General features: G+C 34.7%; 1 protein-coding gene and 1 long non-coding RNA gene across 2 annotated transcripts; one reads left to right on the top strand and one right to left on the bottom strand.

Annotated features, from left to right (window-relative positions):
- Nucleotides 1–4,145: 4,145 nt before the first annotated feature.
- On the top strand, nucleotides 4,146–20,264 carry LOC101713242 (UDP-glucuronosyltransferase 2B31). The gene is made up of 6 exons (XM_087188542.1): nucleotides 4,146–4,922; nucleotides 5,796–5,944; nucleotides 12,320–12,451; nucleotides 15,054–15,141; nucleotides 15,934–16,153; nucleotides 19,738–20,264. Exons 1-6 carry the CDS (start codon nucleotides 4,199–4,201, stop codon nucleotides 20,015–20,017), a joined length of 1,593 nt encoding a protein of 530 aa, XP_087044668.1. The 5' UTR covers nucleotides 4,146–4,198; the 3' UTR covers nucleotides 20,018–20,264.
- A 24,265-nt stretch (nucleotides 20,265–44,529) lies between these two features.
- On the bottom strand, nucleotides 44,530–60,631 carry LOC147830286 (uncharacterized). Its single transcript, XR_015441827.1, has 3 exons — nucleotides 60,448–60,631; nucleotides 55,628–55,789; nucleotides 44,530–45,170 (listed from the first exon to the last, which is right to left on the bottom strand). It is a non-coding gene; the product is annotated as an uncharacterized LOC147830286 (long non-coding RNA).
- Nucleotides 60,632–60,948: the final 317 nt, after the last annotated feature.

Raw genomic sequence — 60,948 nt, 5'->3', positions numbered from 1 at the left:
ATTCTAATAAGTTAGAACATACAGAAGAAAGGGACAGACCCTTAGATACAAATGAATTACCAAAACTGGATAAAAATATATAGAAATTCTAAATAAACCAATATCAGCCAATGATATTGAATATATAATTAGAAAGCTACCAACAAAGCAAAGTCCAGGTCCTGATGGCTTCACTACTGAATTCTACAAGAAATTTAGAGAAAATCTCAATGATGAATGTAACTCTATTTTATACCTAAAATGTACAAATAAAAAATGGGAAAAAAAGAAAACAATGATGTAGAAATTAAATGAAAGAACAATTAAATAATGTCATATCTACCTAGTCAAATGTATATAATCACAAAAGAATCCAACTACATGGTAATACTTACATCAAGAAAAGTCCCAAATTTGCCATATATATAATTTATAGTAAAACATTAAATAATAAGATCTGTAGTGAGTCTAGTAACTATCTTAATATCTAAATACCAATGAACATTAAACATATTTATAACAATTGTAAAGTGACAAAGATACAAATATTGCTAACATTCCTATGTTCATAAAAATATGTTAAACTTTATTAAGAGACCTGTGAAAATAAAGATAAAATATTTTTACCCATCCAAAAAAAGAAATTTAGAGAAAAGCTAATGCCACTACTTCTCAAAATCTTTAATGAAATAGGAAGGGAAGCAATACTTTCAAATTCATTTCTGGAAGCAAGCATTACCCTGATTCCAAAACCAGTGAAAGATTCAACCAAAAAGGAGAATTACAGGCCAATTTACCTAATGAACATAGATGCAAACATTCTCAATAAGATAGTGACAAACAGATTGCAGCAAATTATCAAGAAGGTTATACACCATGACTGTATTGGATTCATCCCAGAGATGCAGGGATGGTTCAACATCAGCAAATCAATAAATGTAATACAATGTATTAACAGAGCCAAGAAAAAAAAACTATATGATCCTATCACAGATGCAGAAAAAGCATTTGACAAGCTCTAACACCCACTCATGATAAAAATCCTATGGAAAATTGGAATAGATGGGCTTTATCTCAATCTGATACAAGCAATCTAGGACAAACCAACAACCAACATTATACTAAATGGTCCAAAACTCAAAGCCTTCATGCTAAACTCAGGAACAAGACAAAAATGTCAACCTTCACCACTCATGTTCAATATAGTTCTGGAAACATTAGCCAGGGCAATTAGAAAAGAGAAAGAAATAAGAAGAATAAGGATAGAAAACAAAGAAGTTAAATTATCATTATTTGCAGATGACATAATACTCTGCCTAGAAGACACCAAAAACTCCACTAAATACTTCTAGATTTGATAAGCAAATTCAGTGGCAAAGCTGGATGCAAAGTCAACAGTAAAAAATCAATATTTTTCCTGTGAACAAACAACAAATTCACAGAGAGACAAATTAGAGAAACAATTGTTTTCACAGTAGCATTCAAAAAAAGAAGTACCTAGGAATGAATGTAATGAAGGAAGTAAAAGATTTCCACATTTAAAATTACAGTACATTGAAAAAGGAGAATGAAGAGGATATCAGAAAATGAAAAGATATCCCTTGTTCTTGGATAGGAAGAACCGATTTATTGAAAATGACCATACTTCCAAAATTGTTATACAGATTTAATGCAATCTCAATCAATATTACAACAGCGTATTTCACAGAAGTAGAAAAAAGAATCCTAAAATTCATTTGGAACCAGAAGAGACCTAGTATAGCAAAGGAAATTCTGGGCAACAAAGTCATGGAAGGGGGCATCACAATCCTTGACTTTTAATTATACTACAAAGCTATGGTGATAAAAACAGCATGATACTGGAAAAAGAACAGACCTGAGGATCAGTGGAACACATTAGAAGATGAAAGAACAACTCCAGACACACTCAGCTACCTAATCTTCCACAAAGTAGTCAAAAACCTTCACTGAAAGAAAAATAGCCTCTTTAATAAATGGTACTGGAAAAACTGGGTTTTCACTTACTGAAGAGTAAAACTAGACCTATATCTTTCACCATGCAGTAAAAAACCCCCTGGCTTTCTACATGCTGAAGATTGAAACTAGACCCATGTCTTTCATCACCCACTAACCTAAAATTTAAATGGATTGAAGATCTAAATAATAAAACAGAAATACTAAATCTTCTTGAAGAGAGAATTAGTAGAACATTTGAGGACATAGGTGGAGCCAAAGAGTTCAGGAACAAAACACAGATTTCATGGGAAATACTACAAGAATCAATAACTGAGACCTTACCTTATTGAAAAGCTTTCGCATAACAAGAAAAGCCACCAACAAAATAAAGAAACAACCCACAGTGTGGGAAAAAATTTTACCAAGTATTAATCAGAAAAAGGACTAATATCCAGAATATATATAAAAAATTTTAAAAAATCATACTCCCCCAAAATTTAAAGATTCACTCTAAAAATAGGCATCTGAAACAAAAATATATTTCTCAGAGAAGGAATTAGAAATGGCAAATAAATATAAGAAAATATGTTCTATATCACTGATAATTCATGAAATGCAAATTAAAACAACATTCAAATTCCACTTCACTCCAGAATGAATGCATGCTATCAAGGAATCAGGCAATAACAAATGCTGGAGGAGCTGAGGGAAAACGGAAACTCTTCTCCACTGTTGATGGGAGTGTAGACTGCTGCAAACACTGTAGAGATTTCTCAGAAAACTAAAATGAGAGGTTCCATTTGACCCAGCTATTCCTCTTCTTGGTGTCTTCCTGAAAGAATTAAAAGCATCATACCACATTGATATATGCATACCCATGTTTATAGCAGCACAGTTTGGAAACAGCCCCAATGCCTGTTAATCAAGAGTGGATAAAGAAGATGTGGGTTTTCTTATACAATGGAGTACTACTCTGCCATAAAGAGGGATGAGCATCAGATATTTATAGCTAAATGGATGGACATTAAGACAGTACTCTTAAGTGAAATAAATCAGACACACATGTTTAAATACTGCATTGTTTCTGTGGTATGAGAAACTGAAATATGGACTAAAATGTATAATAAATATTGGGAAATGGGAAGAAAATGTCCAAATGGGAAGGGGAACAAGGGAGAATGGAGGGAGAAAGGACAAGAAAAAAAGTGAAAATGGAAAAAATGGAGAAAAGCTTTTGTACATATGGAGGGGAGGAGCAACGGGGCCAGGAAATGGGATAAAATAAAATTTATTTTTAAAAATAAAATAAAATAAAACTATCAAAAAAATAACTATAAAGGGAGAAACATATCAGTAGAAAACTAGTTAATGAATATTAATAAATTTCTTGGTAACACCCAAAAGATGGGAAAAAAACAAATGTTCATCCATTTAATAATGAATCAACAAATATGCCACATACATACAATAAAATAAGATTTGGCAATTACAGGGAATATAATACTGTTACTTGCTACTGCACTGCATAAGCATGGAATCAAATCACAAAGAACTGTGGATTGTATGATACTGTTTATATGAAACACCCAAAATAAATAAACTTCTAAAGACAGGAGGCAATTTGGTTGTTGCATAGGTCTGAGGAATGTGAAATGGTTGCACTTATAAAGTTGATTTCTGTGATGCTTAATTGCTCTAAATTTGATTACACTGGAGAGTTTATAATTCTGCAATTGTACTATGTACTACTGAACTAAGGTTTTAAAGTTGATAAAATGTACTTTTTATTATTGATATATCAGCAATGTTTGTACAAAAAAATCTAGGGAACCACCCTATGCAAAAAAATATTGATTCACCATTTTTATAACTATATTTCTAATTCTGTGTAAATTAGCTATGTAGAAAAGTCACATTCACTTCCCATGGTTTTGTTTTGTTTTCTAATTTTCCACTGTTCTTGAGCTACTCCAAAATGTCTCATAGCACAGGTGAATAGCAGATGTAAGGTCATTAAATTAACTGTACAAAATCACATATAATCATGAATGAATCATTATACACCTTCATATAACCATGAAGTCATCCCACTTTTGCACTTTGCCCTGGCATTCAGATGCCCTGACTATTTTGTTACACATTTACATTGGTGAGAACGAGTTACATTTTAACTAAGTTATATTTAACTACTTGCTGATTTCTCCCTGGAAATCAGCAAGAACAGTGGAAACATAGGTTGAAAGGAAAGTCTATTCTCATCAGGATGTCTATGAAACTCATTGCTATGCTTTTGCTGCTTTGGCTGAATAGTTACTTTAGTTCTGGGTGCTGTGCCAATGTGCTGGTGTGGCCCATGGAATACAGCCACTGGATCAATTTAAAGACAATCCTGGATGTGCTTGTCCAAAAGGGTCATGAAGTGACTGTTTTGAAATCTTCAGCTTCCATTTCTCTTCATGCAGAGAAGGAATCTGCTATTAAATTTGAGACTTATCCTACATCACTATCTGGAGGCGATTGGGAATATATTTTTACAGAAGGACTCAGAAAATTAATTTATGATCTACCAAAAGAATCAACTTGGACATATTTTTCAGTGTTGCAAGAATTAGTGTGGCTAGATTCTAATTACATGGAAAGGCTCTGTAAAGATTTAGTTCTGAATGAGGAACATATGTCAAAACTACAAGAATCAAGGTTTGATATTCTTCTTGCAGATGCCTTGAGTCCCTGTGGAGAGCTGATTGCTGAGCTACTGCAAGTACCCTTTGTGTACACCCATCGTTTCTTTCCTGGCTATACATATGAAAAGTACAATGGAGGACTTCCATTTCCTCCTTCTTATGTGCCTATGGGTCTGTCAGAGTTAAGTGATCAAATGACATTCATGCAGAGGGTAAAAAATATGATATATATGCTCTATTTTGATTTTTGGTTCCAAACATTTAATGAGAAGAAATGGAATCAGTTTTACAGCAAAGTGTTAGGTAAGTTCTGTTTTCAGTTGGTATTTTGAATGTCTAAATTTTCTGTGCCTTTGATGGTCTCCTTGAAAGAATAAAACACCAGAGGAGTTCAACTTTGCTAATGTAATGATGAAATAAATATATAAAATACTCTATCAATTTCAAAATATTCTGGAAAAGCTGACATTAGAAAAACCTTGCATTAGGGCCAGGGATTTAGCTCAGTGGTTCCACCAACTGCCTCACAAATGCAAGGTCCCGAGTTAGGTCCCTGGTACCAAAAAAAACCAAAACAAAAACCTTGCATTAGAAAAGTCTGACCATCACTTGTACAGAACACTTTATGAACTCATCAATTAATAATGGATACCACTGAGGATTTCTTTAACCATTTATTTGTCTAGCATTTTATCATTCATCTTATTTCATCTCTGAAAACAGTAATTTTTAAATCCCCTATATGTCTTGATGATAGTTATGCGTAAATTGAGAAAATTTCACACATTTGTCTCTAGGTAGCATTGAAGAAATTGCTTCCCCTTATGTACATTAATTTCTTCATTTACAAATTAACCTGTATTGTTACGTTACTTGATGCATTCCTTACATTTGGTAGATATAGAGCCTCTATCCCATACAGAGCATATATAGAAATTGAACTTTAACTGATTTCACTTTTAAACACCTTCTTTTTTTTTTTTTTTGGTACTGGGGATCGAACTTGGGTCCTTGCACTTGCGCAGCAGGTGGCTAAAGCACTGAGCTAAATCCCTGGCCCTTTTAAACACCTTCTGTTACATCATTGAAAACCTTTTAGAAAATGACCTGGCACATTCTTATTCATCTCACAATTATCCCACATTCCATAGCTGTAGTGTCCTTTTTCCTCTTCAGGAAGACCCACTACCTTATCAGAGACAATGAAGAAGGCAGACATATGGCTCATTCGAACCTACTGGGATTTGGAATTCCCTCGCCCATCCTTACCCAATTTTGATTTTGTTGGAGGACTCCACTGCAAACCTGCCAAACCTCTGCCTAAGGTAAACATTGGTTCTCTTTGCTTCTATCTTTCAGCAGAAAGTATGCTATGATCTTCATTCTGAACATCTCACTTACAGTAACAAAGTTATAAGAAATGGGGTAATGAGACCAGCACTCAGACATTCTTACACATTTTTCCTTCGCAAGTAGGTGAATTTTATTTTCATTGAAAATAAAAGCAAATCTGAAGATTTTGACACTGACAATTAAGCAAAGGTATTGCAGTATTAAACACATGAGAAAATAATCATCATCCATCCAAATACACTGACAAGTGCCCAGCACTACCCAGAGCAGAGAGCTGGGTGCACAGAGAAACCAAATAGGCACAGTGTCTTCCCCAACACTGCTCATTCTACTTGGGGAGACAGACTATAAACAAGTAATAGATATTGTGTGGAAAATGTTATAATGATGAAAGACCACAGGTGTTTCCTGGCTACAGCAAGACTCTAGGAGACCTTAGGAAAATTTCCTTGGTGAGCATGGCTCTACTCATGACAACTGCCTGACAGCAGTTGAAAGAGAAAGTGGAGAGCACAGACGCTGCATATTTAAAGAATGCCTATTGATATCTACCAGCTGCATTTGAAGTCTGCCCCTCTTTCTTCACAATTAGAAAATGATTTTTAAGGATATATAATGCCATTCCTTATGAAGAAACATAAGAATATGTTAAATATCACTTTATATAAAAAACAAAAAAGCGTACTGAACTACTAAATGACATCGAATGATTTTAAGAACATTTTGTCTGCAGACTTACTGGCAACAATATGAAATAATATCTTATTCAAAATTTGAAAGCTTGTATCTGTCTCTAAGCCAATTATTGTGGCTAAATATGTTGCCTGGCAATTCCAAAAGCAAAATTAAGATTAATGAAGGTTCATGAAATCCAACTCTATTTTTAAAGACTTTTCCATTCATGTTAAAGGAAATTGTCAGTGTCAGTGGAAGAGGCAAGAGAGGAGGTCAAAAGGGGGACAAGAAAAAGAATAAATAGAAGGTGAATCATGGTACACATGTACAAAATAGCACACTATGTAGTATTATGAATGAATTAATTTTTTAAACATAGTGAGCGAAGACAGAAAATTTTCCTAATCTCCATTTTTCATGACAGATTTATGGGAAATTATATACAGAAAAATTATCAAAATGGGCATGATCCATACTTACAGTAGTTATTCACAAAATAAACATTGGAATCAATTTAAGAGAATGATTTTAAAACGAGCTATTATAAGCATTTGACAGGAGAATTCTAAATCACATTGTCAGGTATGATATAAACATACTTCAAATCTGAGGAGTGAATGAATAGTACGATTAGTATTTTCATGGTGGATGGAAATGTATATCTAGTAGAATTACAGTTTTCTAAATGTCACCTATATGCACATATGTGTGCTTGTGGTTGGGATTAATCCCAGAGTTGCTTGGCAAGTGCTCCACCAGTGGGTTGCAACCTCACCCTATACATATATGCATTTGATTTTAGGAATAGAATTTTTAAAAAGAATGAAAACATGCAAATTTCTTTTACAGCTCTGTTTGCTAGGGATTGAACCCAGGGCTTTATTCATGCTAAGCATGTACTCTAGCACTGAAGTATAACCCCAACTCCAACAATAGACAAATTTCAACCCAGGGATATCTTTGCATGGAGATTACCTCATTTACTCCGTTACTCTTCTACACTTTATACTTTGCCATGTGTTTATTTAAGGAGCTCTTTTGAATTTTATAAGAATATTTTCAGAAAAAGAATGATGAAGCCATGTCAGTGATTGATCCTGAAAAGGAGTTTTACTAATCAGTGTAGGAAAACATGCTCCTCAGCAAAGATGAAGAAATCATTTCATTAGAATACTCATGAAATAAAACACTGAATAAAAGTGACTTTAAATAGTGTTACTGTTTTAGGGATTCTTACAGAAAAAACTAGATGCAACATGTGTGTCAGAGTCAGAATGCACTGTAAACGAAGCTGATGCCCGCATTTAAAAATTTCAATTTTTTTGAATGCTATGGACAATAGGAGTTTATACAGAGAACTTGAAATGATTAGGAAAAATTATCAGGAAAAACAAATATACAGCTTAGCTTGGTGGAATTTGGTAATGAGTTTTTGTTTGTTTTTTTCAAAAATGGGGATTCTATGTATTTCAGACTGGCCTTGAATTCATGGTGTAGCCCATGGCGGCCTCAAACTTGCTGGGGTCTTCCTGCCTCAGCCTCTAGCATCCTGAGATTACAGGTGAATAACACCATACCCTGAAAATTGGATGATTATTTAATGGAAAAAAAATTAAAAAACAACAGGAAATGAGGATATGGTTCTAACATTTTTCGTTTCTTTCATTTTGGTGGGCAGTTTGTCAAGAATGTGCGGAATAAGTATTGCATAGAATATATCAGCCAGTTGGGTCTACTGGTAAATGCCTATAATCCCAGCACCCTGGGATGATGATGCAGGCAGATCACCAGTTCAAACCCAGCCTGAGAAACTTCACAACATAGTCTAAACTTGTCCCAATATTTAAAAAAATTAAACAAACAAGGCTGAAGATGTAGCTCAGTGCGAAGGCCTTCAATTAAATGCCATATTAATCAACATATTAGATTAAGTCCCCCAAGAATTCCAGGAAAGCATGTCTTTTGCCAAGAAGTTTCTAAAGTATGAAGTGAGATCCAAAGGAGAGAAGAGAACTATGTCTCAGCCCTGGTTGACCTGTCTGACTCTGGTGCAAGTTTTTCCTGCCAGACACAGAGATAAAAATTAAGCTTCCTCACAGGCTGTTACACACAGAATATTTTACTGGGATATCAATTTAGCAGTAATTACTAGGCAAACAGTGTCAAAGGAAACAAGTACAGAGGTGTTTTCATTCAAACACATAGTTTTGCATGTATTATCCTAGAGAATTAATAGGGCTTATGCAGTTATTTCACCAAAATTCTAAACCACAATGGTAGATTCCTATATTTCAATGATTCTTGGGAACCTAGAAATAAATAATGACTTCAAGAAAAAGCTTATGCAATTATGACAAACAATAAGTTAATCTATGAAGGAATTTAGGTCAGAGAAAAAGATAATCACAAAAGTTATTTTTTCTTAATTTTTCTTATGGTCAAGAACTAAGTGGCTCACAACAAAATATGACAAATTTCCACATAATTTGCTTAGCATAAACACAAGTGATTTGATACTAGAACATTAATAATTAAACATGAAGATGCTAGAATATGCTACTTCTATGAATATAAATTATTATTAATAACATTATTAAATAATTAATTCTAAGTATAAGTTTTCTAACTACTTCTTTAAATTTTAAAAATCTCATGACACTGGTCAATAAGTTTAGAGTCAGCAAGGCAGACTTTACTAAGAACTCTCTCAAAAATTGTTAGGACCACTATGAAGCCATTTTACAAGAGGGAAGAGACATTGGGCTCACTCTTATATACAAGGAAAGAAGGGATTTATAGCCAAATTCTAGGGCTGGAATTTTCAGGGCTAAAATGTCTAGAATAAACATTTTGGATCAGATAAGATTCTTGCTAAATCCAATATAACATGATTCTTTTTGAAGGCAGAACAGGGTTTCACAAAGAATATGAGGAGATTACAGAAAGTAAGAACTATGATTCCATATCCAGATTGACCAGATGTAGAAAGTTAATGATTGTGATTTGGCTCAACATAGCAGGATTCCAGCTAAAATTGGACATAGCAAGGAGAAACAAAATAGTTCATATTGAAGATCTAGAGGATCTTCTGTTCTCAGAGCATCTTGATCAGTTTGGTCAAGGAGTAAATCTTCATCACTTCTCCCTCTTAGCAAAAACAGATATTGTTCCTTCTTCTGAACAACATAAATTTCTTTGCTCATTTCATCACTTTAGTTCTTCAAGAATAGTTCAGGCTTTTCTTGAGATGATACAATAGAAAATATTTGCTGCATGGTGTTAACACACACACACACACACACACACACACACAAAAAAAATCAAAGTTGAGTTGAGAGGACAGCCAATTGAGATTTCTGGACTTGAGAATATTACAGTTGAATGTTTGAGTGACTTTGGTGATGGCACAGACGGTCATGGTTGTATATCAGACCATAGGATGCAAACACCCAGCTTCCACTAGAGAAGCTTCTTAGAGAGTTACAGTAAGTATTTAAAAATTAGGAGACCATATTCTATAGACCAAAATTGCACAAAACTGTGGAAACTTTAGTTTGGTGCCTTAAAGCTACACATTGGAGGAAAGAAATTTAAAAATTTGGTGAGAATGGGCATAATGTGACCCAGTCCAATTTACAAATATTAGCAAAAATATTATGCTATGGCATTCCATTCTAACCTAAAGTACACTTATAAGCAAGCCCACTTCTGATCAATGATAAACTGATTAAGGTTATTATATATCTAATGATGCATCTTGTTTCATTGTACTAGTCTTCATAACAACAAGAATGGAATCAATTGGAGTTTTTTGTAGTTTGTCTTGAGGGAACTTTTCACAAGGAATATCAGAGCAGTTTTTAAAAGCCTCCCAAGGCTTGAAAGCCAAGCCAGAAGCAAGACTTGACACTCAGTATCAATAGATTTGAGTAAATTCCTGTCCTGTCTTTGTGAGGTCTCCAAGAAAACGTAATTGTCCTGAATATGACAAGAAGAGAACTTGGCACTTATACAAAGTATTGGACATTTTTAGCCAGGCAGCAGACCAATTTTTCAGAAGAGTGCACAGCATTGACTGTATAACGTCAACTCCATTTTCTAAAATCAGATTCTGCATATATTACTGCTAAGTATGATGAACCAATCAAAGCCATGGTAATACAAGCAATGCTTCTAACTGCACATGCATTCAAGGAATACAGATTCTTATTGACTCATGCAAATAATTATATTGTCATAAAATAAGAGCATTCCATATGTGTTTTCAAATGCTGCAGAGATCAAGAAGAGAGGAATAAGTAATTGTCTTGTTTTAAAAAGTTAAATGTACTAATTTGTTATACATTAAGATAGTGCAAAAGAAAGGACAAAGGTAGGCCTTAAATATTGAAAATGCAGTGAGGGACTGCAACCTCAAGCCCCAAGTAGGTCACAATTTTCTGGATGACTATCCCATTCCCAGGCTGTACGCCAGGATCTGCACCATGCAAGTGGCCCAGGGAAGAAGAACATAACCTGCTGTCTGGCCAACCTACTCCTTGCAACACATGAGGGCCACCACAGAGCACCCAGTCCTGGGAGCAACCCCAGGACTGACCAGACAAGCACACACCAGGTTATGGTCTAGGCCAACAGAGGTGAAATATAACTTACTCACATGACTGAAGATGACACCTATACCCAGGAAGAGTTTCACTTCAGGAAAAAAGTGACCCAACCACAGAGACCAGGTCAGAGAATTCTTGGGTCCTAGGCTTGTAGAGGCGAAGAGCTAAGGAGAGATCTCCTGGGATTCCTTGGGAGACCGAGGATCAAACCAGGAATTTTACAGGGCTGTATTCTGCTGGAAGAGGCCAGGCTCAGAGCATGAAATTGTCAGAGGGAGTGGAAATATATGTACAGGGTTAATGGAAAGACTTCGGTGATCACAGCAGCTCTGTTCCTTACAGGGATTGAAGCAACCTACGTTTCTATTAGCAGATTTACCAACAAATTCTATGAAGTATGTACATATAGAAATATTACTAAGCCTTATAAACATAGGCAGTTGGGACACATGCTACATTTAACAAAATATTTTTTTCTGAATTTGAAAAAGAGCATTTATTCTGGCCCTGGTAGTGCCAACATTCATACCAGGCAGCTATAGGTTGGCCTCAGAAAACATGCTGGGCTCTGTCTGCTGTCTTCTCTGTGCCAGAGTCTATGAATGTTACTGGATTTGGGGTACCGAGGGCTCCTTCTGGAGGTAATGTCTGAGCTCTTTCTATCCTGGAATTAAATTAAGTAAAATTAGCCCTTCAAAATATAAGAGAAATATTATATAAATCCAATTGTATGATGTGTTTAAATTAGTCCATTCATAGAAACAGAACCTTGAAGTATACTAGCCAAGGGTCTAGGAAATCAGTGAGGAATATTTCTTTAATTTGAGAATGTTTCAGTATTGCAAGATAAAAATATTCTAGAGATTGCTTTCAAAAATGCATGTGCTACATTATTGAACTAAACACCTTATAATGGGTTATAATTACATGTATTGCTTTTTAAGAGAAACTACTGTAATAAATTCTGGTACTATATGATTTCTTTCCTCAGTAGTTTTTTCCAGTGCTTTCAAGTGTGGGGGCTGCTGTTTTTCTTTTGTGATAAAGCAAATTCTTTCTTTATAGGAAATGGAAGACTTTGTGCAGAGCTCTGGAGAACATGGTGTTGTGGTGTTTACTCTGGGGTCAATGGTCAGGAACATAACAGAAGAAAGAGCCAATGTAATTGCGTCAGCCCTTGCTCAGATTCCACAAAAGGTGAAATAAAGTGCTTAAGTGGTGCACAATTACTGAATGAGGCTGTAAAGAGTGTCATTACAGAAATGTCCTTGATGAGAGATACACCTTCATGATTTCTCTCATTTATGCCACAAATGGCATTTGGAACATTGATATAAGTCATGCATTCAGAGAGTGTATAGGTTGCCTTCTATTATATTGTGGTCAGATAGACACATATTTAACAAGTCTATTGTGAACTTAGTATTAGATTTGTCTTGAAAGCAGAGACACAGAAGTCACTGAATTCTGCCCTGTCATTTCTTTATTATCTTTGCAGGATTATTTAGGACAGTGTGTATACTACAGAACTTATCCAAGTCTGGTTAAATTTTAGTGAATCAAACCAGTTGCACAATAAAAATAAGCAAATACTACATAGTCAGATGTGCATTTCTCAGCAACATCTCCTGTGTGAATCTACCTCCTTTACTCTCATAAATGCTGGAAAGGGCCTATTCATAATGCTGTTGTTGGTGCTATTCAGAAAAAGGAAAAAAATGACTCATCAAGAGTGAAGATTAAGCATAACTGTCAATATGGTTGGATTGGGAGCTGCCCAGGAGAATGGTAAATGACATTTTCATGTGTGCCTGAGTAGGTAATGGGGACATGACCTTGGGTCATGGTCTCTTGGCCCTTTCTTTCTGGCACTGTTCCCTTGCTATGCCTCCAAGCCATCATAAGCTAAGCAGTTGTGCTCTGCTGTGATCTTACCCTGTAAAGATTTTCCCTCAGAGCCAGCCAATAATGGATGGAATCTATTGGAATCAGGAGCCAGATAAACTTCTCTTCCTTCAGTTGTGGGTGTTAGGTACTTTACTTGAGCTATAGGAAAGCTGCCTACTACAGAAAATTGATACCAGGCAAATGAGGTCTTTGCTGTGACTATATCTGTTAAAGTGATTTAGAAGCTATTGAAACTGATTTGTCAGAAAATGCTGGATAGGTTTGGAAATACAAGGTAGGGAAGCCCATGATACTGTGAGTAGAGCCTGACTGGCGATTCTGGTCAGAGCTGAGATCACAATGCTACTAAGAAAGAGGTCAACCAATGAGCTCCTGAGAGGGCAGTGTTTGAAGCTTTTGCTTTCAAATAAATCAGAATGTGCAGTACAGACTCTGAGAAATCAGAGCTGCTAGGAATGGGAAACATTTACTAATGAGAGCCATAGGCAGTATGTGGAAGAGTGACTATATGCCTTGCAACCAGCAAGGGCATAGATTTGTGGTTCTCCAAGTCCATTGCAATTCAAATATTACCATAATGTATCCTTTATGCCAGACATCAAGTAACAGGCCTTGTTTGCCCTATTGAGTTTCAGGATTCCTTTCATCTTATGCTTTCCTATCTTGCTATTTCTCTCCCTTTTGGAATGGAAATGCTTATCCTGGACCATTGAACCATGGGATTACATAACTTGAGTATTATTCCATAGGGGTTCACAAATGAGACGTTCTTTGAGTCTGAGAGCAGACTTTTACTTGCATTTCTGAGCAATGCCAGATCTTTGGGAAAGGACTATCAAATTTTCAGTTGTACACAGCATAGTTGTATCATGTTGGGCACAGCTCTGAACTGATTATTGATTTTCTTTGGATAGTAAGTAAGGCTTAAGGAGATTTGCTTGAGTGTGGAATTGAAAAGAGGCAGAATGTCAACTTGTTTGCTTCATTAACTTCAAGAAGGATCTGTGAAGCATACATCTAAGTATTTGTACAAATACCATGAAGGCATGTCCTGGGATATTTTATCTGGTTCATGACCCCTTCCTCTCTGGCACTGTTTCCCTGTCTTGCTTTTTGGCCAACTATATCTAACCAACTTTGTTCTGCCATTCCCTTTTCTTTTTATGTTTCTCACTTGGAGCCTGCCAACCATGAACTAAATCTACTGAAACTATAAGTCAAACAAACTTGTCCTTTCAGCTGTACGTATCAGATACTTTGACTTTCTTCTACTAATGGAAAATATTGTCAAATATACCAACTCTGACTGCAAGTACCAAACAAATCAACTAGACTTAGAGAAAGAGAAACCTCAACCTACCATGGTAGATTTTCCCCTGTAATATCTGAAAGAGGACTATTTAAGAGAAAGGTTCAACTCTGTGAATTAAAAATGTAATCCACATTACCAAACATTAATAAAATAACATGAAATAGATGGTTATACATAAACTTCCTCAAATAGGACTTTTAAATGGCAGCATATATTTAGCATATCACAATTAGTATAAAATATAGATCATTGTTTAGTCAGGCATTTTCATACATTATTGCATTAGAACTATTATGAATATTTCAGAAATATATGTATATGATATTGATGAATGCATTTGTCTAAGATTCAATTTATGAAGTACTGTGGCTGCATGCCAAATTTAATTAAATATAAAATAAATACAGGAAAAGTATGCATTCAATGTACATTGCAAATTTAGTAGTTATTATCATCTCTGGATCTCATTATATCTCATGATAGACATTTAATTGTGTGATTTCTTAAACTCCTTAGCTTTTGATCATGCTACAATTTAAAGTTTAGCTAAAGTAATTAAAAGTTTTCTTTCCCTGAAAGGTGATATGGAGATTTGATGGCAAGAAACCAGATACCCTAGGATACAACACTAAGCTGTACAAATGGATCCCTCAGAATGACCTTCTTGGTGAGACTCTGGAGAACAAACCCCAAAACCTGAGAAACAGACCACTGACAAGATAACATATTGGCAGGAAATAAATGTATTGAAAATTTGTTATCAACAATGCAAAAACTTCCTATCAATTTTACATTTATGTTCCATTTTTAGGGGAAAAATTTGTAAAGGTTGACTATGGCATTTTATTACACACAGTAACACTCTTTATTATCAGAAAAGTTTTTAAATCACTTCTCACCTTGACTTTATCTCTTCTCTCTTCTACTTTATTCCTATACTTTCCTACTCTGGGGCTATATCATTTGTGGCTGAAAATTAAAACTGTCTCATTTACTATATCTGACTTTATTTTCCTTAGTAAATATTCCAGGTAATAAACTGATAAAATATTTCATGATGAAAATTGACCTTTCATTTCACTGATTCCAGAACCATAAATACTCTCTGGTTCCCTAAACACCTCCATATCAAACTCAGGAACTGCACTGTGTCTTTAGGAGAACACATTCTCCCATGACACTTTCTATGTTTTCACATGCTATTTCTTTCTTCCCACATTGTGTTCTTTCTTTTGCCCAACTGACAACCTTGTTTTACTTTCTCATGTCTCAATTCACATACTACGTTTTCCTTGCAGCCTTCACTTACCTCAGTGGACTAAGAACTTTCTACATAGTTTTATGGTTGTAATAATCAGATACCTAGAAATATTCATCTTTCAATGCCTTCTATTGCAATATTTTATTATATATTTAAGATTTATAATCAATAATTTTCCTTAAATTCTTCCAATCCTAGGTCACACCAAAACCAAAGCTTTTATAACTCATGGTGGAACCAATGGCATATATGAGGCAATCTACCATGGTGTCCCTATGGTGGGCATTCCTTTGTTTGGGGATCAACCGGATAACATTGTTCGCATGAAGGCCAAGGGAGCAGCTGTTAGATTGGATTTCATCACAATGTCAAGTACAGATTTGCTCAATGCATTGAAGACCATCATTAATGATCCTTAGTGAGTACAAGTTGTATCTATTAGGTAGTTTTCAAATAACAGTTTAAAAATAGATTTAATCCAATTTTGAATCTAATTTTGAAACCTGAATTGATGTAAATACAAAGAAATGGGTTTTTACTCTCAACTAGTGATTTTAACTGCAAATTAACCACATAGATTCACTGCTTGACCAGTTATTAATAAAACAATTTAAAAACATATAAAAATGTTACTGTGTACTTAAATAAATACATTTTAATAATATGACAGATTGCATAGTTGAAAAGGAATATGAATTTTTAAACTATGATAAAATATTTCAAGTAAATATCTAAACTTTCTGAAACTAGTTATCTTTTTCTTAAATTGTATACACTTTGAGACAAATTATACTTCTCTTCCCTTAAGGTCTAGGTGTTGGGTATTTTGTCCTAGTAACAATAAAGTACAAGAAATTCTTTACATATAGTATTGTAAAATTAGATTACATAATGTTCAATATGCTAGAAAGTGTTGTTCCTCTTATCATGTGGGTTTTTACTTTTGTCCATGTTTTAACATTCATCACACTGTCTATTGCTGAATAATATAATTTAGTACAATATGCCACATTTTATTTATCCATTTTTTACTTTATGGAATGTTTATTGTTTCTAATTTGAATAAGGCTATGTATGTTTTGTGTGTGAAAGTATAAATTTTACCTCTATTGTATATTATAAAATTGTACAATTACTACCTCACACAAAAACTTCATGCCATTGAGTAAAAGTCCATCTGTTTTTCAAAAAAGTTTCAAAATTTTACATCCTGAACCAGTAGTATAGGAAAGCTCCAATTTTTCCAAGTGATTACTAAGATTTATTAACATTAAATTTTTCAATTACAGACTTTCAAGGGGTCACAATGTGCTATAATATTATGATCTCACTTTTCATTTCACTTATGTATAAAAGAAATAATTAGTTGTTCAAAGACCTATTGGTTATTCATATTTATATTTTGGTGAGATAATTTTTTCAATCCCTAAAACTTTTCTTACTAAGTTTTTGTCCACTTACTATTTCATTGTAAGCCAATTTTCAGATATTTGAATGGCAGATATTTTCTTCCATTCAAAACTCATGGATTCATGTCTTTCTTGATGATGGATTTTAAAACATACAAATTTGTAACACTAATAAAATATATCTTTGGTAATCAAATTTTTCAATACTGTAACAGAAATAATAAAATATGTAGGTCCTAGTATTTCTAATGTTAAATCACCATAATGTAAAATTATCAGTGATAATATTATGAAAAGAAGATGTCATTACAGGAATACATTAACAATTCATTATCAAAAAGAAAATAGTACTAAATTTGAATGTTAAAGTACTTCACAAATAGTCAGAGACAATAGAGAAAGTGAATATTTCAGGTTGGAAAAATAGAAGAGGAAATGCAGAATAAGATGAGAGATTTAAATATATTTTAATACTTACCTCAATCATAAAGAGACTAAACCATTACAAGACAAAAAGCCTGGATTTTAAATCTCACTGTGTATTTTATTTGTAAAATGGATTTTATGTAACCATATCCAAAGTCTATGAGTAAAAGAGTAAGCAGTTATTTTATGTCATACTAAAGTAAGCTGCTATAGATTTACCAAAATCAAAGTAGGCCAAAATATAATCAAATGTTAAAATGAATATTTCATGATATTAATTAATGGTTCATTCAATATAATTTCTTAATTTTTTGTACCTACTTGTTAAGGCTCAAAACAACTCCAAAATGAAAAGAGAAAAAATATAAATGTACAGCTATATTCACAATAGAGAGCTTTTAAATATCTTTTTCAAAAACAGAAAATATGAAAAAATAATTAATGAGAACATATCAGATTTGAAAAACCTAATTAACAAATGGAAACTAAGTGAAATATATAAATATTTGCTTCATAAAACTGGTAGGTAAATTTTAAAAGATCCAAAATATAAAAAATATATTGAGCAGCCATAGTGGAATTAAAATTTTTACAGTTTAAAAAATAGGTATATAAAAATTCTTCAAGAATTAAATTTAGCTCCTTTTCCCCATTTATAGCTAAATGGATGCATATGGAGGCCATACTCTTGAGTAAAATAAATAAGACAGACGTGTAAATACCGAATAGTTTCTCTAGTGTGAGAAACAGAGTGTAAATAAGGACTAAAAGGATTAATAACTAATAATTGATACTTTGAAATAGGAAAAGGTCCAAAGGGGTAGGGGTCATGGGAGAAGATGGGGAAATGAAAGAATGGAAAGGAAAAATTATGAGAGAAGAAAAAAATGGAAATGAAGTCTATGTAAATAGGGAAGGGTGGAAGGGGTGAAGGGTGCTCAGGTAATAGGGAAAAAATAAGAACCAAGATACTTCATTTACAGTTACAAGCATCCAAAGATAAATGTAAATGTATTGTATACCTAAAATGTACCAATAAAAAAATTTAAGGAAAAAAAAAGAATTAAGATTTCAGCAATACACATCTAAACACAATATACAACAAAGAAATTATAATTTTACATGCATTTTATCACAGTAATTTTATTCTTAACCATATAAAACACAAAAATATCTGAATCAATAAACCAATATACACACAATAATGTGCAAAATGGTATTAAATATAATAGTAAACAACTGTTAAAACTCCAGAATTTGAAAAACCATAAAATGAAGTGATAATCTGTGGTAATTACACACAGTGGAATTAAGCAACTGTTACAAAAAACAGACCCTAATAAATACATGCTGTATTATTCTCATAAATAAATGTGAAAAAAATATGGTGTTAGTAGTCAGAATAGTATTAATTTGGGGAAGGGACTAATGCTAACGCAGTCTGCAAAGGAGTAGTGGTTCTAGGTAAATGTGACATCAAAAATCATGATTTGATTGTAGATATATCAAAATCTTTACTTCACAAGAATTATCAACCCAATTATATAATAGCCAGCTATTAATTAATGACAGGTGCATTTTATTAAATAGCTATTTAAAGTTCTATTAAAACATAATGAACTTTAAAGTTCTACAAAGTGCTAAGTAAACAGAACAATAAAGAATGAGAATGTACATGGGAGAAAAACTTTCCTGTATGTGATACTTTGTGGCCAGGTGGTCTAAAGAAGGGATCTACATGTTATTCTAAATATGATCAGGAGGCAGAAATTTTGACCAGTGTACTGTCCTAATCTGATGTGAACTTGGAAAAAAAAACAAACTCTACCAGGTGGAAATGAGAGAGATAAGGGTAGAACCATGGAAAAAAACAACTTAGCAGACATTTCACCCAGCAGGGCATAATTCCTCTTTTAAAATTTCAAGATGACAGTTTCAAATGGCTTTTCAGAATCTCACTAACCACATGGAGATAAAAAAAAATGCCTACAAGAAAATTCCAACATAAAAACCAAACTTTCTAAAATGACCTATGTCATGATATACCACCTTTACTGCTTTTCTTTTTGGATATATTTTGATGCATCATTACAAAAGTTTCTAAAAACTTTTTATACACTTAGACAAATTAAGTGACTCAATGTTGGTCTTTCTGTTTCCCCTGTAGCTATAAAGAGAATGCCATGAGGTTATCAAGAATTCACCATGACCAGCCAGTGAAGCCCCTGGACCGAGCAGTCTTCTGGATTGAGTTTGTCATGCGCCACAAAGGGGCCAAGCACCTTCGAGTTGCAGCCCACAACCTGTCCTGGTTCCAGTACCACTCTTTAGATGTGATTGGGTTCCTGCTGACCTGTGTGGTCAGTCTGGTATTCATCATCATTAAATGTTGTCTATTTTGTTGCAGAAAGTTTACAAAAACTGGAAAAAAGAAAAAAAGGGAGTAATTTTATCTGTGCCTGAAGTTCGCAGTCCTGGTAGATGGGAATGATGTATTTGAAAGTTCTCCCAGTTTATTCCAAAAAGAAGAGTTTGTGATGAAAAATTCCTTCCGCCTGTGCTACACAAATTTCACAACTTACATAACAAACTTTAAGTTTCATATTCAAGATATTAATAAGTGGAAAAGAAGTAGAAAACTCAGGCTATGGATAGGGGATGGTTGGGGAAAAATAAAAATAAGAAATATGAGTACCTGTTGGAAATTACCACTGTAATTTATACCCGAAACCAAAACATTTCATTTAGCTGATTCATGAGTTATTCATGGACATAACATTAAAAAATTCACATAGAATAACTATGATTTTGCAAATATCCAGCATATTATAGTTTCATCATTTTTCTGGAGAAAATATGTAATTAAAATTTTGTGAAACATACCATTCTATGTGGTTTTGGAACACCAGTAGTGCTTCTTGACTGATTCTGTTAGAGCCACATCATCATCTCCTCTTTCTCAAAGGAACTTGTCAAACATTTATGTTCTTCTTGCTGTGGTCATTCCTCAAGAGAATATACATAGAATGAGAAATGTAAGATTTACTAAATGCTTGTTTCTATAATATTGATTTTATTGAGAAAGTTTTTGATTTCACATCCTAATTTGTGTTTCCTCTAGACCTCTAAAAACTGACAATCTTAGTCTTATCATTTCTAGTCTTTGATAATATACGTAAGTTCTCAATTATATATTGTAATAATGTAGAACTGATAATCTAAAAACACTTCTTGAACCTTCAATTCTTCCAAATGTACATTAATATATATACCTCTTACTTTTCAGAACAAAACAGCATCATTAAATTATCTTCTAGACACATTATGAAATTCATTATGTTTGGGATAGACAGTTTGAAATAATTCAACATGTACTTTAGAATGTATGTCTCATTTTCTTCTTTCTTCAGTATCCTATTGTCCAATTCCTCCCTCCTTAATGCTTACATGAAAAAATTAAAATTTTCACTGATTGAAAATGACATAATTGTCATTATCCTTTAAATCTAGACATTCTTATAACAACTATAATAAACAACAATGAAAATAGTATAAAAAAGTATGGGAAATATATAAATTGAACTACAAAAATGAAGAAGGCCCTCCTTGAAGTTGCATATGATGGATGAACTTTACACTAAAATTGATCAAAGCAGCTGGCTTTACTGATAACAAGACAATCGCATAAGTCTCATGACACTAATATGCTCCCATCACAGTCATTAAATTATTTTTAAAAATTTAATTTAGTTACAAGTAGTTTTGAAGACTTTACAATACAATTATTTTATGCCATTCATCTAACAACTGGCATATTTAAAAGAAAAACAATTAAATGTTTGTAGTTAATATAAAATCTTGCACATACTATGGAATTAATGTTCATCAAACATATCATGCAATACTTGTAAGAACAAATGATTTTTATGCACTGTGTACTAGGAAATATTATATAAATCAGTGACCAAATATGTAGACTGCAATATACACACAAATAGATGAAACAGGTCAACAGATAATTCACAGAAGTGAAAAGCACACAGGAACAGATAAAAGATGACAAAAGTTACTGATCCTTTTAGAAAGAGAAATCAGGAGCAGCCCAGGCAGGATTGGTGCAAAGCCATGGGAGCAAGATGCTCCTTTGCAATCCTGGTCATGGGGAAAGTGGAAAGCGGAAAGCAGAAAGCAGAAAGCGGTGGGAGCCAGAGGATAGGAGAGAACAGGCCTGCTTTAAGGCTGGTCAAGAAAACAAAAGAGGAGGAGACTGGACCCCCTACAGTTGGCTGTGGGGCTTAACACCACTTGAACAAAGAAAAGAGGTGGAAATTGCACCATAGGAGTGTGGTGGTCCAGTCCCTAACTTCATATTCACTAGGCAGAGGAAAAAAGAGAAGTAAAAAAATGAAAACTCAAAAGAAAAGGGGCTGAAAGCTCTGCAGCCATTCTAGGCAACGTGCACACCACAGTGAGGTCCCACGTGAGTCTAGGAGTCCCGCCTCCATCAGATGCTGTCCCAGGCACAACCAACCAGCATAAACTGGTGAGACAAGCAGCGTGAAGTTCTGTGGCCGTCCCTAGCCCCACCTATGCAACAGTGAGGTCCCCTTAGCCTCTCAGGTGCCTCCAAGGCCCAATCTCCCCCCCACCGCGCCTCTGGCCTTCTGGCTTTTCTGCTACCTGGTCCCACACTAAGAGGCACAGGGGATTATAAAGACCCTTGTCCTGAGTGCCACAAGATAGACCAGAAGTTATTAACAGAAAGAGGGCTTCTCCGGCTTCTCAATGAAAACTGAAGCTCAGTGGAAAAGTAAAGAGAATCTCTACAATAAAGGCACATCAGACCACTGTACTTGGTCTGCTCCTGGCTTGCTGAGACTCATTGACTCCTATATGCACATGGATTCCTACATTGCCGACTGTGACAGCAGAGACACACCCTGAAGGAGGCTCATAATTTTTCTTTTCTGCTATTTGCAAAAAAGAAAAAAAAATTCTCTTTTCTCTTATTTTTAATTCTTAATTTTTACTTTTTCTACTCTTCAAATTTTTACTTTCCTTTCTTTTCTTTCTTTTATCTTCTCTCTCTCTCTCTCTCTCTCTCTCTCTATATATATATATATATATGTCTCTCACTCTCCTTTATTCTCTCGCTGTCCCACATTGCTTTTCATTTCCCCATTTGCTCCTTCCTGTACTGAATTTGGACTTCTCCTTTATTTTCTTCTCTTTTTCCTTCTCTTGATTATCATTAGGTTTAAAGGAAAGTACATACGGTATTAGCCTCCCTGTAGCTGTTAGGTGATTCTATTCACATCTTCTTTCACTCTGCCTTTTCCTTTTGCCTTTAACAAATTCTTAGAGTTTGTGTGATCTTCCTGTGTCTTCTGGCCTCACTGCTAATCTTTCCTGATCTTTCTACCTGTCCCTCCCTCCCCAAATCCTTTTAACTCCCCACCCCAAAGGGGAAAGATGCTATATTGAAGAGTTTATTCACCATAAACTTATTTTGGGTTGGTCCTCAGTTTTAATTTAACTCACATAGTTAAATGTGATAGATTAATAACTACAACAAATCATCATTTTCTAAGCTATGCTTGATGTTATGGTATTGCTGACTATGATTTGGGGGCTAACTTTTTGTGTTTGATCTAATTAGTTTTCCTTCCTGGTACAAGGAAAATAAAATAGCCTCCGAGTCATTAGAGTCTCAAAACCAAAACACAAGCTATACCTGAAAGACATCTCTGAAAAGCAATTATTCCACCAGGGTTTTAAACACAAGCAACAAAGATACCTATATTAAGCAATTTTGAAATATCAACCCAGGAATTAAATCAAGGACAGTACCAAAAGCAAAAAATGAGAAGACATTTAAGCAAGGCAGAAACACAGGCTTCTGCACCACAAAAAGGAAATTCTGGGGGAAATGAGGTAGAAAAGTCTGATAAGCAACCACTTGGACACCCTGAACTGATAGCATAGAAAGTAGCAAAGCAGATGCATGAGGCTCTAGAAAATTTCAAAGCAGAAATAATCACCCAGATAAATACAGAGATGGTGAGCAGAGTGAAAGACATGGTTAGAGGTTCTAGAGCAGAAACAGATAATATATATGATATCAGAAATATAATGGAAGCCATGAATGCCCAGCATAAGAAAGAAATGGAAACCATGATCACCCAACAGAAAAAAGAAATGGAATCCATGAAACAGATTCAAACAGATATTCAGGAGATTAAAAACTCCATTGAAAGCATGCACAGCAGACTAAGAGAATCTAAAGACAGAATATCAGATATAGAAGACAGGATTTGCAGTTAAGGACCATGAAAACAGAGATTCTTAAAGACATTAAGGGACCATGAGAAATCAATCCAACAGCTGCTAGATGACACAAAGAAGAAAAACATAAGGCTAATAGGAGTCCATGAAAAAACAGGAGAAAGTGCAACTGACCTAAAAAAACTGTTCACAGAAGTAATAGTAGAAAACTTCCCAGCCAGAGGTAGAGAATTGGATGTACAGATAAGTGAGGCATATAGAAATCCAACTAGCCATGACCAAAAAAATTCTACACCTAGACATATAATAGTCAAGATCCCAGAAACTCAAAAGAAGAATAAAATTCTACAGGCAGTTCGAGAAAAGAAACAAATCACCTACAAAGGAAAGCCCATCAGAATCACCCCAGACTTCTCAACACAAACCCTCAAATCAAGGAGAGTCTGGAGTGAAGTATTTCAACCCCTGAAAGAAAATAACTTCCAACCTAGACTGTTGTATCCAGCAAAATTATCTTTCAAAATCAATGAGGAAATTAGAAACTTTCACAACAAAGAAATTTCATGAACACCAAACCAGCACTCCAAACAATTTTAAGCAATATCCTAGAAAAAGACAATGAAAGTCACAACTCCATGAGGCCCAACAGAGGGAAGCCAACATGCAAGGTAAGAAACTAAAGCAAAAGGGGGGAAAATAAGATATAAAAGAGCCAACAAGAGTAGAACATCATGACAAGGATGAGTCAATATCTCTCAATTATAACTATCAATGTTAATGGCCTCCACTCACCACTCAAAAGAAATAGACTGACAGAATGGATTAAGAAGCAAACCCCAGCAATATGCTGTATACAAGAAACACACCTAACTCAAAAGGAAATCTATAGACTGAAAGTAAAGGTATGGAAAACAATTCTTCACGTGACAGGAACCCAGAATAAAGCAGGCATAGCAAACTTATTTGCAGACAAAGTAGATTTCAAATCAAAAATAATTAAGAGAGACAAACATGGTCACTACATACTTGTGAAGGGAACAATTGAGAGGAAGAGATGACAATCCTAAATATATATGCACCAAATAGTAATACCCCCAACTATACAAAGTAAATATTAATGAACATGAAAAACCAAATAAGCACTAATAAAATTCTAGTGGGGGAACACAGCACCCCTCTATCACAAATAGACAGATCAACTAGAAAAAAAATTAGCAATGAAATTCTGCAACCAAACCAAGCTATTGAACAAATGGATGTAATAGATGTTTACAGAGTGTTCCACCCCACAAAATCAGAATACATATTCTTTTCAGCTACACATGGGTCATTCTCCAAAATAGATCACATACTAGCTCATAGGACAAATCTAAGTAAATGTAAATGATTTGAAGCTACCCCCTGCATATTATCAGACTATAGTGCAATAAAACTGGAAATCAATAACGTAAGAAACTGCAAAACTCCCACAAACACCTGGAAATTGAAAAACACCCTCCTGAACAACCAATGGGTCACAGAGGAAATTAAAGAAGAAATTATACAGTTTCTTCACTTAAATGGTAATGCCAGTACAACATACAGGAATCTGTGGGACACACTGAAAGCAATTTTACATGGGAAATTCATAGCAGTGAATGCCCATATTAGGACAACAGAGAGACCTCAGTTAAATAACTTAATGAAGAACCTCAAGCTCCAAGAAAAAGAAGAGCATAACAAATCCAAAGGTCTTTCAAGAAAGGAAATGATAAAGATCTGAGCAGAAATCAATGCAACGGAGACTAAGAGAACAATACAAAAAAATCAATGAATCAAAGAGTTGGTTTTTTGAAAGAATAAATAAAATCAATAAACCTTTAGCCAATCTTATCAAAAAAAGGAAAGAAAAGACTCAAATCCATGCAACTAAGAATGAAAATGGTGAAGCCACAACAGATCCAGCAGAAATCCAGAGGATCATCAATACCTACTTTGAGAACCTGTACCCTAACAAAACGGAAAACACAGAAGAAATGGACAGATTCCTAGATACATATGAATTGGCAAAATTAAATGAAGAAGATATAGAAATTCTAAACTCCCTAATAACAATGAATGAAATTGAAAATGTAATAAAAAATTTACTAACATAGAAAAGCCCAGGTCATGATGGCTTCACTGCTGAATTCTACAAGATATTTAAAGAAGAACTATCACCATTACTCTTTAAACTTATTAAGGAAATTGAAAGGGAAGCAAAGCTTCCAAATTCATTCTGGGAAGCAAGTGTTACTTTGATCCCAAAACCAGGGAAAGACCCAACCCAAAAAGAGAACTACAGACCAATCTCCCTAATGAACATAGATGCAAAAGTCCTTAACAAGATACTAACAAACAGAATACAGAGTGTCATCAAGAAGATCACACACCCTGACCAAGTCAAATTTATCCCAGGGATGCTAGGATGGTTCAACATACGTAAATCATTAAATGTAATACTATATTAACAGAGTCAAGGACAAAACCACATGATCATCTCAATAGATGCAGAAAAAGCATCTGACAAAATCCAACACCCATACATGATAAAAATGCTACAGAAAATTGGAATAGAAGGCCTTTATCTCAACCTGATTAAGGCTATCTATGAAAATACAATAGCCATCATCATACTAAATGGTCAAAAACTGAAAATGTTCATGCTAAAATCAGGAACAAGACAAGGATGCCCAAAATCACAACTCCTGTTCACTATTGTTCTGGAAATATTATTCATAGAAATTAGAAATGAGAAAGAAATAAAAGGAATAAAGATAGGAAAAGAAGAAGTGCAACTGTTATTTGCTGATGATATGATACTTTAAAGAGAAGATCCAAAAAACTCAGTCAAAAGTCTTCTAGACCCAATTGACAGATTCAATAGAGTAGCTGGATAGAAGGTCAACACTCAAAAATCAGTAGTCTTCTTATATGCAAATAGCAGACACATTGAGAGAGAAATTCGGGAAAAATTACTTTTACAATAGCATCTAAAATGATGAAATATCTAGGAATCAACCTAACAAAGGAAGCAAAAGACCTTTACACTGAAAACTACAGCACTCTGAAGAAGGTGATCAAAGAGGCTATAAGAAAATGGAAAGATATCCTTTGTTCCTGGGTAGGAAGAACTAATATAGTGAAAATGGCTATACTTCCAAAACTACTATATAGATTTAATGCAATGCTGATTGAAATACCAACAATATACTTCACAGAACTAGAGAAAACAATCCAAAAATTCATTTGGAAACAGAAGAAACCTAGAATAACAGAAACAATTCTAGGCAACAGAGACATGGCTGGCAGTATCACAATCCCCAACTTGAAACTGTGCTACAAAGCTACTGTGATAAAAAACAGCATGGTACTGGCAAAGAAACAGATGCAAAGATCAGTGGAATTGATTAGAAGATGCAGAAACAACTCCAGACATACTCACCCAACTCATTTTTGAGAAAGGAGTCAACCACTCTCATTGGTGGAAAGATAGCCTATTTAATAAATGGTGTTGGAAAACCTGAATTTCAACCTGTCAAAGATTAAAACAAGATCCATACCTATCACCATGCACTAAACTAAGATTGAAGTGTATTAAAGATCTAAATATTAAGACAGAAACACTAAACTTGCTCAAAGATAAGTTAGGTAGAACTCTTGATGACATTGGCATAGGAAAAGACTTTATGAACAAATCTTCAGTAGCACGGGAGTTAGCACATAGAATCAACAACTGGGATCTCATCATATTAAAAAGCTTCTGCATTGCAAGAGAAACTACCAACAGAGCTAAGAGACAACCTACAATGTGGGAAGAAATATTTAGCAGCTGTAGCTCAGACAAAGGTCTACTATCGAGAATATATAAAAATCAGACCCCCCAAATTCAAAGACCCGATTCAAAAATGGGCATCTGAAATGAACAGACATTTCTCAAAGAATTAAAAACAGCAATTAAATATATGAAAAAATGTTCAACATCACTGGTCATTTGAGAGATGCAGATGAAAATAACACTGAGATTCCACCTCATCCCACAAAGAATGGCTGATATCAAGAAATCAACCAATAACAAATGCTGGCAGGGGTGTGGAGAGAAAGGAACCCTTCTCCATTGTTGCTTGGAATGTAGAGTGGTGCAACCACTGTGGAAATCAGTATGGAGATACCTCAAAGAACTAGAACTACAAGTCTCTTTTGGCCCAGCTTTTCCCCTACTGGGAATCTTCCTCAAAGAATTAAAAGAATCATACCACAGCGATATATGTGCACCTATGTTTATAGTAGCACAGTTTGTAATAGCTAAAGCTTGGAAACAGCCCAAGTGCCCATCAACTGGAAACTGGATAAAGAAGATGTGCTTTTTACATAAAATGGAGTACTATTCAGCCATAAAAAATGAGAAGCTAGAGACATTTATAGCTAAATGGATGCATATTGAGGCCATACTCTTAAGTGAAATAAATAGGACACACATGTGGAAATCCCAAATAGTTTCTCTAGTGTGGGAAACTGAAAGTGTAAATAAGGATGAAAATGATTAAAATGAATAATTGATAATTTGAAATAGAAAAAGGTCCAAGGGTTTGGAGGTGGCAGGAGGGGAAGAGGAAAGGGAAGAAGGGAAAGGAAAAATTATGAGAAAGAAAAAAAATGGAATCAAAATCTGTGTCAATATGGAAAAGTGGAGGGGGTGAAGGGTGCACAGGTAATGGGAGAAAAAATAAGAACTAAGATACATCATGTTCTGGTACAAACAGTTAATGATAAATGTAAATGTATTGTATACCTAAAATGTACCAATAAATATATAAATTAAAAAATTTTTAAAAAAGAAAGAGAAATCAACTCCATAAGTGGTTTCCCAAGAGCAATTATAACCTATAAGACTTTGAGGAAACTATTTCTGTTTTAGTATAATGTAGCATAATTCTGTCAAATAGAACTGCAGCAACTATTTGACCCTGCAGTACAACTTTGAGGAATGACAAGTTGAAACCCAATTTTCCAGTACCATTTATTAAAGAGAGTATCTTTCCTCTAGTGAAGGTGTTTGAATTCTTTTTCAAAGATGAGGTGGCTAAGTAAGTACATCTGGATTTCTTTCTGCATCTTCTAATCTGTTCCATTGATCCTCTGGTCAGGTTTTTTGTTTTTTGTTTTTTTCCCTGTACCATGCTGTTTTTATCACAGTAACTTTGTAGTACAGTTTTAAATTGGCAATTTTGACACAACTTGAGTTGTCTTTGTTGACTAGAAATGCTTTTGTTATTCTAGGTCTCTTCTGGTTCAAAATGAATTTTTGCACTGTTTTGTCTAGTTCAGTGAAATATGCTGCTGGAATTTCAATTGGAACTGCATTAAATCAATATAGCAGTTTTGGAAATATGGCCATTTTAACTATATTTGGTAAGTTTGTAGTTACACTTTCTATTGCATTGATTGATACTGAATTGTTCAGAGTTTTTATATCTTCGTGGTTCAACTGTGGTAATACATATGTATCTAGGAATCTGTCCTTTGTTTTCTGTCTTTTCCATCTCATTGGAATGCAGATTCTCAAAGTAGATATTGCTGATCCTCTTGATTTTTGCTGAATCTGTTGTAATTTCACCCTTTTCATTCCTAATTGCACAGATTTGAGCCTTTTCTTTCCTTGTTTAATAAGGTTGGTTAAAGGTTGTCAATTTTATTTATTCTTTGGAAGAAGCAACTTTTCAATTCATCAATTTTTTGTATCCTCCTGTTAGTCTTTAGTACTTTGATTTCTGCTCTGATTTTTATATAATTTCCTTTCTTGTATGAGCTTTGGGTTTGTCTTGATTTTCTCTTTCTAGAAGCTTGAAGTTCAGGACTGGGTTGTTTATTTGAGCTCACTCTTTTTTCCTAATATAGGCATTCATTGGTATGAATTTCCCTTGTAGTACTTGTTTCACTGGGTCCTATGAATTTTGATATGTTGTATTAGCATTAATATTTAATATTTAATTGTAGAGCCTGCCTAATTTCATCTTAATTTCATCTGTGACCTATTCATTCTTCAGGATGGTGTTATTAAATTTCCATGTGTTTACAAATTTCTTGTCATTTCTTTTGCTAAAGAACTCCAATTTCATTGTGCTATGGTCTGATAATATAGAGGGGATAACCTCATTTCATTTGCACTTACTTTGGAGTGTGCTATTAGGTAGTATTTGTTCTACTTTGGAGAAAAATCCACGTGCAGCTAAGAAGAATGTGTATTCTGACTTTTTGGCATGGAACACTCAGTACACACCCATTTGTTCAAAAGTTTGGTTCAGTTTTAATATTTCATTATTGTTTTTTGTTTAGTTCTTTTCATTTGTGACAGTGGGGACATTGTTGTCCTCTACTACAATTTTTCACTACTTATTTGATTTTTTGTGTCCATTAATATTTATTTTATATAGTTTGGTACACTAGTATTTGGTGCATATATAATTATGATTGTCATTTCTTCTTCTTGGATTGTTCCTTTTACAAGGATGTAGTGACCTTCTTTGTCTCTTTTAATTAGTCTTGGTCTGAAATGCACTCTGCAAATAAGATAGCTATCCCTGTTTTTTTCCATATTCTTGCATATGGAGTATTGTTTTTCATCCTTTGACTTTCAGTCCATCAATTTCTTTTTTTAAATTTTATTTTATTGTTACATTTTATGTAGAGAATATAGTCACATTCATCATTAGAAATTTGCAAGTTTACATAATCTCTCTTGGTTCTTATTTTTCCCCTTACCCCTGCCCTCCCTTCAACCCCAACTTCCTGTGAATTTCTTTTTGAATAAGTATGTTTCTTGTATGCAGCATATTGTTGGAACATTCTACCAGACTATTTATTTTGACTGGTTGAGACAATTAACATTGATGATCATAACTGAAATGTATTGACTTTCCTTGTCATGAAATTTTCCTATTGTTGGCTCTTTTATTTCTTTTCCCTTTCCATATAATTTATTTCCTTGCCTGGTTGCTTCATTCTGTTGGGCTTCATGGGGTTGTAATCTTGTCTTTTTGTAGTATATTGTTTAGAAATTTTGGGAGTGCTGATTTAGTATTCATGAAGTTCCTCAGGTGTTCTTTGTTATGAAATTGTCTTATTTCTCCATCAATTTTTAAAGATAGTTTTCCAGGCTACATCATACTGGCTTGGAGATTGTTTTCATTTAGGGCTTGAAATACTTAACTCCAGACTCCTCTTGACTTGAATGTTTTTGTTGAGAAATCTGCTGTGATTCTGATAGGCTTTCCTTTCTATGTGATTTATTTCATTTCTCTAAGTGCTTTTAATATCTTGTTTTTGTGTTGAATTTCTGGAATCTGTACTATTATATGCCTTGGGTAGATTTTTTTCATTATTTCTATTTTGAATTCTATATGGCTCACTTATCTGTATGTCAAATTCTTTTTTCCTGTTTGGGAAGCTTTCTCCAATTACTTTTGTGAATTTTTTTTATGTCTTTTACACTATCTCCTACTCCTTCATTGACTCCAATCAATCTTAAATTATTCTTTTTTGCATCATGTAGTAGCTGTTGGATTGATTTCTCATTAGCCCTTGTTATTTTTAATAAATCTTTCTTTTCATGTTTGCTAATCACAATCCTGTCTTCTATATCTGAAATTCTGTCCTCATATTCACTTATTTTGTTGTAGAAATTTTTAATGGAATTTTTAATCACTTGGATACCTACTTGGCTGTGTTCCCTGTTTTCTATTTCTTTCCTATGCTGGATACTCATCATTTTACTCAGCTCCTCTATTTTTTTATCTGTATCTACTCTAGAGTTAATAATTATGTCTTTCATTATACTCACCAACTTTGGTGTTATCTGAGAAATTATTTCTGATTTCATTTTATCCAGAGCCTCTTCCATTTGTTTTGTAATTTATCTTGTCATCAGTTCAGGGAGTCCACATGGTTGAATTTCAGTTTGTTCCTCCTTATTGCACACTGGATTTGCCTTTGGTGAACTGGAAGTTTGAGTTCGTATCTTGTTTAGGTGTCTTCTCATTTGTATTTTTTTGTTAATTTTATTTGGTTTAATTTCTGGGTTGATACTTGTATATTGCTTATTGCAATTGTCATATAGCTAGTATTTAGAACCTTTAGGGAATGACTGTTTCTCAGAGGTGTCTTCCAGGTATAGCTGGTCTTTGGGTTTTGAGTCTGAACTAGACTTGTGGTCATTTATCAAAATCTAGAATCAACCCAATATATGTTTAAAGTAAATAAACCCTTCAATATAGTGAATTTAACCTCTGGAAAGAAGACTTAGAAGGAGTTGAGAGGGATAGAGAAATAGAAGGAAAGTAGAAAGTTAGAAGTAAGGCTAGAGGACTGAAGAAGATCATGTAAACTATGGGAAACTGGTGGTGAAGACAGGAGGAAAAGAGAGAAGGGAGGAACAAAAACAAGAACAGAACAAACTAACAGCAACAGGAAAACTAGAAACCATATCGATGCTCTCATAAAAATAAAAAAAGAACAATCAAGAAAAAACAAAACAAACAAAAACAGGGACAAGAAATGACAGAAATCAAGAAGAGGAAAAGGGAGAGGAAGAGGAAGAAGAAGGAGAAGAAGGAGAAGGAGAAGAAAATAGGAGAAAAGAAAAGAAAAGGAAAACATCCCCTTCAAGGTTTATCTCTACTGTCACTGGTAGACAATGTGGGCAGCAGTATATAGATCTGAGTTGATTAATCTCACCAAACAAGCCATAGTCCACTGACATTCAGGCTGGTTTCTGGCTGCAAGGCCAGAATTGAGCTCCCGGACATATGTCTTTGAACTCTGCACAGTTCTGCTGCAGGTTCAAGCTCCCCTTCTCCTGCAGCAAGTCCAGATTCTGATATGAAGTGCTGATCCCAAAGACTCACAAACTGATGGAATCCACTGGATCTTTATTACAGTGACTCTCTTCACTGTCCTGTTGGGCTTTAATTCTCAACAACAAGCCTTATAGAGGTCCTCTCTCTGCTGCTCAAAACAGGGACCACTTCCCGAGTTCAGAATGATGACCTTTCTGCACTCTGCTGTTCTGTGTCCCTGGTGTCTTTGCCATGTGGAGACTGGATCCCCACCCCTGCCCTGATTGTGTTTAACTTCTCATGGGGTAACCCCCACCCCAGTCATGCTTGACTTCTCAGGGGGCATGTGTCCCACTCCCTTTCCCTTTGTAATAGTTTTTCTGGAGGTTTAACCCTCTAACTCTCAATTTTGAAGCTTTTTGTTATTCCAACAGGATGTTTTATCACTTGTTACATAAGCAGGATCAAAGCAAGGAAAATCAACAATTTTCCCTAAAATGTTTGAGGCAGATTGCTAAAGCAAAGTGAGGATGTGGCAGGATGTTGAAGGTCAGAGTTATTCACAGTGGCCATATAAAATTTAGAAGTGCACACCACCTAGTGTCCTCACTTTTTAGATCAATTCACAAGAAAGAGAGACTTGGCTTTGTAAGAGGAATACAAACAGATATCCCTGGGAGTTCCCATTCAGGTCACAGAGATGTTAGGTGTTTGTTGCTGGAAAAGTTGTGACTTTGAAGCTCATTTAGTGATCTTCTAGGTTACTAAAATCTTGTACTTCCCAAGAAAAAAACCTTAACCATGTCACAAGTTTTACTATCCACACACCTGTTATACAGGTGACTCTGGCCACCTGAGAGGTTCTTTGAAATAACTGGACAGCTTTACCATTATTTCAGCTCACTCATTTCTGAAAGACATTCAAATATTACTACAGGTTCTATGAGAGTTGTGGAAAACATCTGGAAACCTCAGCCTGCATGGCTCAGCCCATGGGAACCTCCAAGAAAAATATATTGAGCACTTTTTCCATATTCCTGCTGCCTTTGATGATCTTGGTGTTTTCCATGCACTCACACTTGACCCTGTAATACAGGTGGATAGTCTATCCTGAGTCACTTGGATCACAGAAACTTTTGAAAGTAGATAGGCAGCATCATTTACCATTCCAAGTCTCTTCCCTATGGATAGTATACAGCTCTATCACCCATGATGGGTGCACGTCGGAATGGTCCATTGCCTTTGTCCTGCAAAAAGAGCTGTGGCATTTTCTCCATAATTTGAATACTCTTTTCCCATAGATTCACAAGGCCTGCAGATTTCTACCCAAAGCCCCCATTCATGCACCCTGCTATAGGTCATAACTGCACCTTTCTTTCTGTTGAGGGCTGCCATTCTATTTCCTTGAGTGTGTACTTTAAAAATTTTGCCTAATAAATATCTTTTCTTCTCTTACTAACAATTCATTTTTCTGTGATGGAAATCAGTGGACCTCCAACCTGTCTCATTGCTGAGGTGAGTCAGGCTGCCCATCTCCACTACATAGAGTTCCTTGGATACATTCTTGTGACAGTTATCTCAATTCTATTGCATAAAATCACCTAAAATCAAAAGAAAAGTACTTTTATTTTTGATAAAATATATTCTTAATTGAAAAATAGACTTATTTTATAGCTTATATTTAAATATTTTGCAGCTCTGTGGTATAAACCTGAGGAATCCTGAAGATGCTGTTGATATAGAAGTAATATGACTCTGATCCTGCTAGATGTCAGATCCGCTTGAAATCAAAGAACAAATTCCAATGAACTGTGGAGGTTCAGTGTAACAAAGATTTATTGAGAGATAGATGCTTGAGAGACAGAAGAGATTCCAAGTGGGTTGCCACGAAGGCCCTTTGTCAAGGGTAATTTATACAGCAACATCACAAGTTGAGTTCAATGTAGGGGAAACTATAATCAATATTTAGGATTACAAACACATATAGCTGCTTGTCGAATATCAATCCAATAGGGAAGTGGATCATATATCAAGGGTACATGGACAGAACAGACATTATGGGGAAAGGATGGGTCCAAATGTTCACCCACCCGTGCAACTGATGCCTATCTGGACTTCCTTGTCCAAGTGGTGCTAATTAGAGTGTAATTCCAAGTTGCTACTTATCCCTTAAGGAGGCATGCAGGCCTGACAATTGCATTTTTATTTCAAGGCATCGTCTTCTTCAGATGTGCCTTCAGGCACAATTTTCATGTCTTTATTTTTCACTGACTTCCTTCAGTTCTGTATAACAATGCCTATCATATGGCCCTGTTGGAAAGTGGTATCCCTAACTGCATTTACAGTGGTCATAGTTTCAATCTTGCTGCTTTGAGATGAAAAGTGTTGGTGTTGAGGAGACCAAAGTCAGGGATGTTTTCCAGAATGCTAATTGTATAGGCCTTGGATAGAAGTCATTTTGGGGTTTAATAGTTATGAACTTCCTCCACAACTTCAATCTAGTAGATCCTGGTGAAAGGAGTCTCACACATCTATTTTTAGTTCTATCTGAATAATCACTTGGATTATGGAAATCTCTAGGCAAGAATAAAGAAATTTTTCTAAGAAACTAAAGACCATAAATCAAAGGATGAACAATAGAATGGAGAGGCAAATTGGAGGAAAGAGCTATATCCAGACACTGCTTCTTAAGGGAATGGAATAGTGATTGTAAGCATCTGGCTTTTACATCTCTCTATCAATGGACGTTATCTATAAGTCTGACATGTCTTTGTCACAAGACCTTCCAGATTTATCTGCAAGAAGTTGGAGAGTTTGGTGGTTTAAATGACAATTTTAGCTAAGCAATTGAAAACTCTTGCTGAGCATTTATATCTTCCACTGTAGGTTTCTGACCACATTGAACCATAACAGTGGTCCACTTCAGGTGTAGTTGAAAAAGGACAACAGATATCATTGACTGGAGCCCCTGTTTTTACATCCAGCCTTTATTAATATGGTATAATTTTTATTATATATTTTGATTATTCTTTGCTGAGCTTTTAAGAACAAGTTGAAGTGCTAACTCTATTGATCACAATTAACTTCTCATTATCAATTAAGCTAAGTTAAGGCTCTTCAGGGATTAGTTTTGAAACTATGTATAGAACCTCTCAGCTCCTCTGGCAATGTCATCCACCAAGATGGATCATGGTATTGCTTGACTATGTGGCTTCCTATCCAAGCATGGAGAATTTCTCTGGTGATCCTCCTTTTTATCATACTATACATTGGTTGACTCTGGGGACCAATCTGCTAAAGAGGTTGTGTTTCTTACCAAAGTTGTAGGATCCTGTAGGAAATATCCCCTCATGTCTCAGCACCTTGATGACTCTGGAGACAAGTACCAAAACATTGTGTGTCCTCTTAATCCAGTTGTCTTAGCCCTGGACTGCAAACCTCAGCTGTTAAACAGCCAGATGATAAGTTGAAGCAGTACTGCAATGGGAGTAGTAGGTTGAGTTTTATGAATTTAACTAGATATCAAGCACCTTGAAATATATATTCTGGTCATGGAACTGTTATTTATTCACCATTCATAAGTGTCTTAGAAATTGAATCCCTGCAAAATATTAACAGACACAAAAATCCTCAATAAGATACTAGCATTTAGAATGCAAAAAAGATCATACACCCTGACCATTTGCATTTTATATAAAACTTTTTCCATATTATAATCCCTCTGATTTGTATTTTCATATTCTTATAGACTACTCATTTTCTCTGGAGAAACAATTTGATTGACTTAATTTTCATTTCACTAAGATATCCCTGCCTTTTACCATCTTTCTTATGCTAGTGACTAACCTTACTTCTGTGAAATGATTATTTATGTCCTCTATCTCTGTTTATGTTGAGCTGCTTGCCTTATTGCTTCATAATTTCCACTCATGTTCAGTATACAATGGCTGCCAGTCCTTTGTTATATTAGTTCCATGGTATATTTGACAAAAATTAATTCTCAGTTGGGTATATGATTTAATATTGCTGTGTGCTGTTGAGCTATATTAATTCAAAATTTTATGTAAAAGGTATCAAATATCTCCATGAGTACTTTGGAAATTTCTGCTACAGTCTATTCCTGCTATTCTCCTTACTTTTAAATGAATTTATGGTTTAAAAGGGAGGGCCTCCTCTGTATAAAATCTTCTCACTGTTTTTTAACAGAAAGAGGAACTATTTCCACTTCTGTCACTACATGATCATGCAACAACACTGTGGACCTTAGACTTGGTAAGCAATTTCCCTGTGTACACCATTCATTCTTATCTACTGACCCTTACTTATTTCAAAACCAGATCAAATGCACCTGCAATGTAACAATATAAAATGTTGAGCTTTCCTCACAATATAAAACCCCAATTCCAACAAGATAAACAACAATAATAATTAAAGACAGCAGCTCACAATGTGATAAAAATAGTTCAAAATATTCTAAGAATCAATATATTTATCCCAAAATAATCAGAAAATAAAGCTATCCTATCTAAATTTTCCAGTTAATAATGAGTTGCCTTTGTCTCTAAATTAAGATACTATTTTGAACCTTGTACATTAGGTATATTAAGAGTTCATTATGACACTCACTATGTTGATCAATAGTTTCAAAGGCTCACATTTTCTGGTTAACTTTTACCATTTTATCCAATCTTGTTCATATTACTGATACAGTCACTTTGACTTCCTGTAATTATAGCTTAGCACTCTGGTGTTCTATATTTTGTAACTGAGATCGAACTTGGGACCTTGGCATTCTGGTTTTTTTGCAAAGCAAATTTATTCTTCACCTATACCAAATACAAGGCAGTATAAAAACTACCCAAGAGAATATTAGTTCATTTTGCAAAAAATGTAAAAGGATCATTAATTTTAAAACTGATCAGTTAGATTTATAAGTGTAATTTTTCAATTAAACTTCATGTACTTTGTATTAGGAAAAATATATATTCACCCTAAATAAGGTATCAATCAACTGACCAATCTAGTGGTGGTTTGGTCAATGTATATATGGAATGGTGGTGATTGAAACATGAACTGAGTTTCAATGGAATCCACTCTTTCTACACAAAACTAATGGATACTAATGAAACCAAAATTCCAACCTGCCAATGTGTCAATTCTGAAAGTATGTTTAGACATAAATAAACTGACAACATTGGCCAATGGGCCAACTCTAAGTTCACATTTGTTACAAATTCCCTTTGCTACTGTATTCAAGAGAAAAACTGTGCCTCTTAGGGAAATGGTACAGCATATTTTGGAATGAGTATCAATGAGAAATTTGAAAAATTGTTACTTTTACCCAATTTCAGTTTATTGTATCTGAAGTGGAATTCAGTTTTGTCACACTGAACTCAGACTCTGCAGTTGTCTTTTACTAAGTGGCTGAATGTTGAGGTTCATCTGCAGACATTGAAACATAGGAAGACACATTCCTTCCAAGGCCTCATTTTCTTCATTGTTATTCAGTAATGTTTTGTTTATTGTTGGACATGGAGAATATGCATTATATACAAACAGTCCTAAAGATGTTTAATTATACTTAAGAGAATGTATGCAGAAAACTTTTACTTAAAATATATTTATTACTTTTGTACAATAATAAATATTGCAATCTACATGAAAATTAATTTAGTTGATAGCTAATTGTAGAATTATTCTGTGACATAGATGGTTGGATTTCATGTATTATTTTTAAAAATTAATTTCATAGTTGTTTTATTTCTGTTTTCAATCCCTATGTTCCAGTTTATTCCTTCCTTTATGCATTATATTTAAAATAAAATTGTTTCAGATATTGAAAGATGAAAAGTTTTACATCATTTTTCTTTTTATATATGACTATTTAGAATTTCTGTTTAAACATTTTTTACTTCTGAGACATTGGAAACCTGCAGGAATCAATCTTGAAACCAAGACATGGAATATTTCTATTTCTAGCTTCTATATGTTTTTCTCCTTTCATATAGCCCAATATTGGTATTTTATTTCTTTTCAGCACTTGTCCATACTCATGTTCAGTTCTAAGAAAACCTTTGTCTTTATATGTTTGTAAGAATTCACCTCAAGTTTTATTCATTTCTTTGCTTTGAAAAAGGATATTTTGACACCTTTCGCAGAGATCTCCTCTGGATTTCTTTGAAAAACTCAAAAATGCCCTATTGGAATGCATTTTATTTGAACAGATGTTTCTGAAAATACATAGTAAATTATTAAAGCTTCTCCTTTTCTCAAATCAACAAGCCCAAGTTTCAGTGGCATTTATTTTTCCCAGAGCTATGATATTGTACATAATTATAAACTAAAATAGAATTGTGTGAGGAATTTTGATATTAGAATTGTATATTCATAAATGTTTAACCAGGGGAAAAATACATGGATCCAATAAGAACGCAAATGTCTCTTAAATTATGGAGGATTGTTTAGGCACATTTTGATCCACAGGGTTTGAATTAAGTAGAATAGTCTAGAATAGCAAGTAGCTGGAGGTCCTTGGCTTTTTTGTGACTTTTGGCAAATTTAATCCAGAAGACTGGTGAAGCCAAGGGATTGATAGGCTGACCATGTTTAATGATTGAAAACCACATAGAATTCTCTATAGAAGGAAAATGAAAAAGACATGAATGTATTGAATAGACTAGAAAAGTTCAGATTGTTATGTAGCTAATAACACAAAAAGGCAGAAAAATGAATTATTTTCTTCAAGTATCTATACTGAAATCATAATGTACAGACCAGAATTTCCAGAACACAAACATTTTAAATATATGAAAATAAAAGTTAGAAGAACACAAATATTTCTAATGTGAAGATTGGAAGCAGTCAATTCCCAATGGAAAAACAAATAACAGATAACAAGAAATAGTGTATCTTTGGAAAGTAAAGAGCTTAAATCATACAGTAAGCAATTGTTAATTAATTTGTTGTACATGGTTCAAAACTGTACTGAAACAAAGATTTAGAAGGTAAGTCCATAGCAATTGTTAAAACTGAAATGAAGAAAACAAGTTCACTTAAATTAACACAAAAATAGTTTATAAACTTTACAAAAGATATAGAAAATAATTATTATGGAAAATAACCAAGTGGAAAAAATTAAAGATCTGTACAAATGGAAATATCTTCCATATTCCCGTACTGAAAAACACTATAATAACTATGAATGTCCTTATTCCCAAATTTATATTCACATTATACACTATGTCAACATCCTAATTCGATTTCTTGCAAAAGTTAACAAGTTTATCCTATAATTTCAAATCAATAGACAAGCAATCTATAAACATCCAAAACTGCCTGGTGAAAAGAAGTTCAAAGCTGGAAGATTGCTCCTTCTTGATTTAAAATACAACAAAAATCTACATAAATCAAGAAATCATGGTGCAGGCATATAATATATATATATATATGCAAAAGATTTTAGAATATAGAAAATACATTATGCATAGTTGTTCATTTGATGTTTAAAAGGATGCCAGGAAAAGCAACAACATATAAAAGTGATATTTACATCCAAAGGAATTAAATTGTGTCCTTAACTCAATCTACATGAATTTTTAATAAATAAAAGCCTTAATGTCAAAACAATAAATATAAAACTGTCAATAAAAGTATGGTTAAGTATCTGTGATCTTGAATTTGGCAATAGGTATGACACTAAAAGCAAACAACCAAATAAATTTGATAAAAATTAGACTTCATTAATATTAAACCCTTTTGTCTCCAACAGATGTCACCAACAAAGTGAAAATAATTCACAAGGTAGAATAATATATTTGCACATCATAGACATAAAAGTTGCCATATATGTCATATCATACGCTAAGTATCTAGAGTATGTCATATCCATGGGGCCATTTTGGAAGCAGGTAAAAAATTGTCAGTAGACAATAACTCTGCTTTTCCCTTCCTCCTGAACTCTCTGATCTCCAGGATGCTGAGAAATATATTTTTTCTTTAGAAGTTACTTAAAAGTATTTTTTTTACAGCAATACAACTTGACTAAGAGAATGTTCTTCTTGTATATGCCATTTCTTCCTGTGGTGAATTAGTAACTAAAATATTTGAAATGAACAATTTGTACATACAGTGTTTAATCTCTCCTGGTTATACTTTGTAGCATTGTGAGGGATTTCTATTCCCTTCTTTCTGGATCCCTATTGTTATGTCAGAATTAAGCAGATAAATGATATTTATGGAGAAGGAAAACTATAGTACTTTGCTTTATTTTGAATTTTGCCCCACATATTTAAGGCAAAGAATTCAAATCTTTTTTCTAGTGAAATTCTAGGAAAGTTATGGTTTCAGTGGTTAGAATGATGCCATAACCTTCTTTGTGACTGGGAAGGTAAACTTGTATGAATATAAAATCAGTAGAATATATCTGTTACAGGTGAAATGATAAAATGAAAATATAAATAATTTAACAGATAAATGTTTTGAAGAAGCTTAGCAGATCAGTTAGAGCCCTGTTGCCATCATTTTCATAGGTCAATACAAAAAATCATAAATCTGCAAAACTGAAGAGCCCAGATTTCTTTAGAAATTACATATCCATTAAACTATATTTTCATTACATCTGTAATTATGTAAAAAAATAAATCTAAATAAATGTCTTGAGAATCACAACCCTGTATTGAGGATTGCCAACATATTATAGCACAACTCTGTATGTAGTAATGAGAAATATTTTTTTTTACTTTTACCTTATTTAAAAATTAAATTTTCACCACATTACTCATTGAATTTTTTCACATTTTCATCATAAACTTTATCAAGGACTCTCATTGGATAAATACAGAAAATAGACTTAGTAAATGTAGACATCTATTTCCGTGCATTTTGCCAAATCAACCTATTTTGAAGCACAAATATTTTTTTTAATTTTTTGTGTTAATTATTTTAGTATATTTTTATTAATAAATATTTATTTTATTAGTACATTAGATCTTCCCAGGTAAGTCCTGTATTGCAAAATAAATGAATTTACTTATCTAGATCTAATTTGGACTCCAGAAGCAGCAAAAGTGAGGCTGTAACTTATATGGTTGCAAGGCTGGCATTGATAGGCATGCCAGAGTTGAGAAGCTGTGTGTTTATTTTTTTTTAGTTTATTTTTAACTTATAAGAATGTTCATCCCCATGATAGATTTATTGATCACATTTTCTTGCTTATCTCTGGACTTTTTAGATGTAATCACTGTAAAACTTTTAAATTACTGCAAAAAGTAATTGCTGCATACAGGAGGCATTGTTTTTATAAAATCAATTTTCTTGCTATCAAGCATTATAGACAAGGTATATTTAAAAGCATATACAGTTTTTTGTGGAAATTTAAAAAGCATAAAAAATAAAAAAATGTTGAGCTCAAACAAAGCAGCTTCAGGTGTTGTAAGTGGTATCTAGCACTGATTAAATAGACAGACATTTATATATCTTGTCATGATTTAGAACCCCTCCACCCTGGCCACCTTTCTTGGTTCCCTAGGGGATCAGAAGTGGAGGTGAGCTTTCAGAGGGATTGAAAGGAGGTGAAAAAGCTTTATTAAAGGGACTTCTTTTGTTTGAATAGAGTGAATAATGACCTTTCAAAGATGCCACATTGCAAAGTAAGCACCCATACTGAGCCAAGAGATTACTTTAATTTATAATCAATCATTTCCAGTATTTGTGTCTAAGTTACCCTCATATGACAACCAAGGACATTGCTGGCAAATTACAATTAACAATTAAGTAAGCTAAGGATCTGAACCCAACCTCTACATGTTTTTGAAAGGGACAGTAGTCACTGCTTAAAGCCCTTTTTTTCTTTAGATACATTTGATCCATAGCAGTAACATAAATGAGAAGACAAAAACAAAAGATAAAAGAAAGTGTATCTAAAGAAACACTTCCCCCACTTGCTTAGCAATGGGACAGACAAGAGACCTCTGGCTGGAAAAGTCCTAATTTGCAAACTTGCTGCAGACAGGCCAGGCTATTTCATGGCTACTTAAGTCCTCTTATATGGGATTAAGATTTGAATGTATCCTTGTTCCTTTGCCAGGCTTTGGAGGTTGATCTTCCAAACTGACTTGTAGCTGTAGGTTACTTCAATTTTTCTCTCCTAGTTTATCACCCCTCATGTTTTGCCTTCAACCCTCACATGTTGAGTTTCAAGAAAGCCTCACATGCTGATCAGCAGTGGAATATCACTTTCCATGGTGAGTTTTCTCTTTTCAAAAGAGGGCACCACTTGTCACAGCATGCAAGGCTGGCAACATAGAGAATGAGAGATTACTCAGAGAGGAGACTTGGTCCAATCACTGAGAATTACAGGGGTCCTGCCTCTTCACCATAACAGAGCCTCAGGGAAACATTCCCAAACTAAAACTTCCATATCTTATTTAAAACTCAAGGACATGAGAATAAAGATGCAGAAAAATACTTACAAAATTTCTATAGAAGTTTTGGTCATGGGACAGGGACAGAAAGGGATAGCCAGCTACATGATGTATGTAATCTAGTTTAGCAAAATTATTTGGCAGGAAGCTTATCAGCGCACAGGGGGAACAAAACTCCCACAGCAAATATCTCTGAGAATAACCTATAATTGATTCTGCTTAGCTGTTGCCCTTGCAGATCTGATCTAATCTTTAACCATGCATCCCAAGGTTGCTTCATGTTACATTCATATCAAGCACTGCTCTGACCAGAGTTTCCCACAGAATTATATTCAGATAGAATATTTACCAATAATAATTACAGAGTTTACAAGAATAATACATATAAAAAATTAAGAGCAAAACAAATTCAATTTGTATAATATATTTGAACTTAAAACACTTTTTCTGCTATAAATTTTTATACAAGATAATCAAAGAAAAAAACTAGTGTCAGAAATTTGCATTTAACAGTACTACTTAGAGTTCTTTTCTAATAATATAAACCAAAGTAATTTACATTTGGGCAGCAATTTCATCATTTTATATTTATAATGGATAATTTCATCATTTTATGTTATCACATTATAAAACCAAACAGCTTTCTATTAGGGATCATCAAAATAGTCCCAAATTAATCTGCTCCTGGAATTTAATACTTTGGGATTCTAATTATCTAAAACATTATAAAGTACATTTTAATAATTAAATTGCACTTATCTTTGCTTTTAGTATGCTTAGATGCTATCATCCTTCAAGTTTATAACATTGAACTGCAAAACATTGAAAAGCGGATGAAAATTAATGTCTATTTTTCAATTAACAATATGGATTATCAAATGCTAAATGTGCTTTACTTTTTATTTCAGTGTATTTAAACATTACAATTGAGAAAACTTATGAAACAGGGTCCAAGGAATTCCATGAAGTGGAGATGAGGAGCTGTGACTGGCCTCACCCACAGCACAGGTTGGAGGTTCACTAATTTACATCACACAAAATAGAATTGTCAGTAAGACACAAAAAGAGATTTATGAGGCAGAATTTGAAAAGTACAGAGTCAAAGAAATTGAGTGTCAGCCCTCAAAAGAGAGTTGCAGTTAAGGCCTAGAGCTATGTACATATATGGGGACTTCAGCGGGGATATCTGTGTTACTCATGAATCTATGGAGAAAGGGAAATCAATGTATAGAGGAAATGTCACACATCTTTTTGCAAGGCAAGGGTGATAGAACATTCATCCCTATGTGTATCCATCACAGGTGGTGGAACTGTATCCTATCCACAGGGGAAAGCCATGGGACAGTGGATGGTGGTTCCTATCTACTTCCAAAAGTTTCTGTGAGTGGACCACCTAGCTATTTTGCAGGATCAAGGGTGGGTAAATGGAAAACACTTATTGGGGCTGGGGATTTATCTCAGTGGTTCTGCCGCCTGCCTTGGAACACACTTAGATACAGCAAAAACAGCAGAGGCATGGACAGAGTACTTAATATTTTCCTGGGGGAGAATTCCATAGGCTGAGTTGCTGAGGGTGGAGTTTCCACCTATTTTCCAAGGCTGTGGGAATTTGTGCAGCAACACTTGATTAGTTTTCAGAGGTGGGTGAGCTGAGATACTGGGAAAGCTGGCCAGTTACTTCATAAAAACACTTAGGTGGGTAGAGTCAACTATATTGTAGGAGTTTTGGTAGTAAAGTGTTCAACATTAGAAGAGTTCTTTTTCTGTAGCAACACCACATATGATAACCTGGCACATTTCCAAACTAGATTCAGGGTCACAAGGTTTTTCAGCAGCAAATACCTCAGAAATCTGTGAGCTGAATTGAAACCCCCAAGGACTTCTTGCTGATATTCTTAACAAGCCAAGTACCTGTTGGTTCCCAGTTGTTCTCAAAAGAAAGGACAATAGCTGGTTTGTGCTTAGTTTTCTTTCTTTAGACCATTGTTAATATCTGCTGTTCAAAATCCTGCCACATCCTCACTTTACCTTGTTGCAGAAATCTCGGAAAGAAATACATGGAGACACATAATTCAGATAAAATAATAAAATTTCTTCTCGCAAGCAGACAGGAATGCCAGAAACCAGTCTGGTCTGTATCTGCACCCCCCTTTGTTCAGCATTTCTGGTTTTATAACCTTTTTAGCCATTATCTCATCCCCACTGGTCTTTGATATGTAAATACAATTCCAGTTCCTATTTACAAGTCACAGACACAAGATAGGCCATATACATTGTAAATTTACCCTGGCATGGTAACTTTGTTAGGTTAATGAAGTTACCAGTTAGAGTCAGATAATCCTCACCTTAAACAAGGAGTTACAGGAAAAGCAAATCTTAAAAGAACATATTACTTATTTTGCTTCTACAACTACCTCGATATTCAATCTATTAAGTTATCTAAAACTTTCCATATCAACCTCAGCTCTCTGCCTCAAATATTTTAGGGAAATCATTGTTGATTTTCCTTGTTTTGGTCCTTTGTTTTAAAAGGAAGAAGTCTAAGAAATCTAGTCAGGGATCTAGCTGGTAACTTGAGAAAGGATACAGGATATGCTACTGAAAAATGAGAATTAGAATGTTACATATTTTTATAAAAATATTATGAAACACTGAATTGCACAGTTTAAATTAGTGAAATGTACATATGTAAATTATGTATCATCAAATTACCTACAAAAATTTTCTTGAATCATGATATCCAAGAATTGCTTATGACCAGTGTAATTACTGTATTTCTAGATCCATGTCACAAGATTACAGGGACAGTCACATTGTGTTTGTCACTGTTCTTGCAGCAAATCACTTATATAATACAGGTAATTGATACTTGTTGATTACTGAGTCCAAACTAGCTGAAATCACATAATCATAACAGAGAAATTAAATGCTCTCATAAAAACCTGTCATCATTTGCATTTGCCTTTTCTATCTGCTACCAGTCCTCATGCTTTGTCCATTTGATATATGTACTTTGATCAGTACAACTTATCTTTTAACTTCTTGATTAATTTCTAACTGAATGTAAGCACAAGTAATGAAAGAAGATAGCACAATTTGAGAGCAATACTGCATTCTATCAAAATGACCGTGAAATGGATCTTGACTCTGCTGCTACTACAATTGAGTTGTCATTTCAAATCTGGGGGTTGTGGAAAGATGCTGGTATGGCCAATGGAATACAGTCACTTGATGAATATAAAAAATATAATACAGAAACTGAGGAGCAGTGGACAGAGCTCAATGGAGGACACCCAGCCCAAGCATTTGACCAGAGCCTAACCTCTTGAAAAAAGCAGGAAGGTTCCCTGGGGTAGAGGAGGTGAGCTGCTCCCAGGGCCAGGGAGGAGGGCTTTTGGGCCAACTTATCAGCCCCCTCAGCAAAGAGGAAGTGAGCCATGCAGGTGCCAGGAACATGACCCTCCCCCCAGTCAAAATAAAAAGACACATAAACAAGCCTCAAAACCAGACTTCCAGGTCACCTAAAGCAACCCCAAAGGGAAATAAGATGGAACACTCTGATACCCAAACACCTGGACTCCCTGAATTGGCAAAAAAAGAGTATCTGGAAAAAATATAACCAGAAATAATTTCTCGGACAGCAGCAGAGATTGTGCCCATAGTGCAAGACATGATTAATAAATCTAGAGAGGACACAGATAAAAAAAAAAAAAGAGGAACTGAAGAATATGATGCAATCCCAACATAGGAAACAAATGCAATCCAAAAAAAAGATGCAAATTAGATTTCCAGGAGATTAAAAACCACTGAAAGCTTATGCAGCAGAATAAGCCAATGTGAGCACAGAATTTTAGATATAGAAGATAAGTTTGCAATTAGTGACCAGGAAAAGAAAATTGCTTTAAAATTGTAAGGGACCTTGAGAAATCAATCCAGCAGCAGCTAGACAATGCAAAGAAGAATAACATAAGACTGATGGGAGTCATTAAAGAAACAGGAGAGAGCACCGATGACATAAAAAACTGTTCACAGAAGTGATGGCAGAAAATTTCAAAAGCAGGGAAAAGAACTTGACATACAGATAAGTAAGGCATACAGGACTCCAACTAGCCTTGAACAAAAAACATCTACACATAGGCATATAATTGTTAAGATCCCAGAAACCCAACAGAAGAACAAAATTCTACAAGCAGTGAGAGAAAAGAAACAAATCACATGCAAAGGAAAGCCCATCAGATTCACTTCAGACTTCTCAATGCAAACGCTCGAGGCAAGAAGAGCTTGGAGTAATGTATTTCAAGCTTTAAAGCAAAACAGCCTCCCACCCACATTGACATACCCTGAAAAACTACCTTTCAAAATTGATGGAGAAATAAGATAATTTTATGACAAAGAGCACGGTAAGAACTTCGTGAATACCAAACCAGCGCTCCAAAAAATCTTGCACAATATCCTAAGAAAAGGCAATGAGGATCACAACCCCAGGAAGCCCAGCAGAATGAACATATTGGGCATGACAAGAAATTAAATGCAAAGGGGGAAAATGCAAAAAAAAGCCATGACAATGATAAGTCAATATATATCAGTTATAACCATCAATGTTAATTGTCTCAATTAACACAATCCAAAGAAATAGACTGGCAGAATGGGTCAGCAAGCAATATTCAACAATATGTTACATATAAGAAATACATTTATTCAAAAGAAACTCATAGACTAAAAGTTAAAGAGTGGAAAGCAATACTCCATGTGACATGAACCCCCCAAAAATCAGGAGTAGCTATCCTCTTTGCAGAGCAAGTAAATGTCAAATGATAATCTGAAACATTTCTGGTTCAAAGAATTTCAGATAAGGGATAGTCAACTTGCATGTACAAATCTATTGTGAACATGTGTTTTCATTCCTTTTAAGTAAAAACAGAATAAGACTGTTGGTTCTTAACAGTAATACAAGAAATTTCTATATTGTTTTCCAAAATAGTTTTATCATTTTACATTCACATTAATAGTATTAGAAAGTCCTAACTAGTTCACACCTAAGCTGACATCTCTTCTTTTAAAACTTTTAACTTCATCTCCCTAATGAGGGTACAATATGATCTTATTATTGTACTGATTAGTATTTTTCTGATTCTAGTGTTGCACACTTTTCCTTGTGCTGTACTGGCTATTTATCATCTTCCTGTGTCTACTTTTTAATTGGGTTGTCTATTAATGATCTGTAAGAATTCTTTATATATTCTGGTCACAGGTTATATGTATTATAAATATGGTCTCTTTAAGGACTACTTTTCATTTTCTTAATGATGTCATTTAAAGTTCTAAATGTTGATAGAATCTCATTTATCAATTTTTTCTTTATACATCATGTTTTTTGTATCCTAGGAAATTCTTGCCTATGATAAATTCATAAAAAATTTCCCTTATAAATTCTTCTTAAAGTTTTGTAATTTTAGTCTTTCATGTTTAGGCGCATAGATCCTTTCAAGTTATTTTTATATATGGAAATACAGAGTTGAGATTAATTTTTTACATATGGATAACAGGTGTTCTAGTACCTTTTGCTGAAAACACTATCTTTTCCTCTGCTCTTGAGGAGTTTATGTTCTATAAAATGTTAATGTTAAATAATCTTTCAAAATTTAGTCGACCATATATGTGTGGTTCTATTTGTAGATTCTCTGTTTTATTCCAATGATCTATATGTCTTTCCTTAGGCCAACACTGCCTTCATTACCGTAGCTTTGGAGGAAGTCTTAAAATGAGGTAATGATTGACTTTCAACACTATATTTTTTCTTTTTAATTTATTAGGTCTTTTTAATTTATTAGGATGTAGGAGTACATCCTACATAACTTTCAAATATCAATATCCAATTATTCATTTATAGCAAGTATACACAGACCTGAATTTTTATATATACCTTGTGTTTTCTAATTCTGCTGAATTCAGATACAAGTTCTAGGGGCTCCTGGAGATTTCTTAGTATTTTCTCTGAAGATTATCATTTCATCTACATATAAAGATTTTACTTCTACCTTGCCAATCCAATCCTATGTTTCTTTTTATTGCCAGACTACTTTAGTTTGGGCCTATGTTTCAAAGTTGAATGGACAGAATAAGAGTAGGCATATCTGTTCTGGTTCCTCATCTTAAGGAGAAAGCACTGTATCTATTCCATTCATATAAGGCATTTTTGCTTAAATATGGAGTACATGTCTTATCTATTGAGAAGGTTCTGTTATACTTTGAGTCCCCTGATAGTTTTTATCATTAACAGCTGTAGAATTTAATCCTAATACTTTTTCTGTAACTAATGACAGCATCATATAGCTTTTTCCTTTCCTCCATTAAAATTATGACTTATAGGTGTGGATCTTCCAATGTTGAACCAACACTGCCAACCCTGTAATAAAACCATATTAGACATACTGCCAGATCTGACTTTTAATAGGGTGTTTTGTTAAACAAACTTTATCTATATTCACATATTTTTCCTCTATTATCTTTATGTAGTTTTAGTATTAGCACAATGGTGATTACTTAAAATGAGGGGAGAAGTGTTCCTTTTTTTTCTGCTTTACGTGTTTGATATACTTCATCAGTTAAAATGTATATGAGCCCATTGTTGTCATATAGGTAGAGTTTCAAGCTAGGAATATACTTTCTTTAATAGGTACTATTCAAAGTTTATATTTCCTCCAGAGTCAGTTCCATTAATTTTTCTTCCAAGGTACTTTTTAGAAGTTGTCAAATTTATTTCAAAAAAGATTTTTGTAATATTCTTTCTATATCCATTTAAATTCTGTAAAATCTGTGGTAATGCCCTCTAAATTTTGATATTGTTATTTAAACAATGTATAATTGATATTGTGTAATAGGAAGAAAAGTTTTAAAGAAGTAGGGGAAGTGGGAGGGGTAGGGAAAAGGAAAGAAGGGAAAAGAAAAAATATGAAAAAAGGGAAAAAGAGGAAACAAAGTCTTTGCAAATAGGGAAGGGTGAAGGGGGTGAAGGCAGTCCAGGGGAAGGGGAATAAAATGAGGATCAAGATACTCATGTAATGGTACAAGATCCCAATGATGAATGTAACTGTATTTTATACCTAAAATGTACCAATAAACTTAATGGGAAAAAATACTATCACACATCCCTAGAAAATGCTTCAAACTCCAATCTCATGTAAATGGGGAAGGTTAAAATGCAAAGGCCAATATTTAGCTATGTTGAAAAGACACCACTGAAAATTAGTAAACTAAAGAGGTAACCATAATGGGAAAAAAGCTTTCCTCTACAATCACCATCCAAGGCTTAACACAAAACCAAACAAAAATAGGAAACAGGAGAAAACAAACCAACAAAATGCCCCTAAAATCTCCCAACTCCCCAAACTTGATCCATGTGACTTGAAGGGAAGGAAACCAAAAACCACAGGGTTGAATTATTTTAAATAGTATTAGAGAAGAAAAAAAACACACATTAATATGACATTTGCCAAGTTCATATGAGATATATGTTAAAAACTTTGGGTCAAATAAACAAAATGATTAATGAGTCTACAAAAGACATTAATAAAATGGTAAGAGAGCCAAATAAAATGATGTAAAACATGAATGACCAGGTCATAAATGTATTAGAGTTCATAAAAGGGCTTAAAATATTAATATTGATATGAAAATTGAATCAAAAGTATGAGCAGCTTTATTGACCAATGTGAGGACAGAGAGCCAGAACTAGAGTAGGTCTGCTACATATGGCCAAATAATGACAGATACCTTAAAATCAACAAGAGAATATGAAAAATGGACTGTGTATCTCCTAGATACTGAACAGAAGACTAATCTAACATTAAATAGAATTAGTGAAAAATCATGAGACAATGCAAAGGCATAAAAAACCTGTAAAAATACTGAAAAAATGGCTGAAAAGTTTCCCAATATGATAAATAATTTAACATGCATATAACAGAGGCATATAAAACCCTTAAATAGCCATGATCAAAAAGATCTTCCCCGTGGTACATCACAATCAGAATCCCACAAGTCCAACATAACAATAGAACCTTAACAGTGGTTTGAGAAAATCAATGAAACAAATATAAAGCCAATCTATTAGGATTACAACAAACTTTTCACCATAAACCTTGAAGACCAAGAGAGCTTGGAGTGAAATTTTTAAACCCCAAAAGAAAATAATTTCCAACTTAGGCTGATACATCCTACAAAACTGATGTACATATATGATATTTCATGATAAGAGCATCTACAAAAATTCATGACCACCAAACCAGGACTGCAAAAGTTTCTCAAAGATTGCCATAGAAAGTGGCAATTAATCTAACAGTGATAGGAGGCATCATAGAATAATTATGCCAGGTCAAGTGAACAGTGACGTAGAACAGAAAGTTAGGGAATCAGCAAAGTATAAAAAGGCAATAACAGGATGAGAATGGTCTTAATCCCCTACTGGACTCATGCTCACAGAATGGATTAAGAAATAAAATCCAATGATACACTCTTTAGAGAAATACATTTAAATCCCAAAGAAAAACATAGATGAAAATTTCAAAATTTGGAAGACAGTATTCCATGCAATGGGAACCTGAAAAAAGCAAGTGTAACTATTATATATTCAGACAACTTCAAACTAAAACTGAAGAGAAGAGGCAAAGAAAGTCACTATATGTTGGTTAAGGGAACAATCCACCAGTAACAGATACCAATTATTAATATATGTGCACTAAACTATGGCTTAACTAACTTTATGAAGCAAGTACTACTGTATGTGAGAGACTAGAGTTACAAAAGTAAAATTATACTGAAAGATATCAATACCCTACTAACAAAAACAAGTCATTAGACAAAAATCAACAAAGAAATAAAGCAGCTGAACAAAACCTTTAAAAATGGACTTTATGAATATCTATAGAGTGTCACATCCAGCAACAAGGTACACATTCTTTTCAGCAGCACAAGGAACTTGCCTCAACATAGATGGCATACTAGCCAAAAAAGCAAGCTTAAGTAAATTAAAAGGATTGAAATTTTACCACACATTATCATATCACAACAAAATAAAGTTTGAAATCATGAAAATGAAAACACAGACATTTTGCAAATACAGTGGAACTAAACAATATGCTGTTAAACAGTGTGTAATAGAAGTACTCAAGGAAGAAATAAGACACTTGCTAAAACTAAATCATAATGCTAGTGCAAGAAAGCAGAAATTTTGGGACACAATGAAAGCAACTCTAGAAAGGAAGCTTATAACTGTGAATATCAAATCAGAAAAACTGTGAACTCCCCCCAAAATAACCTAACAGTGCACCTGAAGGTCCAAGAAAAGCAAGAACATTCCAAACTCAAAGCTAGTGCAATGAAGAAAATTATAAATGTCAGAGCAGGAATCCACAAAATTGAGCCCCCCCCCAAAATAGAATGAATCAGTCAGATTTAGCACCTCAAAAGAATTTTTAAAACTCAGAAAATCCCTTAGGCAATCCAACTACAAAACCAGACATAATTTTCATAGAAAATTCTTGTTTCAAAATTTGCATGCTTTTATTTGGGCCTTTACTTTATTCATAAAATAAAGTGACAAGTAATCCTCTCTCAAAAAGTCATGCTATGTTTATCATTTTGTCAAATACTTTCTTACTAAATTCATGTTATAACTTAAAGTAGGTAAGGATTCTTTAACAATAATCATTATATTGATAGGGGATATGGATATAAGTCTGAAATCATTTCTTAATGTAAGATATATGCATATGTTTCTATGAGTGTCACAAACATTCATTATATGTGCAATATTTTTTCTTTATGTGTTAATTTGTGTGCAGCATAAAGATAATGGTCATATATGTATATAAAAGTGCTGATGCCTTTTGGCTCTTTACATTTTGCAATTATTTATGTTCAATAATATATAAATTTTCAGAGAATATAACAATTAATGAGAAAGAAGAAATTAAGAGGAACAATTACTTTATATAATGCAGAAACAAGAGAGCTGAGTCTGGTGAGGCATGCTTGTTAACCCAGTGATCTGAGAGGCTGAGGCAGAGGATTGCAAGTGTGAGTAAACACTGGGGAGTTTAGTAACCTAGGGAAACCACTGTCTCATTAAAAAGAAGTGAACAAATGGCCTTGGTTTAATGTCTAGTACTCCAAAGAAACAAAACCAAAATAAAATAAAACAACCATAAAGGACCGTGGATGTAGCTCAACAGCAGTGTGCTTGCCTGGCAAGTGCAAGGTCCTGAATTCCATCCTCAGAACAACAAAAATAATAAATAAATAAAATACAAAGGCTTCCTTAAAATGACTTTCTTTGAAATCTGTTTTATGGAATTAAATAACAGCTATGATTACTATTTATCATTATCAGACTGCTGCTAACACTTGTGCTGTTTCTGATTCTCCTTTTCCTTTCTTTCCTAATGACATCGGCATTTTTCTTTACTGTGGGTGGAAGAATCTCTTAAGAAGAGATGATTTCTGAGACCTTTTATTAACTTTAAGTTCTCTATTGCCTAATAAAAGTTACCATATTTAGAGAAACAATTTGCATTCAAACTGGACATTATGTTTCAAGGCTTATCTGTTTGTATCTGTTTTGTGGCATCCAGTTCTTTCCTATATTGGGCACTCATGGTTTCCTTATGCTTCTCTATTTGTTATCTGTATCTACTCTAGATTGACTTGCCATTTCCTTCATTACAGTCATCATATCTTTAATGACTTTTGTTTTCATATAGAAATTTATTATCTGCTTTGTTTCTTCTGCTGCTACTGTTCTGGAATCATGGAAAGAAATACACAGAGACACAGAATTCAGGTAAAATAACAAAAGTCTTTACTTGCTAGCAAGGCAGGATGCCAGAAACTGGTCTGGTCAGAGTCCCACCCTGAGTTCTTTGTCCATCACCTTTTATACTTTTGTCAGTCATTATCTCATCCCTCATTGTCTTTGTTAAGTAAAGTTCCAATTCCTGTTTAATGGTTAGACACAGGTAATTTCTGTCACTGATTACAGTGCTAAACACATTACAGTTAAGGGACATATATCACAAGTTTGTTCAAGGATTTGCCACTTTGTTCTTCAGAGCTAGGATGTTATCTATAGTGGAGCTACAGCTCAAAGGAGCTATATAACCTCCACTTTAAACAACAAAAGCAATGGGCCATGGCAAGCTTTTAAAGGGATATACTACCTATTTTGCTTTCACAACTACTTTAATAGCTATCTACTAACCTTTAAAACTTTTCCCTATCATTCCTCCTTTTGTCTACTTCAGGATAAATCTTCTATCCATAATATGTTCTATCTAACTTGTCTGTATTTCTTAATACTAGCATTTGATATTGCTGAGTAGCAGCAATATGCTGCTGTATAAATCTTGAGATCCATTGAATATCACAAGGACCAAGCATTAATACTAAAATTATAACAAGAAGAGGACTCAGAAGAAATCCTATCCAAGTTATTTTTATCCTGCCCAAGTAAAATTAATCCCATAAGATGGCTCTCTTATACCAAATTCCTCATCAAGAACCTTGATCCGATCTTTCAGTTTGTCTAGTGATTCTTGTACTACACCAGATTCGTTAGCATAAGAACAACATTTTTTTACCAAGGAATAAGCAAGCCACTCCTTTCTGGGCTGTTAGCAAATTGAGAGCATGCCTATTTTATACCATAACATTGGCTAAAGAATCTGTGTTTTTAAAGCCTGGAGTATATCTCGAATTTCCTCAAGATCTTTTTTTAAATTTTCTATCCTAATGAAATATATTACTTCTTATAGCCAAATGGGATCCCATAGGGTTGGCATGTACATGGATATAGGATTACATTGATGTTGTTGACAATTGTTACAATTACCAATGGCTCATCCAACAAGGGATCCATTGATCCAAACTTGTGTTTTTTCTTTGCATTATAATTTCTTATTAGAATAGTCCCCTCAGTCAGAAGTTAACCCCAGGCCCCCCATAATGTTCCTTTGGGCAGGCATAAAAGATCATCATAAAAGGATAGCCCTCCAGTTTTCATTTTATCATTTTAAAAGTTACATATTTTTCATCAAACTTTTTATCACTAGGCTTAAACATCCGCAGTTTGAAAACAAAGAAACTCAGAGCAGTATCGATCTGACATAGCACAAGAGTCCATGCTGCCTTTCCTGGTGCTCCCATTCTTCAGCCATGTGTTGACTCATTAGCCTCCAGAGTGGTGAGAGCAGGGCTTTGAGTATGCTGTCTTTCTTGGCTTTCAGTGTCAACTTTATTGTTATCATTTGTAATGAAGTTTTTGCCTTTCTGATGTCCTGAGCAATGTATTGTTGTGACTTTGCTAGGTCCCCACATTGCCTCTAGCAACTGTACAATTTCCTGTCTATTTTTGATTTGCTTCCCTTCTCCTGTGAGAAGACCTCACTCTCGTTGAATCATGCCATGGAGCAAATGCATAGTGAAAGTCTGTATGCATATTTACCTTTTTACCTTTTGCCCATTGGAGTGCCTGTATGAGTACCCAGAGCTCAACTCATTGTGCCCACCAGCCAAAAGGAAGGGGCTCCAGCTAGGATCACTTCATCCTCTGTGGTTACTGTATATTCAGCATGATGAACCCCATCTTCTATGAACCTGCTCCCATCTGTGAACAGAACGAGGTCAGCATCAGACAAGGGTGCCATTTGCAAGTCAGAGTGGCTGGAAAAGAGCTCATTGGTGACACTCAAGCAGTCATGATCAGGAGGGCTTGTCTCCATGGGCCAAAAGGGAGCAGGATTTAAAGATTTTACAGGATTAAACCGCAAGTGGGGATTCTCACAGAGAAGTGCTTGATACTGAGTAACCCAATTATTTGAGAGCAAATGATGCTCCCTTGTGTTCAGCAGTTTTAGGGCCAAGTATGGAATCTGCAAAGTCAGTTCCTGACCTAAAGTAAGCTTGTCCATTTTTTGAATCAACAGAACTGAAGTTGCTAAGGCCCAAAGACAATGGGGCCATCCTTTTGCTACTGGTTCTAAATTCTAAGACAAATATGCCAGTTGATTCCATGGCCCTCCTTCTTGGGTCAACACTCCAAGGGCCACAGAGTTTTTCTCAGTCACATATAGAGTAAAAGGCCACTTTACATCTGGTATGCTTAGGGCTGGGGTGGCTGCCAAAGTCAATTTTAATTTCTTAAAAACTTCCCCCTGTTCAGCAGTCCAATGCAGACGATTTTCATCTTGTCCCTTTAGGGCTTCATAAAAGAGTTTAGAGTTTTCTGCAAAACCCGGAATCCAAATTTTACAGAAGCCTTCAACCCCAAGAAACTCTCTCAGCTTCTTCTTTGTTTGGGGTTCAGGGATGGCACTAATAACCTTGCATTTCCTAGACAATGCATGCCCTGTGTTATTTGAAATTCTAAATATTTATCATGCTGTACACAAATCTGGGCTTTCTTCCATGATACCTTCTATCCAGTTTTCTTGTAAGTGCAGCAACAACTTTTTGGTGCCTTCCCAGCACCATTGTTATGTTGGACTACATAACAGTAAGTCATCCACATACTGCAGTAGGACACAAGTATATTGTTCCATGGGGAAGGCAAGCAAGTCCTTGGCAAGGGATTCCCCAAAAAGCATGGGTGAGTTTTTAAATCCCTGTGGCAATCTAGTCCAAGTAAATGGAGACTTTTTTCCATCACTTGGGCCCTCCCATTCAAATATAAAGATGGGTTGACTAAGAGGAGCAATGCAAGAGCAAAAGAAGGCATCTCTTAAGTCCAAACAATTAAACCATGCTGCCTCTGGGGGTATTAGACCCAGCAAAGTATAAGGGTTAGGGACCACTGGGTGCAGTGTTACTGTTCCATCATTTACAGCCCATAGATCTTGCACTGGCCTATAGTCCCCATCAGGTTTTTGAACCAGCAGGAAAGGGGTGTTCCAAGGTGACTTACATTCACTTATAAGTCCAAATTCCTTTAATCTCATGATATGGGGCCTGATTCCAATTTGGACTTGCCTCGACATCAGATATTGTTTTACAGAAATGGGGGCCAAATTTTCTTTTAATTGTATAACTATGAGTGGATGATTCTTAGCTAACCCTGGGGGCAGTTCCTCTGTCCATACTCCAGGAAACATAGCTTTTAATTCTTGTGGAGCCTGGCAAGCATCATTCACATCGTAACATTGCATTCATCCTCGCTTTTAGTAGTTACCATCATGATGAGATCTCCTCCTGGGTCTAAATGCAGAGACGCATTTCCTCATTGGGTGAAAGAAGTTACTATAGCTCCCAATTTGGAAAATAAATCTCTTTCCAGTAAAGGGATAGGACATTCCGGCATATGCAAGAATTCATGTTTCACTTTATGTCCTCTAATAGCATATGTCCTTTCATAGCAGAACTGGTGCTTTTCTGAAATTCCAGTGGCACTGATCACTTGGATGCGCTTTCCGTTCAGAGGGGTGACTGGAGCTGTTACTACTGAATATTCTGTGCCACTGTCTACTACAAAGGAATCATTTTGGCCCCCTATCTTTACATCAACCATGGGCTCATTGGGCCCTAGCTGCATTGAGCCTGGTCTGTGTTAGTCACTGTCTTCCATCACAAGCAACAATGTGTCAGTATCCTTTCTTTTCTTCAAGTCCTGTTTTTCTTTTCCTTGAGCCTTGGGCACTTATTCTTATTATGTCCTTTTTCTTTACAATACACACACTGGTCAAACTCTAAGTCTTCATGCATAAAGCTTTTCTTCTGCTTTCCCTCTGGTTTCATTCCCTGACTTTCTTTCTCTTTCTCTTCTTTGGCTCCCATAGCCATTGCTGTGTCTGGCCCTCCTCTTATCTTGCTCATCTTCCCTCCTTGCTTGCCTTCTCTCTCTCACTGGCTCTCTGTTCACATACACTTTCCTAGCTAATTGCAACAATTGCATTATATTCATGCCTTCCCAAGTCTATTGCTTCTGTATTTTCCTTCTAATGTCTGGAGCTGACTGAGTTACAAAGGTTGTATTGATTAACTGATGGTTATCTGGAACAGCAGGGTCAAATGGTGTGTATATTCTCTAGACCTCAGAAAGCCACTCATACAATTTATCAGGGCTTTTGTCAGGCTTCTGTTGAGTCTCTGACATTTTAATTATACTTGTAGGTCTTTTACTTGAAGCTCATATCCATGCCAGAAGGGCTGTCCAATAATTTCTTAACCTCTCCTGGCCCACTGGGGTACTGGGATTTCAATTGGGCCACATATTTACTGGAAACTGCTGTTAATATCAAAAATCTGGATTCTGCATATCATCCAGCATTCTAGTGGCATTAATCTTTTTAATTTTTCCTAAAACTCTGTATATCTTTAGAGGTTAACAAAGATCTACAAAGTTTTTACAGTCCTCCCAATTAGGGCAGTGGGTAGCAAAGATGGAACCAAATAATTGAAGCATTTTGGAGGGGTCTTGGCAGAGAATAAATGACTTTTTCTCTGGATCTAGCCTCTTTTTGTTCTTTTTTAAGTCAAATCTCAAATATCACACCTTGGTCTGACATATTTGTGTCTTTTCCCAACAGTTTTTTTTCTAACTAAAGAAGGAGGTCATATTGTAACCTGTTGGTTCTTAAATTCTTTGAAGATGACCTATGTACACATATTAGTAACATACTTAGATTTTAACCCTTTGATGACAACCAACATAAACATATTTAAACTTTTCATAACAAATTTGAAACCAACAAACAAGCATACATATTTTTTGATAAATCATTTTCACACATCTTTTGACATGCCTAAACCTTCTGGTCTTGTATATCTCTTTTATCTGTCTAACAAGACAAACATACAAAATTTCTTACATCAAAATTGCATCTCTTTAACTTATAGGTTTTTAATATTTTTATCTCACTTACTATAGACCTTTTGTCAAAAACTTCTCTTTAGCTGTTAAAATTTTAAAGTGTCCCTTTTTTTCCCCAGATTGCTACACTTTAAATTTGGTTGGCTACCAATAGAACAGTAGTGACTTTGAGGTTTTTTTATCAACAAAGTACAGAAAAGAGCAATTTAACCCTATAATTACAATTGAAGAATTTGTAATGTGCAGGAAACATTTTAAGCACACCAATTAAACATCAATTCAATCTGAAACACAGATACATTTATCATTTAGCTAAAATTTGTAACTTGATTTCTCTTGTAAAATTTCTTATTTTCTCTGGCTTTGTTTTATGCCCTTCAGAATTTTTTTAGTTATTTTAATCCATTACTTATTTTCTCTTTTCAATTCTTTTTTTCCAACTTGAGTGCAAGCCCTATTCTATCCTCTCTGAGTCTGACCACAGCATGCATCCTCTGGTGCACTAAAGTCAAACAGTTCTCATGCTTTTGTCCCCATCTCCTCTGCACCTGTGATTTTAACAACACAAAAGGAAGGGGAAAGTCTAAATTCTCCTGGTCCAGATCTGAGAGGACCAGTTTCTTTCCAGCATCGTCCTCTTTCTGATGGAGGACCAGGATATTGTTTTTTTGTTTCCAAGGCACACATATGAAGCCAAGAAGGCATTCTGTGGCACAATTTGAAACATAAATCAATATAGGGAAATTTATTTGGATGTTCCCATCCAAGGGCGATGACTGTCAGCCAGACAGACCAGTCAAGACCCTCATCTAGGAATCTCTCAGGTGGCCCATCTGGGCAAAGTGTGGGCCATTCTAACTCACAATAGGTTCTAAGTTTTTGAGGTTTCATCTTAATACCATAATTTCCAAAACCTTTCTTAAAATTCTTAAGCATGCATTTCAAAATGGTAGGATGAGATATTTCTGTCCCCATGATCGGCCAATGCAAGACAAACAAAGGTGGGGGATCATTCACTTGCCTTCCTGGCTGCAGGCCTCTCAGCCACCATAAGGTCCATTCAGGCTAAGGTGTGCTGTCACATAAGCTCACCATTGTGCCTTTGTTAAATGCAACCACAGAATCTCGGGATAGACCTCACACAAATTCTGCAACTCTGGGAGGACTCTTTAAGCTCAAGAACTTCCTCCCTTTGTCTTGTTCCACAGCTTGTTCCACACTCTGTCCTATCCAGAACTCTTTCATTCACACATTTATTCAAAAGTTATCACATTCCCTCCTGATGACCCACTAACTGTAACCAAAATAAGTGAAAGAAGCTACATCCCCAAATGTAAAAGCACAAGGGGTAATCAAGCCCCTGCACTGTATTTTCCCAAAGTTACAGAATACAAATTCACAAAGTGAAACCAAAGCAAAACCAAAAGTTAATAACTAGGGGATTTCCCAGGGTTTCTTACCAAGCAAAGGAAAGAAACAGAGAAGACACCAACAACAGCAGCCCTCCTCCTGTTGTCTCCTGTCTTCTGTGACTGGCAAGCGTATCTCTGTGTTCTTTTGGGGAGCCTAGGAAATTAGTCCCAGGGGCACACCATTCCCCTTGAGGAAGCAGGGAGCTGCTCCCTCCAGTGGAGTTTGGGCCAATGTGCAAAAGGGCCACTTTTTTCCCGATTCCCAGTCAGGGAACCAAATGTTCCAGTATCGTGGAAAGAAATGCACAGAGACATAATTCAGGTAAAATAACAAAGGTCTTTACTTGCTAGCAAGGTGGGATGCCAGAAATTGGTCTGGTCAGAGTCCCCCCTGAGTTTTTTGTCCATCACCTTTTATACTTTTGTCAGTCATTACCTCATCCCTAGTGGTCTTTGTTAAGTAAATAAAGTTCCAATTCCTGTTTAATGGTTAGACACAGGTGGTTTCAGTCACTGATTACAGTTCTAACCACATTACAGTTAAGGCAC

This window comes from Heterocephalus glaber, unplaced genomic scaffold (genome assembly GCF_053883595.1).
Source record: "Heterocephalus glaber isolate CG9 unplaced genomic scaffold, H.glaber_assembly_v1.0 deba00000281, whole genome shotgun sequence".
NCBI classification, from domain to species: Eukaryota; Metazoa; Chordata; class Mammalia; order Rodentia; family Bathyergidae; genus Heterocephalus; species Heterocephalus glaber.
Note: the sequence above shows the minus strand (reverse complement) of the source record. Positions and strands in the feature narration are given on the sequence as shown.

Coding starts and splice junctions, on each gene's coding strand:
- LOC101713242 (XM_087188542.1), top strand. CDS start 4,199: ATGTCTATGAAACTCATTGCTATGCTTTTGCTGCTTTGGCTGAATAGT. Junction 5,945..12,319: donor CTGCCAAACCTCTGCCTAAG/GTAAACATTGGT, acceptor CTTTCTTTATAG/GAAATGGAAGACTTTGTGCA. Junction 12,452..15,053: donor TTGCTCAGATTCCACAAAAG/GTGAAATAAAGT, acceptor TTTCCCTGAAAG/GTGATATGGAGATTTGATGG.